This window comes from Sorex araneus, chromosome 5 (genome assembly GCF_027595985.1).
Source record: "Sorex araneus isolate mSorAra2 chromosome 5, mSorAra2.pri, whole genome shotgun sequence".
Lineage (NCBI taxonomy): Eukaryota > Metazoa > Chordata > Mammalia > Eulipotyphla > Soricidae > Sorex > Sorex araneus.
The window spans coordinates 103,295,394-103,367,482 of record NC_073306.1 but is presented as its reverse complement, the minus strand read 5'-3'; the positions used below and the strand labels follow the sequence as shown (position 1 = coordinate 103,367,482).

The 72,089-nt window shown below is 40.0% G+C and overlaps 1 protein-coding gene across 2 annotated transcripts; it reads right to left on the bottom strand.

Moving 5' to 3' along the window:
* Nucleotides 1-39,070: 39,070 nt before the first annotated feature.
* ZNF365 (zinc finger protein 365) lies at nucleotides 39,071-71,202 on the bottom strand. Of its 2 annotated transcripts, XM_004617083.2 has the most exons (6): nucleotides 70,854-71,201; nucleotides 68,284-69,039; nucleotides 52,686-52,866; nucleotides 43,121-43,158; nucleotides 41,900-42,165; nucleotides 39,071-41,144 (listed from the first exon to the last, which is right to left on the bottom strand). In XM_004617083.2, the coding sequence occupies exons 2-5, from the start codon at nucleotides 69,024-69,026 to the stop codon at nucleotides 41,904-41,906; spliced, it is 1,224 nt and encodes a 407-aa protein (XP_004617140.2). In that variant the 5' UTR covers nucleotides 69,027-69,039; nucleotides 70,854-71,201; the 3' UTR covers nucleotides 39,071-41,144; nucleotides 41,900-41,903. The 2 variants fall into 2 exon arrangements, with proteins under 2 accessions (XP_004617140.2, XP_054995735.1); XM_055139760.1 differs by lacking the exons at nucleotides 41,900-42,165; nucleotides 43,121-43,158 and having other exon boundaries at nucleotides 70,854-71,202.
* Nucleotides 71,203-72,089: the final 887 nt, after the last annotated feature.

Here is a 72,089-nt window from a genome sequence, read left to right as displayed (position 1 = left end):
GTTCAATCCTTGGCACCACATCTGATCCCTTCTGCACCACTTGGAGTGATCCCTGAGCAAAGAGCTAGGAGTAAGCCATGAGCACCCATAAGTGTGTCCCCAAGTAAAAAAAAAAAATACAAAACCAAATTGACAATCTAAGAAATGAATAGACCTTCTAGAATGCACAAAAATCATGAAGGTAAATTCTTAATCAATGTTTCCATATGAATTTCAGCAAGCTATATTGAATCAACTACTTAAATACATCCAAGCCATTTCTTACAAATTATTAGCTGCAAAACAGCCAGTTGCTTAACTGAATTCAACATTTCCCTGCCTCCACCCAATTCTTGCCCCCAAAACACCCACAGATACCTATATTTGTATCTATGGGTATAGATTTAGGAGTGATTTTAAAATAAATCATCCAAAACTATTTCTAATTTTGAAAGCATTTTGAGAGTTCAGAGCACATTTTCATACATATATTTAAATTTGATAATTAACTCTTTCTCTTAGCTAGAAAGAGACTAGTGAGTTTATAAGAAAAGTTATGGTGAGTTTTATCATCTGTTTAAGGGACTTAAAATACTTGAGGTGTGTACTCTGTGTGTGTATGTGTATGTGTCTACTAACATGTTAAGGTATATCAGCTGATTTGATATTTAACGCTTCAACATATGAAATAGACACTATCATTTTTACCATTTTACAGATTAGCCTGCTCACAAGTATAAAGTTCCTAGTATAAGATTATTACCATGACACTAGATCTTCCTGGGCTCCATTATTCTTCATCATGAACTTTTCTTATTAATTGGTACAACTCAAGAAACAGAAATTTAGAAAGTACAGTGATGTTAGTCATCAACATTGCAAAACACAATTCAAAAAACAAGATATTTACAGCCTATTAAAAACTGGTTGATGAAAGTTATTCTTAAAGAAAATTAAACCTGGGTTGGGGATGTTATTCAATGTAAACTCATTGCCTTGGCTCTGTGAGACCTCTGGGTCTGATCCCTGGCACTGCAAAAAGTAATACAAAAAAATTGAGCTTAATTTATATTTTTCTTACAGGGCGTCACAGTTATTCTTCTTAACACTACATTTTAAATATGCAATTATTGATATCCAGGATATGTTCTAGAATTTTCTTATTGGCTCAACATCAATTATTACTTATTTTGTTGCTGGTTGTTTTTCTCCCCCAAATATAAAGTATAGTGTTCTTTGGGTCTTTGTCTTACTGGAGGGAGATTGCTCTTCCAAGAAGTGTCCGAAGTGCCCTAAGGGGTTACTGCTGCCAATATTCAGCCAGGTCAACTTGGCTGGAAGTTTCAGTGTTTTGCCCCACGCTGCTCAGATACCACAGAACTGCACCTGCATTGCCAAGGGCAGTGTTGGTCATGCTGTGAGGAGACTGAAGTCAGGTTCCTGTGTATGCCAGGCAAACATCCCTGACACTAAGGTATCTCCCTAAGTCCCTGTCTTTTCAACCACACACACAAAATAATTTAATAAAGAAGTTTAGTTAATTTAGTAGTGACTGATTAACCAAAGTTTTATATTGTTATATTTTCATGGCCTTTAGAACTTTGCCATTTACCTGGAAGAAAATTCCCATGATCTCCCACTGACTGTTTGGGGGCTGGAACTGCCAATGACATGCAAATAGTGTCTTCCCTTATGCTCCAGATGGAAGTGGCTCATTTATATGTATATGTGACCCTTACAAAGATGTTCAGACTAGAGCATCAGTTAGGTTGGTAAAGAAAGTAAAAACTAAAGTCGAATGTAAATGCCCCCAATCAAAGGTAATAACTTCCATTAGCCTGAAAATAACTTCCATTAACTGAAAAATCATTTCTGGAACAACTAATTTTTCAGTAAATATTTCAGGAACAACATCATATTTTAGCATAGTATTCATCCTCTTAATTGCAGGAAACAGGACAAAGTAGACTGAGTCAACCCATTTTAAAAGAAATAGTTTCTTCCTTTTGCAGTGGAAAAATTCAAGGTTTACCTGGATTGGGGATGAAACCTAACTGTAAAATTCATGGTAAAAACATAACAAAACTTTCATGCTAGAGAATAGAAATAATGAGATAGGAAGCCCATTTCATTACTAATCTTCCTTAAATGAGTGCAAGTGATTTTTTTTCCCAGTAATTTTGAGGTGAGGGTAAACCTAAAGTACTTCACTACGTCCTAAGTCCTTAAATCTTTGAAAATGGTCTACTAGGGTCTAGCAATTTGGAGGAAGAGCCCTGCATTGTTGCTGATTTCTAAACAGAATACTTAAACCCAAGCAAGTGATGCTAATAAAGAGACTCACAGGGCACATCCAACGTATGTTAAGCAATAGTGAAAACTCTTCATTTGGGAGTGCTAATTAGAAGGTTACACCATATTAATTTTTAAAACGTACCTACAAATGTTATAGGGAGAGTTGCTAGATAAGCAAGTTAATTTAATTGGTCATTTTAAATCTCAATCTCCAGAATGGTATCCAGTTAAAATAGGTAATGAGATGGCGGAAGTGGGGAGATAAAAGGCAGCTTCAACAGGGCAACTCTCTCTTGATCTCTTCACCTAATCCCAGACAGACAACAGAACAGTAGATGGCCACAGGTACCTGTCCATGACCAAAAAGCAAGGAAAGCCAGGGCTATATGGAGTAGCCAGGGTGCAGCCCTAGAGATATTAAGCGACATATTTCTGAATAGCAAGACCTAGCAAGGGTCATAGGTTACAGGGTTCCAGCTGCAGGTTGCAAACAAGGAACATGTACAGTGGACAGAAAATGATGTAGCAGCAAGACCAAGCCATTGCACACAGGAGACAGGAAGACGGCACAGTGACAGCACCAGGATTTGTAATCAGGAGGAGCCTCTAGGACTGATATAAAAAGAGTGCCCTCAGCATTGGGAAGGAATTGGACACATTTGCTGAACCTGTACGAATTATTTTGGTTTTGTTCAAAAATTTTTAACTTCTTTTTAATTTTTTGCTTTTTTGGTTACACCCAGCGATGCTCACCATTATTCCTGGCTCTGCACTCAGGAATCACTCGGGGGACCATATAGGATGCTGGGAATCGAACCCGGGTTGGCTGCATACAAGGCAAAAGCCCTACCCACTGTGCTATCACTTCACCCCAATTTTTAACTTCTTAAGCATTTAAGCTTTATATGCAAATATTTGATGCACTACTCAAGAATCCACAAGCTCAGGTATAAATGTACTTATGTATTAGCATAACTACCAGGAAACCGGGATCTAGGCTCACCATTTCCTAGGAACATGTTTTGTCCTCTCTGACTTAGTCATCTCACACAACAGACACAAAGACACATAATTATCTGGCCTTGGGCTAAGTCATCTCTAAACAGCTCTTATAGATTGGGAGATAATTCCATATCTCTCCACTCAGACCCTTGTCTCCGCCCAAAATTCACACTTCTTAAATTTTATTATCTATGGTGTGAAGTCCCATGGAATCCAGGTAATGTGGAACTTTGTGACCTTGGACCCTAAGCTCAACGAACCTGGGAGCAGAGATACTCTGTCTGCTTCCCCCAGTCTCTGGAGACCCAGGGGTCACACCCATAAGCCACCTTCTACTGGCACCAGATAATCTCATTGGCCACCATCCAGAACTCATTTCTGCTTCTCCAGGAAGGGAGCATAAAGTAAGGCCCCCAGAACCATGCTACTGGACTCCACGCCAGTTTGTTTTCACTTGGGGCACCCCAGAGGGGGCGGATGAGAGCCCTCCCTGTCCCAAGGGACCCAGCCCCAGCAGCCGATCTCCACAACCCAACCGCTGCCACACTTCAGGCCGCTTCCCACAAGCTCTGGCCAAGCTTCACACAATCATAAGACACTCCCTACTCATTTTCCATACCTCTCGGAGAGCCTGGCAAGCTAACCGAGGATATCCCACTGGCATGGCAGAGCCTGACAAGCTACCCATGATATATTCGATATGCCATAAACAGTTACAATAACCTGCTATTCATGTTCCTGGAGTGAGCAGACGCCATTCGGCTACACTAGTACGTGACAGGGACAAATGGAAATGTTACTGGCACCCACTCCAGCAATCGATGAGCAACGGGATGACAGTGATACAGTGATTATCTATTGTGAGGTTTTTGTTTGGGGTGGGGGTGGTTTGGGGGAGTCACACTAGTGGTGCTCATACTCATTACTTGCTCTGTGCTCAGAGCTCACTCCTGTGAGTACTGAGAAACCCTATGGAGTCCCAGGGTTTGAGTCCCTCAGTTGCATGGGCAGCAAGTGCCTCAAACCCTGTATGATTCTTCTGGCCTCTCCACTGTATTTTTATCTTATCACTTAACCAATCTCTGAAATGCTCTTATTTATTTATCATCTATTTCCTCTTTGTGGGGAGAAGGGGGGAAAACTCTCTTTTAGCTCTTTTAGCATCAATGAATAGGATCTTGGAAATTAAACTAACCTCCTTCCCCCAAAAAAAAGATTAGTAGGAAAAGGTTTATTTCATATTGAAAGCCTCAGTTTCCTATTTGCCCATTACTGCTTACAACTTCATTTTAGTTCACTTAATCCTATATTTTAGACATTCCCGCAAATTTCTAGGCTCTTTCTGGGACTGGGGAGTTTATAGTTTCCCAAGGCTGTAAATTCTGCCTAGACCTTGGGCTCATAGGAGACTAAGAGATAACAGGGGCAAGACCTGGGAATATGGTGAAATAGATAGTCTAAAAGGTCTTAAATAAATAGTCCTCACCAGCCTAAGTAGGAATGAAAGATGTTAATCTTATATTGAGAAATGGAATAGACTCTAATTAACAAGACTGCTCTAGGACACAAATGGGAATCCTCTGATACATTGATAAGTATCACAAAGACCCAGTTCTCCTATCAAAAAAAACCCACAAACAGAGTCATACTTAACGTAGTCCTATACCAGATTCCTCCCATGCTGGGGAATTTCTTTTTCTTCTATTTTCCAATAAACTTTTCTATATTTATTGGGGGGTCACACCCGGCAATGCTCAGAGGTTACTCCTGGATCATGCACTCAGAATTATTCCTGGCAGTGCTCGGGGGGACCATATTGGATGCTGGGGATTGAACCAGGGTCTGCTGCTTGCAAGGCAAATGCCCTCCCCGCTGTACTTGCTCTAGCCCCTAAACTTTTCTATTTTCTAATCAGAAAATAACATATCATTTTAACCAAGAGCAACCAATACATTTGTAGAGCAACATTGAAATAAAAAAATGAAATAATTGAGGTAAAGTATGGAAAAAACTAATAGTAGATAGGATTATTTTGGTGAATTTGTTTCTGCTGTGTTAATCTTGACATCATCTTCATCTTTGGTGAAATTTGTTGCTCTTCTAGATAGAGTGACCAGAATACAAAGACTATCCACAGAATGGGAAAGGATATTTACACAATACTCATCAGATAAGGGGTTGATATCAATGGTATATAAAGCACTGGTTGAACTCTACAAGAAGAAAACATCCAACCCCATCAAAAAATGGGGCAAAGAAATGAACAGAAACTTTACCAAGGAAGAAATACGAATGGCCAAAAGGCACATGAAAAAGTGCTCTACATCACTAATCATCAGAGAGATGCAGATCAAAACAACCATGAGATACCACCTCACACCACAGAGACTAGCACACATCCAAAAGAACAAAAGCAACCGCTGTTGGAGAGGATGTGGGGAGAAAGGGACCCTTCTTCACTGCTGGTGGGAATGCCGACTGGTTCAGCCCTTCTGGAAAACAATTTGGACGACTCTCAAAAAATTAGATATTGAATTCCCATTTGACCCAGCAATACCACTGCTGGGAATATATCCCAGAGAGGCAAAAAAGTACAATCGAAACAACATCTGCACATGTATGTTCATCGCAGCACTGTTTACAATAGCCAGAATCTGGAAAAAACCCGAATGCCCCAGAACGGATGACTGGTTGAGGAAACTTTGGTACATCTATACAATGGAATACTATGCAGCTGTTAGAAAAAAGGAAGTCAAGAATTTTGTAGTTAAGTGGATGGGCATGAAAAGTTTCATGCTGAGTGAAATGAGTCAGAAAGAGAGAGACAGACATAGAAAGACTGCACTCATCTATGGTATATAGAATATCAGAGTGGGAGACTAATACCCAAGAACTGTAGAAATAAGTACCAGGAGGTTGACCCCATGGCTTCGAGGCTGGCCTCACGATCCAGGGAAAGGGCAACTCAGAGAAGCGATCACCAACTACATTGTAGTCGAAGGCCATGTGGGGGAAGGGAGTTGCGGGCTGAATGAGGGCTAGAGACTGAGCACAGCGGCCACTCAACACCTTTATTGCAAACCACAACAGCTAATTAGAGAGAGAGAACAGAAGGGAATGCCCTGCCACAGTGGCAGGGTGGGGTGGGGGGGAGATGGGATTGGGGAGGGTGGGAGGGACGCTGGGTTTACGGGTGGTGGAGAATGGGCACTGGTGAAGGGATGGGTTCCCGAACTTTGATTGAGGGAACTATAAGCACAAAAGTGTATAAATCTGTAACTGTACCCTCACGGTGATTCTCTAATTAAAAATAAATAAATTATAAAAAAAAATTTTAAAAAAAAAGAAATTTGTTGCTCTTCTCTTGTACAGGAACAATTGGAGAGGACCCCCTTACAAAAGGAAGCTTATATCCTGCCTGCAGCTGGGGAAGGATAGATGTTTACACTCATCTTGTGTTTCTTTATTCAATTCAAAATAATCTTTATGCCAAAGTGACAAATTTTGAAGCAGTATATTTTGATTCTCTTCACTTCTAGAATAATACTAGCTACATACATTTTAGGAAACTGTCTTGTTCTTAGTTGTATCCAAAGGACATACAACGACTATGACATGGGAAGATTTAATAAGTAATATTGGATAGAAAACACTTGAAAGGATGGATTTCCTATAAATCATGGTGACTATACAAAATGTATGAATTTTTAAAATTTATTTAACTGGAGCAATAGCATAACGGGTAGGACACTTGTATTGCATGCAGCCGACCCGGGTTCGATTCCTCCGCCCCTCTCGGAGAGCCCAGCAAGCTACCAAGAGTATCCTACCGGCACGGCAGAGCCTGGCAAGCTACCCGTGGCGTATTCGATATGCCAAAAACCAGTTAAACAAGTCTCACAATGGAGATGTTACTGGTGCCCGTTCGAGCAAATCAATGAGCAATGGAATGACAGTGACAGTGACAGCTTTTTGGGTCACACCCGGTGATGCACAGCGGTCACTCCTGGCTCATGCACTGAGGAATTACCCCTGGCGGTGCTCAGGGGACCATATGGGATGCTAGGATTTGAACCAGGGTTGGCCGAGTGCAAGGCAAACGCCCTACCCACTGTGCTATCACTCCAGCCCCACAAAATGTATAAATTTTTGTTCTTTTAGTTCAAGCTTGTTAGCAGATGGGCTTATGAGGAGGGAGTGAAACCATTTGTGGAAACTATAAAGGCCTGCTTTAGTGATTATGCCTACTTTGTTCTGTTATACTTCCTTTCCTTGACCTGATACAATCATTCTCCTCTCTCCATTGGGACTGGTTCAGTACTGCTTTCTGAATAAGTTAAAATATTTCTTGGTTTCATATTTGTCCTGCTTACAGACATTCTTGATGTCTTCACTCCATTGGCTTCAGATATTGTTAATATGCCAGAAAGAAAATGTACAAAAACTCTAGAGTAATTTTAACTCCAGGGTTATAAATTGATCAATATCTTTCTGAGACAATAAAGTAGGGACAATGTACAGTCCTTCAGTATATAGAACTGATTCTAATCAAGCAAATTTGTATATGTTATAATTTAGTTATAGAACAGTCCATCAGTACTTCTTAACTCAAACCTAACTATTTGTTTGCCACTTTTATTTTAACCTCCTCAATTTTAAGGAAAAAAAATGTTTTGAACAATCATTGAGTAATCTTAAAGTTGAAAGATATCTTACTAGTCATCTCATTCCTTATTTCCGAAACTTGTATAAACATAAGAATCACCCAAGGTGCTGGTTTGAAAATCAGTTCTCAAGCCTCACCCTATATACTCTAATTTAATATACAAGGGTGAGGCAAGAGATACCCACATTTTTACAAGTGCTCCAGGTAATATTCATGTCAAACTGAAATTGGAAAACAACCAAACACAACCCTTTCATTAGTCAACAATATAGAGAATGACACTTAGAGAGGTCTGTAGATTCATCTTGGTCACATGACTCAAAAATATTCTTGCTTCTTGACCTGGATTCTTTCTTATAAATCAATCTGCATTTACTAAATCTCCATCTCACTAAAAAAAATAAATCTACTGAACACACTATAACAGGGCCAGAGATAAGACTCAATAGGATAAGTACACACTTTGTATGCAGGAGACCCATGTTCAATTCCTGGCAGGGCATGATTTCACCCCCGAGTCCCCCCCCCCCCATCAACCACCACCACACATACACAAACACAACCCCAGCACCCAAGACTGATACCTGAGCAGAACCAGCAGTAGCCCCTGACCATCACCGGAAGTGACCCCAAAACAAAACAACAAATAAAAACCATCACTAAAGGAGAGCTGAGATCCAAAACTATTTCTTCAGTATTTCCAATGAAGATGTTAGGTGACTTCTTTCAATATTTTCCTAATATGAAATGGAAATTTAAAAAATACTTTTATCAAAAGCTTTCTATTGCGTGCGTGTGTGTGTGTGTGTGTGTGTGTGTGTGTGTGTGTTTTCTAGATAAGCATCCAGCCTTTAAAAACAAGTTCCACAAATAATATCTCAGAATGTTCTCTGACCGGTCTGGCCTTATGACTCTGTAGTCAGTCTCTTAATTCCTAATCTGGAACTTCATCAAGTATCACTTGGTTTATCTGATGATTAAAGAATTCAGTGAGGTGGGTGTTCAGAGCAGTTTTTTCATCATCAGGAACTAAAAACAAATACTAATCTGCTTTCACTAATGCAGCCCATCTGTGCATGAGCAATTTGTCTGGGTTTTTTTTCCTAAGAAGGACATTATATTCTTCATATATTTACGCGACTAATACTTATAATCAGAGAGACATAAATATCCAGTCAGTTCAAACTCTTATAAAAGAGCTAAAAGCAGGTGATTCAACTGCCTTTAGATGACTCAGTCTGCCAAGATGGCCATCTGTCTGTCTGAGGAAATTCATTTCAGAAACCTAAATTTCTGGGGCCTTCAAAGTGTTCATTAAACTCATTAGAAATTCATTAAGTTCTGTTTAAATTGTCCTAACCCTTTCCTTCAGCGGAAGTTTTCACTCTCTTCAGAGAAATCTAGGCTGAAATTACAAGGAACATCCCACACTATAGAGCAAACTTAAACTTCCTTTTGGTTTGATTTCCCTGGTAATCTGGGCTTTCAGGAGAAACCCAAAATGTGGTGCGATTCTACGGGGGAAAGATCCTTAGATCCTTGGACCTTGTATCAACCTCATGATATATTAAAATGTGAGCTGAAATAAATGCTGTTGGAGTTTAGCAGAATATAACTCAATGTAAATTTTAAAATTTATGAAAATATTCTCGGTACTATAAAAATATTCTAGTACTAAACTTCATTAATGCTGAGATTTTAAAGCTAGGTTTTTTTTTTTTTTTTTTTTTGCTTTTTGGGTCACACCCAGCGATGCTCAGGGGTTACTCCTGGCTCTGCACTCAGGAATTACTCCTGGAGGTGCTTGGGGGACCATATGGGATGCCGGGGATCGAACCCGGATCGGCCGCGTGCAAGGCAAACGCCCTACCCTGTGCTATCGCTGCGGCCCCTTGTTTGTTTTTTTAATTCTAGAATCTCTTCAACTTTATTTATGTATTTGCAGTATTTGTTTTTTAGAGGCTTCTAGCCCTATTTTAATTGGTTATAGAAAAATTGCTCATTTTCTGTCATTTTAGTAGTAGCAGTAATCATGCTAATGTTTACTGAACATTTTCTTTTTAGCCAGCATAGTGATAAATTGGCAATACAGAAGTACTATTTAAATTAGTGTTTGATGGAATTCTAATGTATCGATTTTATGTTTAAATTAGGTATTTTAAGAGAACTCAGAAAATATCTTTGTAGTGTTTGTTAGATTTGCAGTGACCAGAATGTCTATTCTAGTGCAATACATTCTGAAAATCCATCTTAGAAAAAAAAAAATGATGTTTAGCCATAGGAACAACAGTGAAATTCTATCATTACCAAGATTGCTCTTTACTATTGAATATTCTGATGGTAGGGTCAAGTAGGGAATTGGCTCAAATTCCTTCTTAGGCTGGTGAATACATGTCTGGGTGGGGTCAAAGGACAAAGACAATTAAAAAATATTCACCTGGGGTTAGAGCGATAGTACAGCAGGTTCAATACCCAGCATCCCATATGGTCTCCTAAGTACTGCCAAGAATGCAAAGCCAGGAGTTAGCCCTGAGAATTGCTGGGTCTGACAAAAAAAAATTTTTTTTTTAAAAGCTCTTCTAAAAATGTAATTAATTTCCCACTGACAACACAGCCGTGCTAAGTTGGGCAGGGGCCATGCTAGACGGCAGAGCCTATGTTCTGAGGCTCCTGGAGTCCCAATTTGGCCAGCATCTGCTAATGTTCATCACTGGAAGCCCTGAGTACCAGATAGATCAGAAAAGCTCTTCTGGTGCCTTCTTTTTGTAGATGGGAAAACTGAAATCCCAAGAGCTGATTTGCTCAAGAATGTAACATATTTGTGACCAGCCTTAAGGTGATCCCATTTTCCCAGTCTTTTCTCTTTACCAAACCTTTTTCAGTGTCATTTTTAGATCTGACTGTCATTATTGAAGTCTTTTTTTTCTCACTGGTTACTTGAAATGAAAGGTAAACCAACAACAAACAAATGCTACTTAAGCCTCTGTGGTTAAAGTTGAAGGTAAAAAAATTATTAGTCATCTTTCCATTTTAATTGCAGTTGAAGGAACATGGTTAATATTTGCAGTTGTGTGCACAAAGTAACTGCACCTTTCCCACTACAAAAGTATCAAAAAACCCTCATTCACTGCTCCATTGTCACATCTTCCTTATATCCCCTCCCCACACTGCTTGGTGGCCAAAATTCTTTAATCAAAATTCCAGAGTTTATTACTCAAAACTGCGTATTCCCTTTTGTGCCTTTATGTACCACATATGAGTGAGATTATCCAGAAATTGTTCTTCTCCATCTGACTTAATTTGCATAGCATAACACCTCTATGCCCATTCATAATGTTCCTTTTAAATAAAATCATTACTAAAATATTAACCATCTTTACCTCATTCTAATATCCAGAAGGTCAGTTCTGATCATAAAATATATCTTGCATATGCCCTTTAACTTGGGCGTAGAAAAGTACTTTCAAAAGTGTACGTGGGTTGGGGCTGGAGTGATAACACAGCAGGTAGGGTGTTTGTCTTGCACGCAGCCGACCGACCTGGGTTTGATTCCCAGCATCCCATATGGTCCCCTGAGCACCACCAGGGGTAATTTCTGAGTGCAGAGCCAGGAAGAACCCCTGTGCATCACCAGGTGTGACCCCCCCAAAAAATATATATATATATACATATATATATGGGTGGCAGAACAATAGCACAGCAATTAGGGTGTTTGCCTTACATACAGCCAATCAGGGTTTGAGCCCTAGCACCCCATATGGTCCCTCAAGCAGTCAGGAGTAATTCTTGAGTGCAGAGTCAGTTGAATGCAGAGCCAGGAGTAACCCCGGAATATTACTGGATGTCACCAAAAAAACTAATTAAAAAAGTATGGGAAGGCCCTTCTACATTTGTTCAAGTAATTAAAATTATCAAGGACAGGATAGTTACTGGTTACAAATAAATAACTAATTAAAAGAGACATAGTGTTCTGTGAAAATATTTCTGTTTATTAATATATAATCATGATAGATAATATGTTGTGAAGTGAAAAAAAGTTATGATTATACATCGAAAAACTTCCTATGGATTTGTTTTTTAAGTGTTCATATTCGTACATACATCTTTGAGTTTGCACAGGAAATTATGAAAACATTCCTAAGAGAAGTTATGATTTAATCATTGTCATTATTATTTGAAAATTATTTCATGAGGAATAACAAAGAACAGGTTGGAAGAAGGCCAAAGTGATTTCTAATTTGTATCTTGTGGCCAAAATCCATAGATTTGACCTGTTTATAAAAAAGAAGTTATTCCTATTAGGCAGGGCTGCTGGAAATAGAGACAGATGGTGGAGCACTTAGCTTTTACCAACTGCTTTAATTTACCCCCCTTGGCCACATGCACTAAAAGCCATTTATAAGGGGAAAACTGTAATTATACCCCACATGATAAAAACAGCAGCAAAATGTAGGATTAGACTCCTCTTGATCCTTATTACCACCTCTTTAAAAGACAAGAGTAACAACGACTCTTTCAGGAATACACCTGAGGCCACACCCTATTTATCATATTATATCTTGTTTGTCAGATACCTCCTACTTGGCGTTACAGCTGAAAGAAAAATAACCAAAGAAGTTCCACCCAACTAGCTACCCAGGTTAGTTGAGCGTTTGCACAGGCCCTAAAACACTCCTTATGTCTTCTTCCTATTTGTCAGTTTGCACTTAAGTGATGAATGATGAATGGCTGTTATAAACTGTCACAAAACCAATATTTCTACTTCTCCTGAAGTTTTAACTTTACGGTTAAAAAAAATGAGTGAAAACCCCTTGGGAATCTATTTCACTCTGTTTATTGTATGTTGTTAATCTTTAAATAAGGAACACTTCAACCCTTTGAGTGAAGGAGAATCTCAGGGAAATAAAGTATTTTCAAATGTTCTTCAGGTCTATAAAACAAAAATCCTTTAAAATGTATATTTTTAACTAAAAATTCCATGCTAGCCAACTTATTGAAGGGAGAGATAAGATTTGAGAGCATGAATTTTCTTCAGATTATCATTATCCTAGTTTAGTCATAATTAGTTGAATAATAAAGTTTAATGGGCCTCTCTAATGCTGGGCTAGAAAAGCAAGAGCAGGAGTTTCAAGATGTCTACATCCAAGGAGTTTTAAAAGTGTAATAGTTCTGGGCCGGGAAGATAGTACAGTCAGCAAGGCATTTGCAAGGGGCATAACTGGGTTTGATTCCATAGTGGTTCCCCAAGCCCACCAGGAGTGATCCCTGAACACAGAGCCAGGAGTAAGCCCTGAGCACTGCTGGGTGTGGACCAAAACAAAACAAAACAAAAAATGTAATATTTCTAACCTCACAATAGTGGTACCAGATTATCAGAAAGACAAGCAGTCACATGTGACTTATCAATTACACTTTCTGGGAAAATGATTCCTTAGCAAGTTTCATCATCGTGTGAAGTCACAGAGTTTATCATACAAACGAAAACAGTACTTGCTATCCACCGAGGCTTAATGCTATAGCCTATTGGAACTACCATCTACTGTTCAGTGAAACATCCAAAAATGACACATATTTAAACTGTTCCTGAGGAACTATGGGAGCAGATCTCACCTAAGAGAATTATAATATTCAGGCCTGGAATACTTCGTGCTAGCTCCCTTCACTAGGAAGACTAAACAAAGAATTCCTCACAGAGGATTAATTCTCAGTGTAAACACAGTGAGAGATAGGATATTTTAAAAAGTTCTCTGACTTAACCTGTGATCCAACTAATAGAGTTCTTGTTCCACTTTCACTTTTATCTTCATTCTGACCTCTTTGATACTCAAATAAAGTGAACACAGAACACAGAACATCATGGTCAAGTCTTCTATAGCTAATTTGCAATAAACAGTCAGCTCTGACCCATAACTCTGGTCCATGTTATAACCACTGAAGCAGAATAGATCCCCAGCAAAAGAACTGCCTTCTAGCATCTAAATAAGCGTAAAGGCAGGGACATGCAGAAACCATTTCTCTCCTCCTTTCCTAGCTGGGATGTTAGCAAATGTAGGGTGATGAGTAGTAGTTCTCTTTCCTCGAGGGTAACAGTGTGAAGTGAAGTGATGCAAAATTACCACAGTAGGATGTAAAAGGAAAGTTAAAAAGAGTTATAGAAGCACACAGGGAAATAGGATTTCTTGTTTGAAAAAAAATCAGAAAAGTTCTCTGGTGGGTACTGAGCATTGAACTGGAATTTAAGGACTAAGTAGGGTTTCAATAATCATTCTGAAGCAAGTGTTTGGCAAAAGTACGCCAGATCATGTAAACCTGCTATATTGCTTATATGACTTCTTTTCTTTTTTCTTTTTGTTTAGTTTTTGCTTGCTTGTTTATTTTGGTTTGGGGGTCAGTGGTGCTCAGGGCTTATTCCTGACTCTGCTCAGGGATCACTGTTAGCAAAACTGGGGTGCCCATGTATGCTGCCTAGGACAGAACCCAGGTCAGCCATGTGAAGGCAAGTGCTTGACTAGCTTGTACTATTGTTCCTGGCCGTATATGGCTTGTTTCTGAATATTATAATGTTTTGCAATTTAGGAAACTTTCTGCGTTAGGAGAGACCCACTCTCCATCTTAGGACTAACCAAGTCTTAGAGAGGAAAAAACAAGGGCTTAGCTAGCAGTGCAGCTTTGACATGGAAACTAACTAACCTAGAATCCTACCAATTCTCTCTGATATCTGCACTGTAGGAGGCAACAGTCCTCTATCTTTCATTCTGGGGAGACCAGGCAACCACTTAAAGTGAGGTAAATAACTACTTCAAGTGAGGTAAAAAAATCTCACTTTAGGGCTGAAGCGATAGCACAGCGGGTAGGGCGTTTGCTTTGCATGCAGCCAACCCAGGTTCGATTCCCAGCATCCCATATGGTCCCCTGAGCACTGCCAGGGGTAATTCCTGAGTGAAGAGCCAGGAGTAACCCCTGTGCATCGCCAGGTGTGACCCAAAAACAAAAAAAAAAATCTCACTTTAAGTAAGATAGTTAAACTCCCAAACTATTCAAATTTACCAATCACAAACTTACCTGCTCTGTCTTGTTTTTCCCATGGAAGTTCCATTCTGAGTTGTTTATTTGTTTTGTTTTGTGTGTTTGCTTAGTTGTTTTATTTTGAGGTCACACTCAGCGGTGCTCAAGGATTACTCCTGGCTGTGCACTCAGGAATGACTCCTGGAGGGCTCAGGGACCATATGGGATGCTGAGGATAGAACCCAGGTCTGCTGAGTTCAAGGAAAACACCCTACCCAATGTAGTACCACTCCTGCCCTCATTCATTCAGGCTCCTCAATTTCTGCTTCTCCCTGACTTCTGGATTCTGCCACTTGAGCCAAACCTGGTGTTCCTCACAAGACAATGCTTGGTATGTTGTGAGTCTCTCTTTAGAACCTGATTAGAATAAACTTTCCCCCCTTAACTGCATCCCATTGTCCATAAGACCAGTCATCTGAACAGGAATTATATAAAGAGAACAAAGAAAGAGAGTTCTGGGTATATTCAGGAGGAAAGAACTTGGGTTGTACTTATTTAGAAAGTGTGAGGGTTGGTTGATCTATTCTTGGAGGACCTGGACTACCATAATGAGGAATAGGTCACAGAGGCTTCTGAATAAGTGCAGCTTTGTGTTTTGGGTATAAGTTTTGGGACATAACCAAAGAAGTTGGTAGAGTCTTAAAGATTGGAGATGGCATCAAGACACCGACAGGGAAAAGGTACAGTGAAGGACTAGAAGACTGGGACATTCATAATCAAGTGACGCATAAATCAAATCTGGAGAGAAATATAATGAGTTTAATCTGGAATTATACCAATAAAACCTCTACTGAAATCTTTAACACAAAGAAAGTGATTCATAGTTCTTAGGCTGATTGTTGGTAAGCTATGATTAAAGAGTTAAAATGAAAGCCATTTGTAACATGGCTATCTAATTTTTATTGTTTTGATATATTTTAATATCTTTTAAAACTTTCAATCATTTTTAGAAAATATTTTATAAATTCCTATTATGTTTCAGGTACTAGTCTTAAGTGTGAGAACAACAGTAACCATAAAAGATTAAAAATGTCTTGTAAGGGGCAGAAATCAACACTAAACAAATCACGAATCATGAATCACAAAATCCCATTGATCTTCAAGTGGCTCGAGTGGTCTCAGTAACCTCTACATTTGTCCTATTCCTGAGATTTTAGAAGTCTCTATCCTCTTGGCCTTCCCAATGATGCCGCATTGGAGGCTCTTTCAGGGTCAGGGGAATGAGATTCAGCTGGTTACTGGCTTTGGCATACAGATACACCATGGGAAGCTTGCAAGGCTGTCCCATGTGGGCAGGAAACTCTCAGTAGCTTGTGAGTTTCTCCCAGAGGGAAAAGTAGGTTGTAAGATATTGCTTCTGGGAGCTTGCTTTTAAGTCTCTGGATGTTGGCTGTTGATGGGATTACACACACCTGGGTTCTTCTGCTGGTACCTTCATGTGTGAGGCCTGTCCAAACGTGTGGAGGGGCCTTGAGCATGGCTGTGGCTAGGTTCCGGTGGTCTTCAGCCTCCAGGAACTCTGCTAGGGGCAGGGAGGGAAGCTGGAGCCCATCCCCTCTGAGAGGCCCCAGGGAAGACAGCCAGGCGTGTGAACAAGAGACTCTCTAAACAAATAAAATACGAAAATATATATGGATGGTGATAAGTACTATGAGGAAAATGTAAGGCAAAAGGAGTAGGTACAGAAGGTAATTTGGGGTTCAATTTTCATGAAAAAATTCATAATAAAGTAATATTTGAACAAAAGCTTACAGATGAGGAATGTGCCAAAAAAATTTCTAGGGAAAGGAAAGGTTAGGCAGAGTGAACCGTAAGCATGCAGGTCTTTAGTAAGATCATATATGGTTTTCATTTTTTAAAATATTTATTAAGAACTTGTAGTTTCTGTTCTGTGAACTGCCTGCTCACAAGTATGTTTTCTCTCAATATGTCTTTCTTTAATTGAATTAAAAGACTTATTTCTTAAGGAAATTAACTCACGCCTCATAGATACAATATATATATATTTCATTCATATTGTGAGCATATTATATATGTACATATATATGTACTATATTTTCTCTCTAGCCCCCAAAAGTTAAATTTTTGTACTAACTAGAAAGTAAGACGAGTTCAGTTTGGTCGTTCTGAATTATAAAGTTCTTAGTTCAGGACTGGAATGATAGTATAGTGGATAGAGAGTTTGCCTTGCTGAAAGTCGATCCAAGTTTCATCCCCAGCACCACATACAATTTCCTGAGCAAATCAGGCGTGATCTCTGAGTGCAGAGCCAGGAGGAAGCCCTGAGCAATGCCAGCTGTGGCCCCCAAACAAAACAAATTTACACTTTCCTTGCCAAAACTAGTATCCTAAGTCATTGAAAACCATACTTCCCAAAATGAATTATAAAAGGCTCTATTTCTGTGAAATGTTTGTAAAGGACGAGACCACATACATGTGAAATGTGTGTAGAAAAGAATTATTGAAATTCACAATCACACTATGGCACTGTAGCACTGTCGTCCCATTGCTCATCTATTTGCTCAAGTGGACACCAAGTAATGTCTCAATTGTGAGACTTGTTGTTACTGTTTTTGGCATATCAAATACATTACGGGTAGTTCACCAGGCTCTGCTGTGTGAAATTCAAGATACATCTTATTATTGTATCATCTGGTGCTGGCAGGAGGAGGCTAAAGTGGGCCACGCAACACATCATAAGACACTCCTTACCCATTTTCCATAAAATTATAGGGGGAAATATATATGTATACATATATATGTATATATATACATACATATATACCTCTTGGAAAGCCCAGCAAGCTACCGAGAGTATTCTGCCTTCACAGCAGAGCCTGTCAAGCTCCCCGTGGTGTATTTGATATGCCCAAAACAGTAACAATAACAGGTCTCATCCCCCTGATCCTGAAAGAGCCTCCAATCATTGGGAAAGATGAGTAAAAAGAGGCTGCTAAAATCTCAGGACTGGTTTGAAAGAAGACGTTCCTGGCACCCACTTGAGTAAATTGATGAACAACGGAATGACAGTGATACAGTGATGCAGTGATTGTATCATACCCAATAGCAAGATTTTTAATTAAAAATGTTTTGGAATTTTTCCTGCAGGATTTGTTATTTTAAATATTTCAAACTTATTCAGCCAGAAACTCCCTTTAGTGTAGCTTGTGTAGTGACATCTGAAACAACACAATTTGGAAAACCCTGAGCTAGAATAACATTGCTTAAACATCAATTATATAGATCAGCTTCCATAATAAATTCATTTATTGTTAAAGTAAAACCCCTCCTAGCTGTTACCAACAGGTTGTGTGAAGTCATTCATGAAACGACTCCAGATACTTCCTTCTTCAGACAGTCATACGAAACTTCTTAAGAAACCTCCAGTCCCCGTTGAGAGAGACCGCACAGGAGGGACTGGTATCCACTGGAGTCTGAGTCAGTGGCTCACTCAGTTTAGTTCCTGAGACCTGCTGGACTTGAATCTTACAGACAGTCCTCTATCTTCTAGAGATTGTGAAGAGCATTTTAAACACCAATTGTATGGTTGGTGGATGAGATAAGACTTCACTCGTGAAGATAAGATGTCATCTTCGGTCCAACCAACTTTCATCCCAAACACCGCATGGTCAATCCAGCACTGCAGGGTGCAATCACTCAGAACAAACACAGGAGTAGTTCTTGGGCATTGCTGGGTGTGGGCCCTCTTCCTCAGTCCCCCATAAAAAATGCTTCACTCAAGATGGACTATTTAGATTGCATGGTCACATGGTAACCTATTTCACTGTCACTGTATTACTGTCATCCCGTTGCTCACCGATTTGCTCGAGCGGGCGCTAGTAACGTCTCCAGTGTGAGACTTGTTGTTATTATTTTTGACATATCGAATATGTCATGGGTAGCTTGCCAGGCTCTGCTGTGCAGGCGAGATACTCTCGGTAGCTTATTTAACCATTCAATTATATGAGGACACAGTAGAACACTAAGAATTATTTTAGAAGTATGGAATAATTATTCTCAGCAATGAGCATCGTTTTGTTCCAAAGTTCTAGATATCTGCGCTTTGGTTCTTCTATTGGGATTGCTTAATGCTCTGTATAGATTTTCTAGCTGCCAGATGTACTGAATTATAAGGCTTAAGTAGCAGAGAAATTTGAATAGCAGTTTGGGCCACACAGAGCTTCTTTTATTCTAAGTCGCTTCAAAACTGGCAAACTTAAAGATCATGACCTAGTAAATGACTCATAGAAGCAGACTTAAATATGGTGTAGATTGCCTTTAAAATGCAAAGAAATCCACCAAATGACCTTTCTTGTTGATATGGATGTAAAGTATAGCATGTGTCTTCCTTCCTTTTTTTAAAATCTGCTATCATATTACCTAGGATAAGGATACTTAAACTGTAATCCTATCTAGGGGTCACAACTGCATGAGGGAGCCACAAAAAAAATGGCAATAGTAAACAGTGTTTGAATGCACAATAAGAAAAAATTAATTCAAAATCAAACATATAATGAATCTGAGATTTTTCTGGCATGGTCACCCATGTTGTATCATGTGACTTTACTGCAGCCTTGGTTCTGAATATACAACATGCATACTTTTTGTGTGCTTGCCTTTATACTACACAACGCCAGCTGGAGCCATCTCAGATTTGAGACATTTGTATAACATGAATTTCAGTGTGGTTATTGCATACGCAAAGTGTTCTGCTCCTCTAAACACATAATAGAAGATACAGAAAATAGTCTTAATATTTTTCTAGATTCATTCTTCAGAATATAAGTCATTGTCATTGTCATCCCATTGCTCATCGATTTGCTCAAGTGGGCACCAGTAACGTCTCCATACTGAGACTTCTTGTTACTGTTTTTGGCATATCGAATATGTCACAGGTAGCTTGTCAGGCTTTACCATGCAAGTAGATACTCTCCGAGAGGGGTGGAGGAATCGAACCCAGGTCGGATGTGTGCACGGCAAATGCCCTACCAGCTGTATTATTGCTCCAAATTAATATAATTTTAGATTGAAATATGTTAACATTTGATTTTTTTATTATTTTTATTGTTTTTTCTTTCTTGTGTAAAAACAAGTGTTTAATGGCAGCAAGTAAAGATAAAAGCCCTTTAGTATTTCTTGACCATGTCACCAAATGTGTATTGCAAGTTTATGCATCAATTTTTTTTAAATAATTTATTTATTTTTAATTAGAGAATCACCGTGAGGGTACAGTTACAGATTTATACACTTTTGTGCTTATACTTCCCTCATACAAAGTTCGGAAACCCATTCCTTCACCAGTGCCCATTCTCCACCACCCGTAAACCCAGTGTCCCTCCCACCCTCCCCAATCCCATCTCCCCCCCAACCCACCCTGCCACTGTGGCAGGGCATTCCCTTCTGTTCTCTCTCTCTAATTATATGCATCAATTTTTTAATTAAGCACGTAACAATGTAATTTCACAAACAAAGCTAATATTTGAAGAATTGTTAGAAATATTCATTTGTTTTAGGAAAAGTGGGCTGAAGCGACAGCACAGTGGTAGGGCATTTGCCTTTCACGAGGTTGATTCGTGTTTGATTCCTCTGTCCCTCTCAAAGAGCCCGGAAAGCTACCGAGAGTATTGCACCTGCACGGTAGAGCCTGGCAAGCTACCCTTGGTGTATTGGATATGCCAAAAAAAGTAACAATAAGTCTCACAATGAGAGATGTTACTGGTGCCCACTCTATCAAATCGATGAGCAACGGGATGACAGTGACAGTGACAGTGACAGGAAAAGTATTTCTCAGTTCTACAAAGTGAGTAAATTTAAACAAAATGGTCTTTGCTACCAAGTTGTAGGGCACTGAAAGTTAAAAGAGAAAGAAAATACGTAAAATAATTTCTGCAGTATGAGTTTACTTCTTATCATGATGATGTGCAAAAACCTATTAGCTTTGGGGCTGGAGCGATAGCACAGCGGGTAGGGCGTTTGCCTTGCACACGGCCGACCCGGGTTCGATTCCCAGCATCCCATATGGTCCCCTGAGCACCACCAGGGATAATTCCTGAGTGCAGAGCCAGGAGTAACCCCTGTGCAGAGCCAGGTGTGACCCAAAAAAAAAAAAAAACCTATTAGCTTCATTTGTGATGAAGTTTTGGCTGTAGAGAGCATGACCAGTCAAACTAAAATAACATGCTTTAGTACCAAGCATGCAGCAAATGGAAAGAAACCAAATAAAAATTGAACTTTAAAATAAATTCTAACAATCTTTGAGACATTTGTACTGTCACCAGAAAGTATTTGCTTGCATATTTTATTGCAAAAGCTAAACATTCATACTTAAGACAAGATTTTAAGACAAGATTTTGTATTAGCTGCTGCTATAAAAATATCAGAAATAACTCAGGAAAAAAGTATGGACCAAACAAATTCATAAAATTCCTTTATTGATGATGCTGCTTCCAAAAGAAATTTTGAAATTAGTAATGAACAGTTTCAGTACAGCTTGTTGCCAGATGTAAGGGCAGCCAAAAGTTGCAATTCAATTAGAAATAAGCAAAACAACTGGGGTTTCTGACAAGTCACTATTGTTACTTTGTGTAAGGTACATTCCTGAAGGAAACATACAAAAGTGCATGCCTCCCTGTATGAGGCCCTAGGATTGATCTCTAGCACCCTACCCACCTTCTCCTCAGGAAACAAACAAAATTATTTTTTAATTATTTTTAATTTTTGGTCTTTTAGGGTCACACGCATAGATGCTCAGGGGTTACTTCTGCCTCTGCACTCAGGAAGTACTCCTGGCAGTGCTCAGGGGACCATATGGGATGCCAGGAATCGAACCCAGGCAAAACACACTACCAGCTCTTTTATTGCTGACTCAGAAACAAACAAATTTAAAGTTTTATGCCTGCCCTCTCCCCAGAAAACAAACAAACAAGCAAACAAGCAATTTACTGAATTTTGAGGATACCAATATGGAGATGTTCACTGAACTAGCCAATCTATTGGAGTCAACCGTGTTGAGATTAACACAGAGATTTAAAGACCTTAGTAAATATGAATTTAGGTTAAAATTCCATTTTGCCCCTAACTTTTCCAAAACCCTACTAGATGTATCTCAGAGGCATTTTTGGTCCTTGTGGGGAAATTGTGGAAAAGTGAAAATGTAACTTCTGAAAAATTGGGTCATTTTATGTTACCCATTATATAGTCACCCCTATAAATGACCACAAGATCCTTTTGTCAAAGGCTAAGAAAAAAATTTACAGATAAAATTGTGCCAGTGTTATAGTATTACTCACTGAATTGACCAGACTTCCTCCATTCACAAAACCCGTCAACTGGTTCTGGTTGAAAATTGAGTAGAAAAACATGACTGCTGATAACTTAATTTCTGTAATCAAATGAAATGGCTATCTGTTCATCTCCAAGTGACACCATAACCAATTAGGGGCTGCATAAGAAGTCCGTAAGTAAAATTGTTTTGCTTATTGCCCTGATTCTACCATCTATTAGGTAATCTGTGAAAGTTAAAGGTTGCTGCCATTTAATTATGAACATTTAGGGTCCCATGCTCCTTACTGCAGTTGAAGAGACATTTTCAGTGAATTTCAGAGGACAACTAATGAAGAGCTTCCCAAGAATACTTATCCTTTCTTTCATTATTACCTTGGTTATGGGTCAATGATTCTTCTTCGATAATGCAGTAAAGAATGGGGAGCAATATACACATGCTATGCCTACTTCCTTTTTTCTCTATGTTTTATCAAATGTGTTCTGTCAATTCAATATAAATAACTATTGATTCCAATTTCAGTTGACTAAACTGCAAAGCACTCCCATTTGCTTGATTTAGCACAATGAATATATAATTTTGATAAAGTTCCTTTTGAAAAAACATCAATTTATCTATTTATTAGTGGTATGATATACTTGCAATACACTCCTGAACATATTATTATTTAATTTTCTGGCAAAGTAAGTCAACTATACCATGTATTTCTATTATGTTTAAACTATTCCCTATGAACCCTTTGTGATTGTTCCCTTGTAGCTGGTTGGAGATCTATGCTTGGTTACAGATTTGACGGATCTGGGGCTGGAGCAATAGCACAGCGGGTAGGGTGTTTGCCTTGTATGCAGCTGACCCGGGTTCTATTCTCAGCATACCATATGGTCCCCTGAGCACTGCCAGGAGTGATTCCTGAGTGCAGAGCCAGGAGTAACCCCTGTGCATCATCAGGTGTGACCCCCCCCCCAAAAAAAGAAAGAAATTAAGTGTCTTCTTTCAAATGTGTTGCTTAAAATCATAATAGAATTTTCAAGCACAGGGAAATCACCATTTTCAAGCAGGAAAGAAGGAAAAACCTGAAGTATTCAGTTACCTTAATTTTCCTATCCAGTTCTCGTGGTCTCTATCAATGCTCTATCTTACCACAAAAGATACCTATACTTACCTTACCTGCTGTACTTTCTTTCCAGCCCAGCAATCAATTTTTTAAATCAGATAGTTTCTTAAAGAGTTCCTCTCAATAAAAATTTTATTTAAATAAAAAATGATTTAAAATTTTTTATTTAAAAATAAGTAAACATATATTTTGCCACTTTATGTAATTAACTTATTACATATGTGTAGCGATAAGTAATTAATACCTTTCCTACTAAGCAGTTCAAATTTCCATTTTTGAGAATTTGTTTCCTGGGATTGCTTCTGGTACACAATGCATTATCAGTCAGAGCTAAGTACAAAAACAAAAAACAGCCAGAAACCACCCTAGAAGGAATTAGGTGCTAAAAGAAACCAGTTAAGAAATTGGATACTTATATGTACCACCAGAATGGCTAAAAGGAAGCATGGGAATCTCAGACTCTTTTTTTTAGAACTTTATTGTCAACTGATAGATCACACCATTATTTGTTACCCATAACAGAAACTTTTAAAAAAAGTTCCAGAGATCAATAAAAACTTGCTAAGTATTTTATTTGCTTTCCTTTATTTTACAACTTTTTACAGTTATGTGGGACTATTGAAATGGAGAAGTCATTTGGATTATTATTGGGTTAAGAAAGAGAATATTTTATATGCAATCTTTTGGTTTATTTCTGCTTTTTGGTTTTCTGGAAGGATATGTTTCAATTTGTGCAACTACAAAGAGGATGGAAGTTCCCTAAATAGCTATGCAGAGCAGGGTATTCTATAAACATTTAGTGGGCATCAAGAAGCCAGAAGAAGAGAAACAAATGTATTCAGTTACTTAGACATCAGGGTTAATCTGTTTCTGAAGAAAAAATAGCAAAATAGCAAAAAATAGCAAACCTAGGTATGCTAACCAACAAAGATGTTAGTTGTCTCTGCTGCCACAGCCCTAAAGTAACAGACTGAAGGGAATATGGAGGTTAACTGAAATATTCTGGTCTGCCAAAACCAATGCATCTGCCTGTTGTTACAAAAGAGTAACAATCTGCTTTCCCCTGCTTTCCAAATCGTATATAAACGCCTCTCATTGACAGGTCTAAATTAGCTTCTATTGGTCAAGGCATTCTAAGAAACAAAATTTCATAGTTTCTAGTTCCTGATCTCTAGGGAAACATGCTGAGGAAGTTGTTGCTTACAATTAGAGAAAATCTGAAAGAATACTAAACAAACACTGTAGCACTGCACTGTTGTCCCATAGTTCATCAATTTGCTCTAGGTCTCCATTGTGAGAATTCTTGTTTCTGATTTTGGAGGAAGGAAGGAAGGAAGGAAGGAAGGAAGGAAGGAAGGAAGGAAGGAAGGAAGGAAGGAAGGAAGGAAGGAAGGAAGGAAGGAAGGAAGGAAGGAAGGAAGGAAGGAAGGAAGGAAGGAAGGAAGGAAGGAAGGAAGGAAGGAAAAATGTGAATGTGGGGAAATTTTCAAAGCTAATAATTAAATATAAATCTTATAGATCACATAGCATATTAGATACAGTTAAATAAATTTTCATTGAATAGGAAGATAGTACTAAAGATGTAAAAAGTGCAATTCAGAGAGACAAAGAGATTGACTGTATGGAAGATTAGTTAAGAATAGAATGAGAATTTGTTTACTTAAGTTCCAAGAAATAGATAATTCATGTAAGAAATAAAGTGCACCCTAAAAATAACGCTGGTTATTGTTCCCAGAATTGTTGAAAAAACTTCATGTCAAATTTAAAAAGTGGTAACAAATTATCAAAGATGTAGGATATCATTGGTTTGTCCTTTCTCCCTTGCCACAGAGTTTGGGCTAATCTGGTAATAATCTCTAAACAATTCTAGACTACATTGGTATGTCCTGCTCCCCTTGCCACTAGGAGCCTAGGTATATCAGTCACACCCATCAAAGTGCTCCCGAGTCACTTTCATTCCTTTGTTTATCTGTAACCACTTCTACTAGTTAATCAGCTCTTCCCCTAATCAGACTGTTAATTTGTAAGGTCAGACCTTGCTAGAACAGTGAACTTGTATTGTAAGTTAATATTGCCTTTCTCCTCTCCTTATGTCTTTTGAAAAGTTTACTTTAAAACAATGTCCTTTTTGTATGGACAAAGAAAGACAGTTGTTAATATGCTTTGGTAACATGGGATTTAATTGGCTTCAAATATTATTCACTCCCGAGCATCTGCTTTCTCGACTTAAGCCTCAGCTGCCCTTACTTCCTAGCGCCCCCAAAAGCAGGGTTCTGATGAGGGACGGGACGGACCCAGGGCAAGTGGTGAGTTATGTGCTACCCTGGCATCGAGATGGGCCTGGCCAAAGTGCCTAATGCTTAACTATAAGTTAAGAGCTTGGTCATGGACATGTCATGAGCCCTGCTAGGGATAGGAAAGACTAACCTGGTCTGAGCACTGTAGTCTGAGATCAAGGTGACCCCAGGAAAGCAATTCTATAACCTTAATGCATCTTTTGCTATGTCCATACAAAATGATTAATATTATGAATGCTTATATGTTAGTTGGACAAGGAGAGGAGAAACACACCCATGGGATTCAGTTCTTGGGCGGGTGTCCTGCTGAAAGAGAATCTGTCCTAGAAGAAGCATCCCTTGAGGGAAAGAACTTTACCCCTATCGATTGTGACCACACCTATGTGTAAGCCCCAACCCCTCATTCTTGGGGATTTAACTAGGCTGAAAGAGTAGGCTGGGAGCCTGTCCCAGGGTCAGTCCCAGTGCCAGATCTAGAGAAGCTAGATTGAGATCCAGATCCAGAGGAGAAGAAGAATGAAGTAGGATGGGGGAGGAAGAAGCAGGAGGAGAATCAGAGGAGAATGGAGATGGGAATGGAATAAACTGCAACTGAGACCAACCAGCCTGGCCCTCGTTCCTTCCTTCCCCTGCCTCATCATTGCCATCAACCTCCCCAGGATGGGGGAAGCGGCTGGAGAGACTACCGAACGCGGACGGCGGGAGAGACAGCGCCACTGCCCTGTGCCCTATGCCTGCTGCTCGTGTTCCCTTTCTTTCTTTTTTGTGTTTTTACGCAAAACCTATAAAGAAATCTATAACGAATCCTTGGGGGTGAAATTTCTGAACAACTGACTAAGTCCCTGGAAAGTGTGTGTGTGTGTATGTGTGTGTGTGTGCGCGCGTGTCTGTGTCTGTGTCTGTGTGTGTGTGTGTCTGTGTCTGTATAGGAAGTTCTTCCAGTTTCTGCTTGAGAATCCAGGTCCCACTCCTGACTATACTTTGCCAACCAGGCCAGATGACCAGTACTGGAACCCAGCAATGAGGTGTTATTCAGGTCTAACAGTGCTGGAGAACAGGAGGGACACCCTGACAGTTTGGTGGCCAGCAGGACTACACCCTGTGTTGCTCAAGAAGGTCCAGCAATGCCAGGGATTGACTCAAGACCTTGTGCATGTGGCATAAGCCCCCAATCCTGGAGCTATTTCCTCAGCATCTAGTTATAGTTCTTAAAAGTAGAGAGAAAAAGACTGAATTCTCTATAGCCGCAATGTAAAACAAAAGCAGAATCTGATCGTTAACATGCAGAGAGAAAATAAATGTAAAGTTAGTGTTTCTATGCAATGGAACCATCTTTCGGAAATAATAAAGGTAGCCTTAAAGAAATCAAAAGTGATATTACTACAGAAAAGAAAGAGAAATGTATATTAAACAAATAATCATATAAAAACAGAAAGAAAACCAATTCAAGTAGAAGACAAAAAGGACAAAGTTTTATTTTATTTAATTTTTTTACCCCACGTTTATTTACTTATTTGAATTATTTTTGGCACATTCAGTAATGCTCAGGCTGTACTCCTGGCTCTGCATTCAGGAATTACTCCTGGTGGTACTTGGGGGACCATATGGCATGCCAGAACTCGAACCCAGCTCAGCTGACTGCAAGGCAAATGCCTACCTGCTGTATTATCTCTCTAACCCTAACGCCAAATTTTTTAAGAAATATAAATAAAATGTTTGTAAGATGCTAATACTAAACCTAAATTTACAAATCATTACATTTATTTTAGTAGTTATTAAACAAAAACTATTCAGTTATAAAATATCTGCAAGTATATATTCAAAACCAAGAAAAAGGGAGAGTTATAGGACAAGTACAAATCAACCAAAAGAAATTGCAGCAGCTCTAAAGTCATGAAAGAAAGCTGACTTTAAGAGGCCAGAGCGACAGCAGAGCGCATGAAGTGCTAGCCTTGCACATGACGAGCCACGTTTTATTGCCAGCATCGTATATTGTCCTCTGAGCCTTCCTTCAGTGAGCATAGAGCCAGGAGTATGCCCTGAACACTGTTAGTCATGGCCCCCCCGCCCCCCAAAAGATCAATTTTGTTTTATTCTGATTTACTCTTTTGGGGGAAAGCGGGATCTCCTTTAACAACTATCTTTTGGGGGAGGGGCAGGGACTTGGGTCAGAGGATGTCACACCCTGCTCAGAGCTTACTCCTGAATTTGCATTCACAAGTTACTTGCACAGCTGGGGGGACCTTAGAGAATGTGACTCAGGTGGGCCACATGCAAGGCAAGCTCTCTATCCAATATGCTATCTCTCCAGTCCCTTCCCTCCTTTTACAACTGTAAGTTTCTTATTCTTTCCTTCACTTTTTCATAGAAAAGGTAGCATACAATTAATTTTATTCTGATTTGCATATTTTTCAAATATTCCATTGAGAAAATTGCATTGCATGAGAAAATTGTTTCCAAAAACAAAGCAAATTTACTGTGTGTTCTCAAAGAGCTTAAGATATTAAAGCTATTGTTCTTTTTCTTCTCTTCTCTAGATGACACCTGGGATGTCAAACTATCAATACATACCTGTTATCCAATGAAGGTATTGAAGAATAAAGATATCTAAATATCTGTCTATCTCCGGGGCAAAAGTGCTGCAGTAGATTATAAGTTGTCAGTGTGGAAGCAAATCTAGCTCGAGTTAAATACATCTGTGGAATATTAATAATGTTCTAAGGTCTTATTAAGATGAACTGATTTTCACATTCCATGCCAACCTTGTTGAGGTAAAGACTGCCGGAAAAAACTTCAGTTGAACCAAACATGACATCAGCAAAGAAATAAGAACAAACAGTTTGTTCATGCTTAGAGTAATGTTCTTTTTTTTCAAAAGACTCATATTTTATCTATGGAGCTCATTATTGCTATTTTTTTAAATGACTGTCATGGAACAAAATACTAAAATAATCTATTCCAAGCACTTCAAACAGGATACACAGTAATAATCAGCATTATGCTGATGCATGAATAAACATTTCAATGTCTTAAACTAAGGAGAAAGAATAGATATTTAGCTTAAGTAGATTCAAGGAGTTGATGAGCAATGTTGAAATTTTTAGAAACAACATAAGTGATTATTTGGTAAATAATGCTTATTGAGGTTGAGTCTCTTGAGTATAAATATATATTTTAATGTTTTTTTCCCCAATAGCTCTTACGCTAACAAAGTAAGGCCTATTAGATCTCAAATAATCTGAACTTTTCTGGGTTTCCATGCTACAGAGAAATTTTGCCTTCAAGTGTTCCTGCCTGAGAAAGCATTTCAAATTATAGTAATAGCCTTGTGTCTGCTGAACTTCCCTTCTCTTTTCTCTTTTTATCATAAGATTTCAATGTGGTTTATTTTGAGCAGCAAATTGCTATTCAATATTTTAGGATCTTAAAATCCTTAATTCATTGTTGTTTTTTTTTTCTATTTTCTGTCCTCAAGAACTTGGAAGAAATGAAATAGGGAAGACAGTACGGAAAACTGCTATAGCACACACAAAAAACTGTATTGCAAGGCTGAAGACAGAAAGACTTTAAGATAGTGATCTAGACAGGCTCTGAATAATAAATAATAGAGACCTTTACTATTATTATTATTGTTATTGTTATTATTATTATTATTTGCTTTTTGGGTTACACCCATGAGGCACAGGGGTTACTCCTGACTCGGAACTCAGAAATTACCCCTCGCAGTGCTCAGGGGATCATATGGGATGCTGGGAATCAAACCCGGGTTGGCCGCATGCAAGGCAAACGCCCTACCTGCTGTGCTATCACTCCAGCCCCCAAGGCCTTTGGAAAACCAGTTTCATCTAGTTACTGGAGCAACTCACACTACATAAGCCTGACCCTATTTTTTTTTTAATTTTTTAAATTTTATTGAATCACCGTGAGATAGTTACAAGCTTTCATGTTTGGATTACAATCTCACAATGATCAAACACCCATCCCTCCACCAGTGCACATTCCCCACCACCAATATCCCGGGTATACCTCCCTTTTCCCACCTTTTCCCTACCTCCATGGCAGACACTATTCCCCATACTCTCTCTACTTTTGGGCATTATGGCTTGCAATACAGACACTGAGAGGTCATCATGTTTGGTCCATTATCTACTTTTGGCATGCATCTCCCATCCCAACTGGTTCCTCCAGCCATCATTTTCTTAGTGATCCCTTCTCTGTTCCATCTGCCTTCTCCCCTCCGCTCATGAAACAGTCTTCCAGCTATGGAACAATCCCCCTGGCCCTTGTATCTACTGTCCTTGGGTGTCAGCCTCATGTGATGCTACCCTACACTCCACAAATGAGTGCAGTCCCTCTATGTCTGTCCCTCTGCTTCTGACTCATTTCACTTAGCATGATACTCTCCATGTTTATCCATTTATAAGCAAATTTCATGACTTCATCTCTCCTAACAGCTGCATAGTATTCCATTGTGTAGATGTACCAAAGTTTCTTTAACCAGTCATCTGTTTTAGGGCACTCGGGTTGTTTCCATATTTTGGCTATTGTCAACAGTGCTGCAATGAATATATAGGAACAGATGTAATTTCTACTGTGCTCTTTTGCATCCTTGGGATATATTACCAGAAGTTGTATTGCGGGGTCATATGGAAGCTCAATTTCTAGTTTTTGAAGGACTGTCCATACTGTTTTCCAGAAAGGCTGGACCAAGGCCTGACCCTATTATATTAATTTTTTGTGGGGACTTTCTCCAAAGCAGTACTCAGGGGTCTAGGGACATTTTCCAATAATTATCAGTCAATCAGACAGAAAATTCAGGTGAGGGCTCGAGCATGCTGTACTACTCTGGTCCTGAGGTACCAGAGGTTACACAGACCAACTCCAGCAGTGATCAGGGTCCTCCATTAGATGATGCTCCAGGATCAAACTAGGGGGTGGTCACTTGCACCATCACCCATGTACAATTCTGTGATCTGTTTTCACATTAAGCCAAAAATATTAATTCACAGACCACTAGCTGCATAATGAAATGTTAATAATATAAACATTTTTGGTTGTCCTTATACAACCACAAAACTTTAGCACCATGTATATTATGTCACTAAATATCTAGCCTCTTGTGCATATTTCTCAGAATTAGTAGCTTGCTCCTGCGGAAACTTTGCCCCCAAACTTGGTGGAAAACTCCTTTGAGAGAGCCTGCACCCAAGTCTCATATGTGCACTGTCCTGCTAATTAACCTTTCTGCTTTGGGCTATACTCTTGATTCTCAGATTCATTCTTGTGACAGATAAGAAACTGACACTTAGATGGTGACCATTCATCTCAATTTGAACCTGAAGATCTAAAATTAAAGTTCATCCCAGCCTTGGTTCCTTGGGTTCCTTGAGACTCAGGGTTGCAGGGGTTCACTCTACAGCTAAAAATAATCAAGGGGATGTGAGTCTGGCCTGACACCCACTTTATGGGAAAATTCCCACACCAGAAAAGAAATTTGTGCTGGCTCTTCTTTATTTCTGTGGTCTTCTCATTCTAATATCCTGCCGCAATACATGATTATTTATTCATTACTTTGTGAACCATGGCCTACAACACTGTAAATGGTACGTTTCATACTTACAATGTTCCAACACCACATCTTTTTTTTTAATGTATACTTAATTAGTGAATCACCGTGAGGGTACAGTTACAGATTTACACAGTTTTGTGCTTGTGTTTCCCTATACAATGTTCGAGGACCCATGCCTCCACCAGTGCCCATTCTCCACCACCAATGAACCCAGTATCCCTCCCACTCCCCCATCCCCCCCCCACCCAACCCTGCTTCTGTGGCAGGGCATTCCCTTTTGTTCCCAACACAAAATCTTTTACCAGTCTTTGCTTCCCTCTTCCATTGGTCTCAGTGTAGCTCCCCCAAACCACAAATTCTCCTTCTCCAACCTTGGTAAGCTCAATTCTGTAGACAAGTTCTCAGGTTATGTTGCCTTTGGCTACTTGATGCCTTAACAATGATAGACTTTTACACCACGATAACAAATGTGTGTATTTTTTAAAATCAGTAGTGGGAAATTAAGGGTTATTTAAAATGAAAAGGATTCTTTAGACCCTAGTTATTGAAACTGTGGGTAGCAACCCCATTTAGAGTCATGTAAATGGAAATGAGGGTTATTTTAAAATAAATTACTTTATGATTTATTTCAGTAGACATTTTATTTGTATACCTATTTCATATACATTTTCATATGTGTCACTTAAATTTTCTTGGGTAAGAGCCAGATTTCATATTTGTCACTTAAATTTTCTTGGGTAAGGCCAGATTAAATTTTCTTGGATAAGAGTTATGGCCCAGTGGATAGAGTTTTTGCCTTACACACTGCTGACCTAGGTTCAATTCCCAGCATCCCATATGGTCTTTCAAGCCTCACCAGGGGTAGTCACTGAGTACAGAGCCAGGAATAAATCTTGAGCAATGCCTGGTATTGCCCCCAAGCCCCCAAATATAATTTTATCGAGTAAAAGTGGATCACAAGTGAAATAATTTAAGAAACCTTGCTTTAGCGAATGAATACCTAGAGAAAGCATCCTTCCTTTGTTAAAAAAAACATTAAGTTAACATTACTTACATATAATCATTTTTCCACCAAACGTCTTTTTCTTCATTTGGGCCTCTCTGTATTTAGAGTTTATGCAGTTTTAATTTTATAGCAGGTTTTATTTTTCTCGTAATTTCCATCTGATCATGGAAGTCTAAGAGACTTGACATGTGTGAAGACTATGTTGAGGGCGGAATTTGCCAGCTCAGAGCAGAGGGTGATTAAAAAAGCAGAATTTAGATTTGTTGAGTTAAAGTGAAGAACTGAAGATATTTTATGATCATAATATCAATAGGAAAGCCAAGATAAAAATGTTCAGTTTAAGAGCTGGTGAGACAGTAGTACAGTGAGTGAGTAGAGTAGGGTATTTGTCTTGCACTCACCTGACCTGAGTTCCGTCCTCAGTAGCCCACGTGTCCATATGGTCCCCTGAGCCTGCCAGGACTGCTTCCTGAGTGCAGAGACAGAAGTAAGCCCTGAGCACAGTGTGTGTGGCCCAAAGTAGAAACAAAAATCCAGATATATGTAGAGCATTTTGAAGCTGACCAGTGTTACGATTACAAACATTGGACAAAGTAAGGCTCACCTCTCTCTTGAAGACACCAGACTTAATTTCTGACTTAATGGTATAGTGATGTAGTTCACTGAATTTGATCCTTAGAAAGAGAACTATGGATAGGTTTTTGTAAAGAATTTGAGAATTGTGGCAAACAGGCAAAATTTTTCCTCTTGTAGCCTTGTAGCTAATTTCTTAGAATCTTGGAGATGCTAAGAGATTAGCATTCTGACAGTTTCCTAGGCTGCTCTGAAAAAGAAAAGTGCTGAGTTATTTTAATGGATTTATATATTTATAGTTTATCAATGTAATTAAGGACTTTTAGGCACCTCATATATATATACATATATTCTCAAGATAATGGCCAATTTCTGGTATTGTCAGGGCAGGTGATCGAATAACTGAGCAGAAAACCTTTCATATACAAACAAGCATTTGTGTAGACTTGTAATACAGGAGAAACTAATAATGGACTTCAGACGTAAGCCAAAGCATCCTGAAAATCAGAAAACAGTTCTGTGCTATTTTGTTGTTGTTGTTGTTTTGCTTTTTGGGTCACTCCCAGCAATGAACAGGGGTTACTCCTGGCTCATGCACTCAGGAACTACTCCCAGTGGTGCTTAGGGGACCATATAAGATGCTGGGAATTGAACCTGGGTCCACCACGTGCAAGGCAAACGCCCTACCCACCCTAACCCCTGTGCTATCTCTCCAGCCCCAGTTCTGTGCTGTTTTATAATGATGGAGAGACAAATATTAGATCCTGCAGGAGGAGAAAACCTAATTAACACCTACACATTTAATTAAAAATCCTAAAACACCTTAGTAACATAATGAAATTAGGAATAAACTGAACCTGATCCAAAGCAAATGTCAGCCTTAGCTCAGTTCTGATTAGGTTTTGATGATCAGTCTCAATGTTATCTGGCAAGCAAAAGATAAATCTCTCATGAAGGAAGAAAAACTTATTTGGAGACAATATAATTTTTATATACAATAATCCAGATTCAAAAATAAAAAAAATTCTGGACCTGCTAGGAAGAAGACCTTATCACTAAAAACTCTAAGGAAAAGAATTCAATAGAAATGGAATTGTGGGTGCGTTGGATCTTGGAGTCAGAAAATAAGGACTTCAATATAATTATGAAGTCAATTACTTTAATATAATTATAACCTTATATCGAAAACAATACAGAAATCTATTTTAAAACTTATTTTTTTATAGGGTTCTCCCAAGGAGTGTTTGAGCCTGATGATTCATTGCTCAGGCCGATATCAATATAGTGCTGTTCAGGGGCTCACCGAATAGTGCTCACATGGTAATGCAGTGCAAAAGACTGAACTCAGAGCCTCACACATGTAACACCTCTTTGAAATAGCCCCCTGACCCCAAAGAGATCAGTTTTAAACAGGCAATATCTTAAAGGTTTATCAAATGGAAATTTTAGAAATAAAATATTATATTTTATGAGCTTAATAGAGGCTTGACATAGAAGCTAGGATTACTCCCATTTGATGCTGGATACTGCTGGCCTATAGACTATATTTTAATTGTCTTTAAATATGAAGTCTTAAGCTTTTGTAAGAAGAGTGAGGAGGGGGGCTGGAGTGATAGCACAGCGGGTAGGGCGTTTGCCTTGCACTTGGCCGACCCAGGTTCGAATCCCAGCATCCCATATGGTCTCCTGAGCATCGCCAGGAGTAATTCCTGAGTGCAGAGCCAGGAGTAACCCCTGTGCATCGCTGGGTGTGACCCAAAAAGCAAAAAAAAAAAAAAAAAAAAGAGTGAGGAGGGCCCAAGGATAGCGGTGGAGCAGGTGTGAGGCATCATTTTTTTTATTATTATTATTGAAATACTGTGAGATACATTTACAAGGCTTTCATATTTGAATTTCAGTCATACAATGATAGGACACCCAGTCCTCCACCAGTGTACATTTTCCAGCACCAATGTCCCCAGTATCCTCCCCCTCTCCCTCGCCGCCACCCATTCCACTTCTCCCCCTGCCTCTGTGGCAGACAATTTCCCCCATACTCTCTCTCTACTTATGGCCATTATGGTTTGCAATACAGATACTGAGAGGCCACATATTTGGTCCTTTTTCTACTTTCAGCGCACATCTCCCATCCCGAGCGATCCCTCCCACCATCATTGACTTAGTGATCCCTTCTCTATCCAAGCTGCCTTCTTCCCCAGCTCATGAGGCAGGCTTCCAACCGTGGAGCAATCTTCCTGGCCCTTGTCTCTAGAGGCTATGATATTGATTCCTGGAGCAGCCCTACATACTGACCGAAAGCCCTCATTCTGTTATTTTGATTGCTAGTACACATCTGCAATCCCAGCACCCCTGCCTCCAAGTACCTGCCTGCCTCACAACCCACAACAACAACAATGATAAAAGGTGGGGGTTTGGGCCTCCCAGTGATTGCACTTTTGACATTTTTACCAAAACTTATTCTGAAACAGTAACTACTGTGGTTGCAAAAAATAAAGTTACTGTGTATTCCCTCAAAGAAAAGTTACTTGATCAAATAAGCATTTATACTTTTCCCTCCTCTGGGAAATCTACAATGCACATTATCATTAGAATGATTCTGAGTCTCTGCAGAAAAGAAACCTCTTTCATCTGGTAATTCATTCCTCCAGCTCTTAACAGTTCAATAAATAAGGTCATTTCAGATACTAATCAATGTCATGCAGAAAATATTGTCATAAAACAGAATGACTGAGTCGGGGTTCCTCTTAAGAGACTGTGGTTCTGGGGCTGTAGCGATAGCACAGTGGGTAGAGCGTTTGCCTTGGATGACCCGGGTTCAATTCCCAGCATTCCATATGGTTCCCCAAGCAGCTCCAGGATTAATCCCTGAGTGCATGAGCCAGGAGTGACCCCTGAGCATCGCTGGGTGTGACCCAAAAAGAAAAAAAAAAAAAGACTGTGGTTCTGGAAAACTGCAAAGCCTTAGGCAATCACAATAATGTCAACAGCATTCCAGACAGGCTAACAGTAATGGATACTTGCCTTCCTGATTCAGAAAACTTCACCAGTTACCCTAAAAGTATCTGGTCATTAAGCATCCTATACTCCTTGTACTGACTTCAGTTACTGGCTCATACAGCTTTCCAATGAATATGCACCAGTGGATAATGGATGTGCTATGCATGTATGTATGTAATATGGATGGAAAAATGAATGATTCATTAGATATAATGACTAATTCTAGGTTTTTTGAGACCTCCTGATGATATCTTAAATATTATCTAATCAAACTGGGCATTCACTTTGGTAAATTTCCCTTAAACAATAAGGTAAATGGTAAGATATAACATTTAAAAATAGCAAGTGGAAATTTTAGAAACAAAGTATTATATCTTATGAGCTTAATAGAGGCTGAAACTGAAAAAGGAAACGGGCTAAGTATAACACAAAGAATGAGTAGTCATATTAGTGTACACATAAGAGTACATAAACCTCCTTTGTGCTGCAATGTAAATAGACACTTTATGACAGCCTAGCTGGAATCCACTCTAACCTATTTACAATGAAGTAGTTCCTCACCTCTCATGCTACTTAAAACATGTGAACTATTGCCATCAGGGTTCTTAGTGGCACGAAAAAGAAACTGAGTTTACCTGATTCATCAAAAAGGCGTTTATAAAATTGTATTTTTGGCTCCCATTATCTTTGATACGAATAGAGTAGCAAGGGAGGAGGTCTCCTTAGCCGGGACCAATGCTGAGGCTATAGCACTAATCTAGGCCATTGAAAACACTAGTGTCAATACCAGTGAACACAAACATCAGAGCTTATCACTACCAAACTAAATGTTCTCTTGCGTGTGAAAACTTTCATTGCTTAAAATTCGAAGAACTAGATAAAGCTCTGAATTCCAATATTCCATCACGAGATGGAATTTTGTACTATTCTTTCATCTAGTTCTCGCTGACAAAAAGATTGGTGGTGTCTAAATAACAGGGGTTCGAAAGCAGGGCAGAGAGACTGTACCGTGACATTTTCTGATTTGTCAGTAGAGGTTCTAGGTAGACTTGTTGTGAGTTCTTTGCCACCAGCATCTTCTACTAAACAGTTGACTGGAAGGCAATTTTCCATAAAAAAGAAAATAACTGGTTGCTAGTTCCATTTGATTGTTTTGTTTTGGCATATTATTTCCAACTTCAAGTTATAGACATCTTAATGTTAACAATAGTCTGTACAGTGATGAGTAGACATGGTGCATTTAAGATAGTGCATGATAACAACTATATATCTTGATTTGAAAATAGGTGTAAAACTTATTGGAAGTATAAAATAAGACCTAAACCTAGATTGCATTCTATTATAGAAGTGTCAACATATCAGTTTGTGAATCTTCAGTAAGAACAGTTAACCTTTTATATTATCAAAAAAAGTCCACAAAGTTATGGAAAATATAGAGGAAAGTTATGGAAAATAAGAAACAGATGAGGAATATTGCACAAAGGCAGAGTATATGAGAATTCCTTAGTTTGATTCCTACCACCACAATGCAACACACACACACACACAAACACACAAAATGGAAAGTAAAATAAACAAAAATAGGGCCATAACAATAGTACAGCAGGTAGGGCACGGGCCTTGCATGCAGCTGACCTGGGTTTGAGTCCCTGGTGCCTGAATTATTTTCCAACTGTGTTTCTACACATGCTAAGAAAAGATATCTCCTCATCGCTATCTGCCTCAAAAGTATTCCAGTAGGATACATCTTATAAACAAATTTACAAAGTCCAAGTTAGTGAAATAAAATTTCCAAAATAAATCCCTCAGGTCAACACTTCTACGTGATCAACATTTACAGTAAGTTCATATTGGTACATATAATAGAATTTTAGGGTTTCAGGTACTCAAAAGTGCCATTTCCTTACCAGTGGAGAATTCTGCCTCCCACAAAGGGAGGAGCAGTGAAGAGTTTCAATTACAAATGTGTGCAGGTGCTCATGTAATAACAAGGTGAGCTATACTGTATTGCACTTGGACATTTTTTGCTCAATAACTTGGTATCTACATCTTGTTAATAATGGCAGTCATACAAAATAAATATTCTTGTATGGGACAACACCAGATATTTGAAGACAGCAATCATATCTCTTATCACAGGACATGTGTATGAGTCCTCATGCACCATCTCAGCATCTGCCTCCACAGAGATAGCATTTACCAGTGTCTCAATTAGTGTTGGCAGGAGAGTTGTGTCTTCTCTGCATGAGGTTTTTCTAATGGAAAAAAACTCATTTCTGTTCTGTAATAATGGCTGTAAATGCAGAGTAAACACAATATAGGACTGCAAGTTAATGATCCTTTTCTTAAATGAAAATTTCAGATGCATAAATGTTATTGATAAAGGACAAGAACCAAAAGAAAAAAGAGGAAAAATATGTCACCATGTGAACACCTCATAAAATAATTTGATCTAAAATTGCCTCATCAGTTAAATACTTGAAATAATTTGGGATCCTGCACATATGACATCTATGGCATTCTTATATCTCAAGGATTCAGAATGAACAGAATTGAGGTACTAAGGCTTATTTATGTTTTCTGAATTCCCTGAGATAATGATAATGTTAGTTATTTCTCAAGAACAGTGGGACCTGGCAAACCCATTAGCTTTAACATGTGTAAGCACAAGAACAGATTGAGGTCAATCTCTTTCTAAAAGCTCTAATAAATCCTGAGCAAATAATGTTTTCTAAAGTTTCCTACTTCCATGGTTCTTTAGAGTAATGACTAAGCAGTTCTACCCATAATACAAGTCTCTAATATGTTCAATATAAGTCTGTAATATATTCAGTACCTGTTATCTGTCCTGATCAACCTCTGGGTCTTGCATATGTAGACGGGATTATATATACAGTTTGAAATTTGTTTATGGATTTAGCTCAGAGTCAACAAACTTAAAAATACAATGTAGGAAAATTACTCATAGTTGTGGAGGAAGATAGGGGATAAGTGCCAAATGGGCTTTTAATGAAGATGTTTCAGTGCGAAAATATATAAAAAGAACTTTCAGATACAGGCATTATGAAAAACAAAAGCAAAGTTTTCAAGAAAGCTTACAAGTATGAGATCATAGTGATTATATGTACAATTAATAGTTATTCCTGGAGGGCTGTTTGATTAGCTATTAATGGACCAACATACTTGCTCCCAATAACATTTAAATGAGACAAACATACCAACACATTAGTCAGAAATATAGTTTTATTGTTATAATATTTTATAATCTAAAAACCTTTTAAAATTCTGGGAACAATATTCCAACTTCTATACATTAACTGACCCTGCATAATACTGGAAGCCAGTGTCTAAACAATCTGAACTTCACAGTTAAGAATCTGTAACCTATTTGGAGGAAAAGAGAAAGAACAGTTCAAATAAAGATCTCTTCCTTACAAAACAAAAAGATAAAATTAGATCCGTTCTTCAGTTTAACCCTGAACATGTTTTCTGAGAAACGTTAGTGATTTATTGAAAAAAAAAAAAAAACTAAAACTTTTAAGGTTGACTGTCCACAGGGACAAAGGAAATATTTAAAAATAAGACCCAAGGGGCTGGAGCTTAGTATGGTGGGTAGGACACTTGCCTTGCACATGGCCTACCCGGGTTTGATCCCCAGCATCCCATATGGTCCCCCGAGCCTGCCAGGAGTGATCCCTGAGTGCAGAGCCAGGAATAAGCCCTAAGCGCTGCTGGGCATGACCCCCCCAAAACAAAACAAAGCAAAAAACCCGTGGAACATGGCACACAGCTTAGGCCACGGCAAGTAAATGGAGTATTCCATGGAGTGAGCCAGCCCCCATGTTTCAACAGCAGACCTCTATCTCTAAGGAAGTACAACATACAAAATATACTTCCTTGTGTGAAGGTATGAATTTAGTCGAAACTTAAAGCATTGTTTTTAGTACAATAAATCTTAAAGATAACTTGTCTTGTGTAATGTAGATAAGAGTGATGACTTTATGCCGCTTTCTGAAGGTTACTGGGTACCACTGTCAGTGAGAGGAAGTAAGCTCTCTAGGCATATTAGATAAAAATTGAAAGTGTAGGTTACATTAAATAAAATGAAAATAAACCCTGGCTATACCAGTTTTCAAATCAAGTTTTCATCTTTGCACACACACATTACAAGACAAAAGCATGCAATACAGTCAATTTTTTAGTATTTAAAAAGCTAAAGTGCAATCATGTTTTAAATATCAATAATAAATAACTTTGGAGGAGGTTAATTCCACAAATAATAATTATTACAATTTTACAACGTTAGCCTAAACAGTGATATTCACAGCAACGTTTTTCCATTTGATAGTTACCTAAACACCACCATGTATGACCTACCCATGAGCCAAAAGTCAAGAGTGAAGTTTCAAAAATCAACATGGCCACTGTAATAGGTTCAAATGTTTGTATAACAATAAGTGAACTTTTAAGTTTACTGGCATTTTAAGTAATTGCTTTACTGCCTATTTTTAATTAACTACTAAGCTGATGCTTATTGCAGTAACAATTATAATTCTATTAATTTTAATTAGGTTGCAGTTTTAATTTTTAAAACAGGAGATTTCAATTTACATGAACTAACACATAGCATTTAAAACCCACCCACCACAAACATACACATTTTGGAGTATTTAAAAATAAATTATTAATATACTTGACATATATTTTATATGTTATATATGTATATATGTATATATTTGTGGACTTCATTGTTCTTGTTTCCAGAAGGGTGTCAGCACTTGAAAACTACAAATCTGCCAAAATTGCCAAATTTAAAAAACAACAGCAACAAAGAGTAGCACAGAAATTCATTCATGAAGAAAACCATAAAGCAGAAGATTCTTCACATATGGTTTTTGTGGAAACAAAGGTCATTTTAGGGAGGGAAGCAAAGGACAGGCTCGGATTCTGGATCCCACATGTGCGTGTATTTCAGAAGCTACTTTAGAAAGCAGTGGGCAGTGAACTCCACAGCAGCTTGGTTGAAAGGTAAGAATGCATACTGTACTCGTGACAGAGCCACAGAAAGGGCAGTGAGTGGAACAGCTGGGTCAGTAGGGAGAAAGTCATGCTGCACGGAACAGAGAGGCTGCTGACAACACCACCAGGGAAGCAGTCTTGGGAGAGAACCGAGGTTCAAACATTTCCACGTCCTCAAGATGGTTCACAATGTGCACTCCACTGGCCTTCAGCTGTGTGCCCCTGAACGAACAGCGGTGCTGATGGTGAGTTAGCTTCTCGTCCACAGCAATAGAAAGAGCTGTGAAAATAGAGCACAGTCTTACAATGCAGGTGATTCATCCAAAGAAGAGAGCGGAGGAGTACGCAAATCAGAAAAAACAGGCATCCGGGAAAACAAAATACTGGAACCACGCAAACTGGAAAAGAGTCCACTGAAATGAGAACTGGAGTCTGACTGGATGAGTCCCTGACATACTCTGCAGACACTGCAATCTTGGTTAACCAGAACACCTGACACAAAAGGAATTCTTATTTGTGGGCATTTGAAGTAATTGAGGGGGATGCTAAAGCAAACAAAACGATCTTTATTTTGCTGCTAGATATAGGATTTTACATTCTCAATTCAGGCAGCAGTGGGCACAGATAAATTTCTTTCTCCAACCTAAAATCTTGGTTGGCCTTTGGTCTGAGGTTTAAGGACCACAGTATAGAATCCCTTATGTGGAAATTATGGGATACAGGGCTATTTCCGGAGCAGGAGCTTCATTTTATTAAAAATTGAACATAAGACTGCTTTCAATTCCTCCCACCACCACCCCCCCCACACACACACACTTTATTCTTTGCTTCTTGGTTGAAAAGTAGGCCTGTAATAAATGTCTGGTTCATACCCATTGACATCTTTTAAATTCTGGTTAATCGAGGTGCTTGTGTGAATGCAAAATAAATATGCAATGCCCTTTGCTTTCTTACAATGATATGTCCAAAAGGACATTACTCTCAGACTCTAAAACATTTCCCAAAGCTCAGTGACAGTGGTCCAGACCCACCCACCCTATCAAATGATGTGCACAATTGCAGCTGGCTTTTTCTTGGCCATTTTGGGTCTGATATTGCCTTTCCGGCTGAACCCCAGAGGCTCCCCTTTCTTTGGTGGTCTACAGAGTTCTCTTGGGGACTCTGGCTGCTCGTGAATGGACTTAGCAGGCTGCATGCTGGCTCTGTCATCCTTGGCTTTTTTCAGGTAGCTCCTTCCTTTTGGATGAAAATGGGTCTTGAGATCCAGGTGATTACATCCAGAATGTGGATGTCCTCGGTTTCTACAGAGGGTCAAATGGAAGGAGGGAGATGAGCAAGAAAACAATATTTCTTTCAAAAACCTAAAAAGATCAAAAACTATCCCTGGTATAATCACCTCTGAGAGAGTATTGAGAATGTTACACATAAAACAAATCACATATGTATAGATATTTTTCTTCCTAAATTTATTTTGGCCTTTGTGAAATGATCTCATGGTATTAAATTTGCCAGGAAATATTTTTAATCCCAGTGATAAAATTGAAGTGTAGAAAACTGAAGTGGAGGGGCTAGAGCAATAGCATAGCGGGTAGGGCGCTTGCCTTGCACGCGGCCGACCCAGGCTGACCCAGGTTCGAATCCCAGCATCCCATATGGTCCCCTGAGCACCGCCAGGGGTAATTCCTGAGTGTAGAACCAGGAGTAACCCCTGTGCATTGCTGGGTGTGACCCAAAAAGCAAAAAAAAAAAAAAAAAAAATTCCTGAGTGTAGAAAACTGAAGTGGATACTCATGATAATACAAACAGTTGGTCTACAGAGAAGATGGGATCATAGCTCATTTCTCTGATTCTTTAAGACTACTCTGTACTCAGACAAGTTCATACTAAGCTATTATGAAATTTAAGATGACTAGTATACATTAATAGTATGCATGACAGAATACAAATATATGGATATATTAATTATATTACACAATTACATTTATATAGTATTGTGTATGGCAATGCTATGCCTGAATGATAGAAAGTTATTTAGTACTATAAAAATATTCCTATAATACTATCATTAGGCTATATACTAATAGGCTATTGGTATAATTGAAAGTTACACACAAACACATTTTATAAAGTAACGTAAACAATCAGATAAATTTTCATTGGAGACACTGAAAGCTATTGATACTATGGATTTTATATAAACTGCAACAGGGAAACATGCAAATCAAAAATGGTGCAATGGTAAAGAGAAATACATACAAGCATTTGGGTTTCCTATTTGAAGAGATATCTGTAAGCTGAAGGAAAATAAATAAAAAGAATTACATCACTTAAATTTGAATTTGATTTGAAATATCTTTCTTACTTCTATTTTTTAAGAAACAGCATTCACACTAAGGTATCAGTGACTCATACAGTACTGCCATGGACAGCAGTGAGCAAGAACTTCTCAGGCTCAAGCTTAGCTTATTGGGAAAATGTCTGTGTTTCCTTGTGCTGTAATTTACAATATACCAAAAATATCTCAAAAATTAAAAAAAAATTTCAAGCAACCCCCCCCAAAAAAGGTACCCGTTGGAAGAAACATGCCTTTAAATGCCAAAAAGTGATGTACTATTAATCCTTGACTGATTCCATCTGCATTACAACTAACTCGTGAAAGTGCTGACTGGTCTCAACTAATAGAAAAATTGTCATAAATATTTATTTCCTAAAAAACGTAACTTTTAAAATGAGAGCATATGAAGACCAAATCTATTACTATCCTTAGGACTTTCTGTCATTGACATTGTCTACCACTCTCGATAAAACAGATGCATGCACATTTGTGACTCAGAATTTCATTTGCAGAATGTATTCAGCATGATCTTTTTTGTGATCCTGAGGTCACCATCTCTTTTATGGGAAAATCAGTGTATTCTCCACCTTCAGGAGCTCTCTTCTCTCATGTGGCATTCATTCAAAGACGTGATGTCACATCAGTAAACAGACTGACTGAAGCAAGCAATGACAAATAAAATATAGAGTGAGGCCCATCTTGGCATTGGAGCTAAAACACATGTCCTGGTCAGTAGTCCAAAAAGACAAATTCAGCAAGACACACTCAAGTTCCTGATTCTTTTGTCTGTGGTTGGTTTACCCAGAAGCAAACAGAAAAAACTTTAACAGACTGTTCTGGATCACATCTGTCAAGAAGGGAAGATGAAACAGCATTGAAGTGGCTACAAATGCCAGAGTCTGCCTACAGAACTGAGTTTGTCAAGGGAGTGGGATAGCAGTGGGAGTGGGCCTTGAGGCATTGGTGGAGGGACAGACATTCCCGTAGTAGGTCTGGTGGTGGCACACTGGATGCCTAAATTTTATCATTAACAATATTGCAAACCATGGTGCCTGAGGGGAGAACAAACATTTAAAGAAGGACTGGAGCGATAGTGATGCAGGTAGGGTGTTTGCTTTGCATGGGCTGACCCGGGTTCGATTCCTCCGTCCCTCTCTGTAGGATGACATTACTTTGTCCTCTCCCCCCTTGCCACAAGTAGCTTGTCCCGGTTTTCGCCGGAGTTTAGGCTTACCCCAGTCTCACCCATCAAGGTGTTCCAGAATCTCTCCCATCCCTTTGTTTAGCTATAATAACTTATCCATGCTGTCTTCCCCAAAAGAGTTAATCCGAGGCTTTCCCTTAATCTGACTGCAAATTTGTAAGGTCAGACCTTCCTAGGATACTGAATTTATATTATATAAGTTAATATTGCCTTTCTCCTCTTCTTGTGCCTTTTGAATAATTTACTTTAAAGCAATGTTCTTTTTGTATGGACACGAGAAGACAATATTATGCTTTTGTAACTTGGGATTTAATTGACCTCGAATATTATTCCCTCCCGGGCATCTGCTTTCTCCACTTAAGCCTCAGTTGCCCTCAGTTCCTAGCACCTCAAAAGCAGGGTCCCGACGAGGGACGGGACAGATCCAGGGCAAGCAGTGAGTTATGTGCTACCCTGGCATCAAGATGGGCCTGGCCAAAGTGCCTAATTCTTAACTATAAGTTAAGAGCTTGATCATAGACAAATACTGTCATGATCCAAAAGTAATGATGAGACTAGGACCCTGCTAGGGATAGGAAAGACTGATCTGGCCTGAGCACTGTAGTCTGAGATTGAGATGGCCCCAGGAGAGCAATTCTATAAGCTTTAATGCATCTCTTATTGTGTCCATACAAAATGATTAATATTATGAATTCTTATATGTTTGCTGGCTGAGGAGAAGAGAAACACACTCATGGGACTCCGCCCTTGGGAGTAAAGTTATGGTACTCCTTTACTCCTGCTGAAAGAATTAAGTCCTAGGAAAAGCATCCCCTAAGGGAAAGGAACCTCAGCCCTATTGATGGTGACCACACCTATGTGTACGCCCCAACCCCCTCGTGCTGGGGAGATTTAACTAGGCTGTAAGAGTGGGTTGGGGGCCCAGATCCAGAGATCTAGTGAGAGATCTAGAGCCAGGAGAGAAGCAGGGAGAGAAGCAGGGAGAGAGAGAATAAAATAAACTGATCAAGCAACCAGTTTGGCCTTCTTCCTTCCGTCGCTTGCCCTTGACGGTGAGACAGAGCCACCCAGAGAGCCCGCGAGTGCGTGCGCCCCTTGGAGAGCTTTAGTTTTTTACACCTCTCGGAGACATATTCAATATGCCAAAAACAGTAACAGCAAGTCTCACAATGGAGAAGTTACTGATGCCTGCTCAAGCAAATTTATGAGCAACAGGACGACAATGCTACAGTGCTAAGATGAAATACTCACCTTCTACTTTTCATCACTATCAAAAGGTCATGGATCACCCTGTTTATACTGGCTAGGTTTGGCATAATATCAGTAAACTTGAGCAAAAACAGGCACTTTCCTTGCTTGAGCACTGGGGACTGTGCAATACAGAGAGTAGATGGGACTGAATGCTCAAGCAAACCCACACCAGCAGCTACTGGGAACCTTGAATCATCAGCAATGCCACCCTCTTGCCTCTGCCTTGCCGCTACCAATAAGGGTTTCTCAGCTGGGTTTCTTGAACGGCCTTCAGTGTAGAAGGTAACTGTGGAAAATGTACAGGAATTTTTTTTCCTGTTTTAATTTTTTAACTTTACCATATATATGTATATAAGCATGAAGTTATATAATCTGATCATTAGCTGCTTAAGTGTATATGTAATACCCTTTAGAATTTTATGGGATTAAGTATGAAGACATAGATATATGCGTGCATTTACATACATTATGTACATGTGTGTTTATGCGTATGTATATATATATATATGCAATATAGATTAATTATATTTTTAAGCTGGGGAAAAGGCCAACCATGTTTGCCAATATTCAGAGAGGTCACAAACTCCCCAGATATGTTAAGGAATACAATATCAGTGGCCAGAGAAAGCGTGGAGAGGCGCACAGTACAAGCTTTAAGTGAGACCGTGAATTCAGCCACTGGCACTACATGCCCCTGTTCCCTACCAGCAGCGCCAGGTATGGCTTTGGTTGCCCCGAGCACTGCTGGGCTTGAACAGCACCAAATGGCTGAGGCCTGGCATTGAACCATGAGGCCTACATAACTGGGATCTCCATACAACCAACGCTGCTAAGGAAGTTCTTAAAAAAAAAATAATGCTATTTCAGCACCTGAAAATATCACTGGTGAATGGATCCTTCTGGGGCCTAGGAAATACTAAGTTAGCAAGTCCTACAGAAAGGGAAATGCATGAAGGTAGGTTAAGATGCACTGAACATTTCACACATAGGCCTTCCTATAGATAGAACCAACTGTGCATATCTCTATGTAACCCACTAGATAAAATACCCGCACAACCACCTCAACTAACTCTCAAAACAGTCACGTGAGGAGAGTTTTACAATTCTTTTTTTCACAGATATGAAAACTTCAGTGGCTGGTTCAAGCCTCAGTGATTTACAAGTGTTAGACTGGATTCCAAACACAAATTAGCATGCTATAATCCAGAGAAAGTCTTTGCACTGCCTCCCTATCAAAAATATGGTTCGATTGTTTAGTTTGGGCTATTCCTAGAGTACCTGGGGGATTATATATGTGGTGACAGAAATCGAATCTAGGCCTTTCACAGCTAAGCAAGCACTCTAGCTTTTTGAGCCATGTACCCAGACCTGGAAAAGTATATATTATATATCATGCCGTTGCTCATAAATTTGTTCGAGCAGGCACCAGTAACATGTCTCATTGAGAGACTTATTGTTACTGTTTTGGGCATATCCAATACGCACGGGTAGCTTGCCAGGCTCTGCTGTGTGGGCTCCATACTCTTAGTAGCTTGCCGGGCTCTCCGAGAGGGGCAGAGGAATCGAACACGAGTTGGCCGAGTGAAAGGCGAAAGCCCAACCGCTGTGCTATCGTTCCAGCCCATATATTATATATATGTATCAGATTATATATAATATATAACATATAACATATATTATAATATATTACATTATATATAGTATATACTTTTCCAGGTCTGAGTACATTGACTCAAAATATATATGATATTATATATTATATTATTGTATAATATATTATATATAATATTATACTATAGTATATTTTATATACAATATATTTATATGAGATTTTCTGTAATAATAAATAAAAGTAGAAATTTTAGATGAAAAGTGAAGTAGAATACATGGCTGGGTTAGGATTTCTCCAGTGATTTCACCCAAGTTGAAGGTTAGGGAGAGAGGTTAGCAGTCCCCTTGAACGCTCATGTGCCCTTCTCCCTGTGAACACTAGAGGTCACTGTTCCTTCTGGCCCCTATATTCTTAGATGAAAATACTATTTACTCATAATACTATTTACTCATCTATCTATCTGCTTTCTCCTAGTAGAATTACTTTATTTTGTTTCTATTTACAAAGAGGTGACTATGAATATGGGGCTTACTTGAGCCCTCAATGAAAGGTTCAGCTGGAAAATAGAAATAACTTTGTACTGAGAGTCTATCTAACACAGTATGTCGGGCTGCTGCAGGCTAGTTGGGTAAACTGGATACCCAGTCCTCTTCCATTGCCTCTTCTATGTTAACAGAAGCACCATATTGTCAAATTATCACACTCAAGACTTATATTTATTCTTTTTTTTTTCCTTTTTGGGCTACACCTAGCAATGCTCAGAGGTTCCTCCTGGCTCTGCACTCAGGAATTACTTCTGGTGGTGCTCGGGGGACCATATGGATGCCAAGGATAGAACCCTAGTCGGCTGCGTGCAAGGCAGATGCCCTACCCACTGTACTATGGTCCCAGCCTCCTTGATTCTTTTCTCTCTTACTTGCTAATTCTTCATTAAGGACAGCTAGGCTTGTCAATTCTTTTTTCTCCCCTTTATTTTTTTCATTTTAGTTTAATTTTTTTTCAGTTCTTCCAGTTCTATTCCTAGACTATATCCTCCATCCATCAGTCTTCCTATCCATGCTGCCACCCCCACTCCTTCTAACTGCCACACTACAACTGGATTTTAGCCCAAAAAATTTTCAGAGATGCCTGTTATATTACTCAGGTCAAAATTTTTTTTGGGCTAAAATCTAGTTTTGCTAAAACACAGATGAGTTCTTGCTCACTGCCCTTCCAGTAGCTTCCTGTGTGCGCTGGACAGTACAAACGCCTTAGGTCGTTGAGAAGGTACAGAGCATCTTGACCCTCCCCCTTTCATCTGACTTAATTTCCCTTCAACCATGAGCTGTGTGAAATGTGTTTCCTTAAGGCACTTTGGATTTCCCTCTTTTTTTTCTAGAACATTCCTTTTATGAATTTTCAGAGATGCCTGTTATATTACTCAGGTCAAAATACTGAGGTTGCCTCTTCAGGAAGACATTTTCGTGGCTAACAGATATTTGACAACAGTGCTCAAGATTTACTCCTGGTTTTGTGCTCCGGGAAATAAACATTTACCAACTCTTAGGGGGGTCTGGGAGTCATATGTGGTGCTAGGGATTGGACCGGGTCAGTTGTATGCAAGGCAAGCACACTACCACTGCTATCTCTTTAGCCCCTATAACATAAATATTTGAAATATATCCTCTTTTTCTTTCCAGTAATTATTGCTATATGAAACTACCTTTGTTATTTATCATGCTCACCCACTTCACTGAGAGCCAGGACCTTGTCTATCTAAATCATGGCAGTGTCCTTAGCACCCAGTAGGTGCTGTGGCCTCCAACAAAGATATGTTAAATGAATTACTTCTAATCTTAATTGAGCAACCTGCAGGAAATAATAAATGTGATTCTTAAAATAATATTACCCAAGCTGTTTCATGGCTTTCCATTTAAGCAGTTCTGTGAGTGATTTTGGCAGATGGGATATTAGGTCACTTGGTATCTAATTCAACAGAATTTTTCAGAGCATGAAAACAAAATATCTGAGTAAGCACATTACATTTTTAGAGATAAACCAGGTGGGGAGGGAAAAAAAATGCATGCACAAGGGGATTAAGCAAAAGACACAGATGTTGAAACCTTATTTCAGAAAAGGTACTAATTGAGAAGATTTTTTTTCTAGAGCTTAAAAATAATCTCAAGCTAGAAAGCACCTTAAAAATTAGTAATTTACACATCAATCCAGAAAATTCCACTGGTATCTGGAGGTAGTAATAAGGAAACAAGCAAAAAACAAGGAGGGAAGCAGGGACAGGTGAGAGAAAGGGGATGAAAAGGACGGTTTTGTAGTGGAAATGGTGCAAGTCCAGATGAGTGGTGGCATTGCAGACTCTTCTGGAGGAGGAAGGTAAGGGCTGGGTAGAGGAGAATGTTTGGGTCCAACCATGGAGAAGGACGCGTGCTGAGGATACAGACACCTGGGCTGCCTCGGTGTTGTATGCTCACTCAGCTGGGCCAGTTGGTTTGTAAAAATGAGTCAATGTCTTTCCTCCCCAAAACATCCACATTTTCCTGTGTCTTCAGAGCCAGCACAGACCGTGGGGTGATCAGGCAGAGAATTTTCATTACATCATCAAAATGGATCCTGGTTTCTTAAGTAAATCTCTCTCTCTCTCTCTCTCTCTCTCTCTCTCTCTCTATATATATATATATATATATATATATATATATATATGACTGTGTACATGCTGCTTACAAACATAAAAATAAATATATGCATACATATACTTTTGTACATGAACACCTGATTAGAGAGTCAAGATGCCGTCCAACTTTAACCCTATGGTACAGCAATATGAGAAATATGACTGGCTAAAACCAGGGAAACAAACTTAACAGAGAAAAGAGGCATCAAAATATCAATTCCAAGAAGCTAATTTGGCAATCTTCTACAGCTCTTTCCTCTCTTTAAAAAGTCCCTGGGATTAGGAGAAAATTTTAGGCATTTCCTAGTTCTGGATTACAAGTCAGTCTAGACACTTTATTACATGGATGCTACATTTTAGCTTCAACCACCACAGTTAGGAGTCAGAGGCTGACCATTTTAATTTTAAGGAAGAATTAGAAACTCATTAAAGCAATTGTTATTGCCCAGTCAGAAGTTACAGGGGGAAACAGTCTGAAAGTCAGGCATTTAAACCTCACATCTGAGCTTTGTGACCTGGTGCCACAGTCTCCCCTAAAAGAGGGGAAGGTATAAGAGGTCAAAAAGGGCTCAAGGCCTTTCTCCACGCATGGCTAGGTTTGACTTGACTTTCTCCATCCCAATGAAGAGAGAGAATGCAGAAGAGGAATAAAAGTCCACTCTCAAAAGGTACTGGTGGAAGATCACAGACACTAAGAAAATAAAAAAAAATATGTCAAGTAGTTTTGATTGCAGTGGCAGCTTGAAACTGTTTTGATTACAGTCACCAAAATCTCACAGATGCAGCAAATTTGCTTTTTTCCCAGTCTTCTTTTGTTCTTGATCAGAAAGTTCTCTCATTTGCATTATTGCAGTTCTCTAAGGCTGGGCACTTACTGTGAGAATGACAGAGAATTTCTTCATTTCACTCCTCCTGACTCTTTCCTCCAATGCTCCCATCTTTCTTCCTCTCTCTCCAATCTGCTTTTCATTTATTCCCTTTTTTCATTTAATATTCAGATTAAATCTCGAGCTTAATCCTTGCTTCCAGAAAACTTGGAACTAAAACTCATTTAAGTCAGTCAACAGCAACCCTACTGATCTTTTTGATAACACGTTTCCTATTTTTCTCTTCCATAGGTATATTCCATATAGAAGGAAGAGAGAGTCTAAGAATCATTTTCATCTTTTGAGATAGAAACAAGTATAAAGTTCAATGAATAATGAAAATATTATAATAAGCCTTTGTGGGTTTCAAAAAATCCTTTCTCTCTATTCCACCAAGGAAATGATATAGAGGGAAAATATTTCACCATTTCCCTTCCAAACACACTGGAGAATCTTGATTAAGCCACATTTGTGAGCCTGGACCTACATCCATATCTAGAGTTCTGATATGAACTGTGAAGGATTCTTAAGTCTCTGAAACTCTGTGCAAAATTGTATGCAAAAATATACTCTAAACCAGAAATACCACTCTTGTCACTGTCACTGTCACCCCGTTGCTCATCGATTTGCTTGAGCAGGCACCAGTAATGTCTCCAATGTGAGACTCGTCATTACTGTTTTTGGCATATCGAATATGCCACGGGTAACTTTTCCAGGCTCTGCCGTGCGGTCGGGATACTCTCGGTAGCTTGCCAGGCTCTCCGAGAGGGGCGGAAGAATTGAACCCAGGTCAGTTGCATGCAAGGCAAATGCCTGCTGTGCTATTACTCCAGCCCACATACCACTCTTGAAGTTTTCTAATTATTTTTTCAATGTCAGGGATCGAATCCCAGGGCTTCAGACATTCCAGGCAGGTGATCTATCACTAAGAAATATTCCTGGCCCTTTTTCTAAATTTTGTTGAAAATCTATTCAAAGAATGATTAATCTATAGTGTCTCTCATACAGTATCTTCCTATTAAGCAGTGAAAGTAAATGGTTAAATCTGGAGGTATTGAGAACAGTCAGCATTTCAGATTTTCTTCAGAAGCTCTAAAACAAGACAGTTTAGCTTTCTTTGGTGGGGGGTGGAGGCCGGGGGATCTGGGCCATACATACCCAGCAGCAGGCAGAGGTTACTGTGGTTCTATGTTCAGGAAAGACCCCTGGCAGTGCTTGTGACCATACATAGTGCTGGGTTTCAAATAAGAGAGATACGGTATAAGGCAATTGCCTTAACCTTTTTACTATCTCCCCAGCTCTCAATACACCTTCTCTTCTTCCTGAGACCAAGACTAGGACAGATGAATTACTTGGTGAATTCAGATCCTGTTATTTTTCAGAATATAAAACTATTTCAACTATGAATTTCAGACTGGAGCAATAGCACAGTGGGTAGGGCGCTTGCCTTGCATGCGGTTGATGGGGGTTCGATTCTTCTGTCCCTCTTGGGTAGCCTGGCAAGCTACCGAGAATATCCCACCCGCACAGCAGAGCCTAGCAAGCTACCCATGGCGTATTTGATATGCCAAAAACACTAACAACAAGTCTCACAATGGAGATGTTACTGGTGCCCACTTGAGCAAATTGATGAACAATGGGAAGAAAGTGCTACAGTGCTATGAATTTGGCTTGGGTGAAAAGCAGGGAGAGGAAGAAGTAGAGATGGTGCGGGCAGGAATTTGCTTACTCCATACATCCCTTCCATAAGCAGGCCAGGGTCTGGGCAGTGATTTCAAATGATATCTGCAGAGTCCCTGAGAATCCCTCCCCACTTCCTTTTTCTCTGACCTAGATCCAAGATGCTCCGGGACCTCACATATATCAGGAGATCTGCAAGACTCACCACATGCTCACTGATGTCACGGCATAGGCCCGAGGCTTGCTGGCTCTGGTAGAACTCTAACTGCTTTTCTGCCAACTCCACCCGCTGCAACAGATTCTCAATGAAATCCTGCAGACGAGCTTTCCCTTGAACTTCCTTCTCAGCAGCTGCTTCCAGGAAATGGTTGAAACTCACAACTTCTCTGCAAGGCAAAAGTGTCACAGGTAGAGAAAAGGAGACAGACGTTCATTCGTGAAACGCATTTATTGGCGCTTAGTGTGTTTGGGTTTTGCCCTAGACAGTCTGGTCATAGCAAAGTGCAGAGAGAAAAGTACATTGTAGTGATGACATTGAGACTGGATTTTAGCGGAAGGAGACAACTGCTGCAAAATACACAAATAAATGTATAGTGTGATGAGTACTAAGAAGAAAACAAACTGAGTGCAAGGAGATGAGAGAAAGAGGGAGAAAGACGAGAGAAAATGCGATTTCAGAAAGCAAAGTCATCTACGACTTTCTAGATGGAGTTGCATTTGAACATACCCCTGACGGGAGACAAGTCTTGTGGAGAGCTGGCAAGAGCAAGCAAGGGCCTTGGCGGAGTGAAGCGAATGTAGCAATGGGTTTGAAGGATCACTATGGGGTCTGTGTGGCTAAGGGGAAGACAAGAGTGGAGAAGTACATAGAGCTTCACAGGTCAAAGCCCACAGAGTCAATGTCAGATTTTATTACAAATGGGATGGGAGAAAATCATACATTTTCCGAATAAGTTCTGTATTCATTTTATAAGTCTGGCTATTATGGGGGGGGGGGGGAAGGCTCCTGGTAAGAAAGCAAGAGGCCATAAGAAAACCTTAGTTAATATAATGTGTTACCCTCTCCTACACACACACACACACACACACACACACACACACACACACACACACACTTCACACACACATTGTTTGGAGGCCATTACCCAGTAATGCTCAAGAGCTACTATTGGTTCTGTGCTTAGGGGTCGTTCCTGTTGTTGTTTGGGGGTCACACCCCACTTGGGATCAAACCCGGGCCTCTGACATACCAAGCAGGTATGGAGTTCATTAAGTTGCAACTTTCTAACCCCCAACAGTATATTTTTCAACTAAAACTGGAGCATCCTTTGAAATGCCCCTTGAGTATAGCCAAGATCCTCTAGGCAAACTATTTCAGCCAACATCGAAGCACTGTATAGTCTAAAGACGGAAACAAAAATGTCAAAAATTCTCGTTTCATTGTGATTCACAAATCTCAAAACTGTAATTTTGCATCTTCTTTATTTTATTTCTAATATATAACTTTCCTAAGTTGTAAGGTCTTTATAAAAATATTCAAATATGTTATAAACTAATAGAAAATATGACATGATACTCTATTAAAATTTTGGTAGCCATCCTTATAAGCACCTCTACACACACACACACACACACACACACACACAAACACATACATACAGTACTTAACCTATTCCCAGGCCAAGTACCAGGTAATTAATACCACCAATACTGAATACTAACACAATTTTCTTCATTCAATTTGTCTCACTTTAAAATTCATGAACAACCTTTCAGCCATCTGCTTGTATGTTCACCTATCTGCAGTGTGGCCAATGAATTCCTAATTTTATTACCTGCTAGATGCAGTAGGGTTATTTTTTGCCTGTCTTCGAAACATCTTTCAAGTATCAAAGAGCATCCATTCATTTTTCCATACATACTAAACATAGGAAGACTGAAAACTATGAAAACTATGATTATATTCACCCTTTATCATAAACTGCTTTTAAAATTAATTGTATATATTTTTTTATAGGTTCCACAACTGGCAATGCTGGGTGAAGGGGGCATTCAGGGCTGGAAATTAAATCAGAGCCCTGCACATTCCAGGTACATGCTCGACCAGTCGAACAATCTCTTTGGCACTTCCTGCTTCATTTCAGTTGTAGAGGGGGGATGACTCCCTAGTGATGTTCTAGAGTAAAGGGTCATAATACAGAAAATAGGCCTGTTGGTATAAGCTTGATGGTTCAATACTAGGGTTCCACAATGTGGTATTGTTCATACCCAGTGGGGTTTTCAACAACTAGGGCCACAAACATCAATTGGGGGTGCGTGAGTGTCGGGGGTTCTGCATGACCAGAACCTAAACTCAGGGATTCACATGCAAGACATGTACCCATGTGCCCCTTTGCGTATCTATACCGCTGACTCCCTTTCTCACTTTAGAATAATGAATGGACCCAATTTTTAAAAGTCTAATCTCAGTTTTTCTAGATCGTTATTTAAAACCACTCCTGTCCTGCATCTTCCCAACCTCCACCTGATCTTTGTTTTCCCGTAAGCCTCCTGCTTTCTTGAGCATAGACTTTAAGGGAAACATGGCCGAGAGCATTGCAGGTTCTTCTATCTGTATGACTAGTCATTGAGAATGCTTTATAATCAGTTGGGTTTTTTTCCCTAGAAATATGTCATATGATACTTGGCCACGCTGAAACTTTTCTGATGCTTTGTACTGAGTTAAATGTCTCTACAAAACCTAAGGAAAGACATATTTATAAGAAGAGAGAAAAGTATTAGTCACAATAATGAGTCACTTAAATAATTTCTCATTATAGCAGGACCCCCAACTATTTTTGCTAGTTTCTCATCTAAGATAAACATAAACCCCAAGCTCATAATAATTCCATTAACTCTTAGTAGCTAAGAAGTATTCACATAAGAGAAAAAAGTTCCCTGGGAAAGAGTTCTCTCTTATCCTCCAGTTTCAAGTTTATTTCCAGATGTTTCCGCCTGTGCCCTGAATAGAAGATGTACACTGTTCAAGCTGTTCAGGTTATGGACACAAGCCAGTTTTCAAGTTCCACCATCATTTACATGCTAGGTATCACCAAACTTAACTAGCAGCAAGATAACGGCAAGTTCAGTTCATATCCCACTGCTAGATCCTAGTTCTGGCTAGGATTCTTTGGATGGAATATCTTCACACTCAAATACAGCACTGAAAACAAGATGCAGAGAAATGGGTATACCTTCCTCTTTCCAACATTATTGCTTCAATTCATTTGGAGGCAAGCCTATTTTAGATATTTCCTAGGTGATATTTAACTGACCATAACTGAATCATGCAACAGCCTCCAAACTATACTTAGATGGAAAACAACCGAGACACCATAACTTCTTCACAAAAACAAAAGCAGAGAAGAGTTTTCTGGGTTCTTTTTCCCCTTCTTCCCAATTTGTTTTGGTTTATACTCTTTACTATGTTTTTCTCATTAAACATATTTCTCATTTATTATGGGAAATGTGAAAACCAAATCTAACTAGGTATGGGCTGACTCAGCTTTCAGTTGTCTTCCCTGAACCCATCATTGAATGCAATCAAAATACAGTATTTGTAGTAACTAATATTTTAAGGGGACAGAGAAGAGACTGGGAAGATAACTCTAATAGAGCACATGACTACACATGTTCAAGGCCCTGAGTTCAATCCCGCCCCCCCCACACACACACACACTACAGGCAGGGGCTCCTCAGACCCTCCATCCCAGCAATGCCAGAGGTGGCCCTGGTGGTCCCCAAGCACCAATTAAACTGCACTAACCACTAGGGCCAAGCTTGGCTGAGAATGATCCTTTGCCTACAAACAGTGCTGAGTGTGGCCCTTATAATAAAAAGTTTAAAGGACACGGAAGAAACAAAAAATGATCTATAATCCCACCTCCCAGAGATTATATTGTCAACATACTATTATATTTTTTTCAGCCTCCCTTCTCTATGCATATTTACTATTCTTAGGCTCTCAGGGTGCATGCTTTTAGAATACAAAACAACAGTATTTGACAGCTTAATCTCATAGAATTAACATTACAAAAGCAGGAAAACATCTGAACTCAACAATTTATGACTGTGGCTGTATTTTTAAATCATGTCATGCCTTGCGACTGGTTCTAGATAAAACTTTTTTAAATTAATGGGAATGTTCCTAGCTGGTCTTAGTGTTTTGTCATGTGATAGAAGAGAAGCATCTTTTTCTATACTCTCTTTATCCAATTATTTGGTGTCCGAAGCTGAGAAGTTAATGCCCTTTGTGTTTCTAACCAACCTGGCAATAACGCTAACCTAATTTCAGTTTATGGATGTTTCATATCAACCTTTTTTTTATAGCCAGTTAAAATAAACTTGATGATTTAATTTTAAGAGATAAATTATGTAAGACACAGAGTAGGAAAAATTAATTGTACTGAGACTGTGTTTCTGTACTAGATAAAAAATAAATAAAAATTCCTAGTAACAAACTTGGACTAGCATAGGTGTACAAGTTCTGCTCCTCCTTCACCTCCTGTTCAGTCAGAAGTAAAAATATTTATTTATTTATTTATTTATTTATTTATTTATTTATTCTTGGGTCACACCCAGCGATGCTCAGGGGTTACTCCTGGCTTTGCACTCAGGAATTACTCCTGGCGGTGCTTGGGGGACCATATGGGATGCCGGGGATCGAACCCGGGTCGGCCCCATGCAAGGCAAACGCCCTACCCGCTGTGCTATCGCTCTGGCCCCCAGAAGCAACAATATTCAGAAACACTTATTTTCCCAAAAAATATTGCTGAATCATTGAATGGGAAAGACACTTAACTATTTTGGAACTGTAACCTCTTTCAAATTATATTCCAATCAGTAAGATATCCAATCAAAGTGTAAAACAGACCAGTGATTCCAGTGTAAGGGAGAAGGAAATATGCACTGATGCGGTTCCACATTCAAATTGTAATTAAACTTTAAGAAACACAACTGTCCAGTCTCGGCATAATATCGAAGTAGAATATTCATTAGTCTCTGAAAAGACTATAAAATCCTCCTGTTTCCCTACATGTGTCTTTGTGAAAATGGATTTCCTTCATGCTGCTTCAACTGAAACAATAAATTTGCAGCAGATTTAAGGCAGGAGAAATAACAAGTTTCAGCTGCCTTCAATTAAATTTAAGATTAAAATTGTCAAGCTCATATAACAAATAATACAAGCTTTTACTATATTCCTTTTGGGAAAATGGTTCTTTTTCACAGAAATATTTCACATTAAGAAGCAGTGGATTGAGGGGCTGGAGAGATAGCACATCCGGTAGGGCATCTGCCTTGCACTCGGCCAACCCGGGTTCGATTCACAGCATCCCATATGGTCCCCTGAGCACCACCTGGGTAATTCCCGAGTGCTGAGCCAGGAGTGACCCCTGTGCATCGCCAGGTGTGATGCAAAAAAAAAAAAAAGCAGTGGATTGATATACCAAGAGTAGCATACCCCATTTGATGGGTGTAAGGTAGAAGACAATCAATCTTGATTAAAAAATACTAATACATATATATTCTAACAACATGTTAATAATCTGTAATACAGGGGCTTAATGGCTCCAAAATGAGATACAATTTTTACACACTTTCCTCTAAGTAAAACTTTTTGTATCATTTTTAGTCAATTATTCATAACAAGCAATACAAAATGAATTATTTAGCATCTGCCTTTGGTGCAGGCTTGGGTGGTGGTGGGAAAATTTGAAATAATGTTGGTAGGAAGATGTATTGGTGGTAGAATTCATATTGAAATATTGAGTGTAACAATTACTGTGAACAACTCTTTGAAAACAAAATTTTTAAAAAGAAGCAGTGTATTATCTAATATTTGTGTTTACCTAATATAATCACTGTATCACTGTCATTCCATTGCTCATCAATTTGCTCAAGCAGGCACCAGTAACATCTCCATTGTGAGACTTGTTACTGTTTTTGGCATATCCAATACGCCACAGGTAGCTTGCCAGGCTCTACTGTGCGGACGGGATACTCTCTGTAGCTTTCTGGGCTCTCCGAGAGGGACAAAAGAATCGAACCCAGATCGGCTGCATGCAAGGCAAAAGCCCTACCTGCCGTGCTATCACTCCAGCCCACCTAATATCATAACTATCAATAAATAAGACACACCCAACAAACCTTTTGGGGGTCCTCAGATTTCTTTACGTGAAGTAAAAAGATGGAGAAATAGAATTAAAGGGAAGAAATGGCAGGGTGGGTATCACACCTGTGGCTTGTTCAGACTTCACTTCCACTGAGCAGATGGAAGTAGCATCTAGTACTGGGGACTGAATCCAGGCCTCCCACATGCAAAGCAAGAGCTCCAGCCCATTGAGCAGGCTCCCAACCCAGACCAGTACATTGGAGAACTGCTGTCATGCTGTGTTCAGAGATAACCAGAGACCTTAGAACTCCCAAGGATGGGGGCCAGATAGAGGGTGTTTGCATTGCATGCAGCTGACCTGGATTTGATCCCCAGCATCCCATATGGTCCCCCAAGCATCTTCAGGAGTGACTCCTGAGCACAGAGCCAGGACTGACCCCTGAGCATTGCTGGGTGAGGCCCAAAAACAAAGAAAAGAAAAGAAAAGAAAAGAAAAGAAAAGAAAAGAAAAGAAAAGAAAAGAAAAGAAAGAACAGAAAAGAAAAGAAAAGAAAAGAAAAGAAAAGAAAAGAAAAGAAAAGAAAAAATGAAAGGGAAGGGAAGGGAAGGGAGAAAAAGAAAGGAAAGGGAAGAAAAGAAAAGAAAAGAAAAGAAAAGAAAAGAAAAAAGAAAAGGGAAGGGAAGGGAAGGGAAGGGAGAAAAAGAAATGAAAGGGAAGAAAAGAAAAGAAAAGAAAAGAAAGGAAAAGAACTCCCGAGGGTGGACAGTGTACACTGGACACAGATAAGATATAGCCAAATCTATATATTTATTTGTTCCATTCTTTAGTAACTCCAAAAACATTTGTTGAATGATGTAGTGATCCCTTACGTGGCAGGAGAAGTTGATGATAAAAGCAACAAAAACTTAAATATGTAATTACGAAGCTGGGGTGACTATGACTAAGAAAAAAATAATATGATGCTATCAGAGAAAAGGGTATATGCCTTGTGTGGTTTTATTTTAGGTTCTCAACCCTGTGACTCAGAATATAATGTGAAAGATGGAGAGGCAGATGAGAAGATAAGGATGAATAAGAGGGAAATACAATCTGGATGTGGAGACATACCAGCTCTGGGCAAGTGAGCTGATCTAAGCTAATTCCAGACCACCTTTGACTCTGAATTCAAGTTTTGCGTTAGAGTATAAAAAGTGTTCATTTAAAAACGCTATTTGTTGTTAAAGGAAAAAAATTACAGTCTAAGGCACTAACTAATGTTCATTATAGTTTCAGATAATAATTTGCAGCCCTAAATACCTACCAGTCTCCTGAAATACAGAAAGTCTACCACATATTACCTTACCACTATACCATCATACCATTATGTCACTATACCATAATACCACTATTCCACCATTCCATCATACTACCAAACCCGTCACTTTGATCTTGTCTGGAAGAAAGAGGCACTAGGTAAAAAGCACTTTAATTTTTTAATTATTATTTTTATAACATGTTACACATAACTTTATTTTAGGCACCATGGCTTTCAATGCTGTTAATGATAGTTTCATGCATAAAACATAGCACCATAGCCTTTACTAGTGTTCATTTCCCTCTTCCATTGTCCCACTGTCAACACTCCCATCCTATCCCCACCCCCACACCACCACTTAAAAAAGTGGGGTTATCTGCTTCTGTTGCCTCCAGGCATTTTTAATTTTCTTGTAAAAAGCACTTCTAATGTCGAGGCTGGAGCAGTAGCACAGCGGGTAGGGCATTTGCCTTGCACGAGGCCGACCTGGATTCAATTCCAAGCATCCCATGTAGTCCCCTGAGCACCTCCAGGGGTAATTCCTGAGTGCAGAGCCAGGAGTAACCCCTGTGCATCGCCGCGTGTGATCCAGAAAGCAGAAAAAAAAAAGCACTTCTAATGTCTCAGGGGACCATATGTGATGCCAGGGATAAACCCAGCTTGACCTCATGCAAGGCAAGTGCCCTATTCACTGTACTATGGCTCCAGGCCTGTTTTTATCTGCTGGTGCTCTTTAGCCTTAAAAAAAAAATTCATTGTTGGGGTGGGGTGAGGGGGAGGATGGGGCCACACCCAGCAAAGTTAGGAGTAAGCCCTGCATGTGCTTGGGTGTCTACATGTGGTGCCAAGGATAGAACCAGAGCCAGCAACATGCAAGGAAATTTCCTTAACCCCTAAGCTATCACTCCAGCCCATGTCCGGTAGTCTCACTCTCACACTGGTATTCATTAATGCACATCCCGCCCTTTCTGCTCCTGCATCAGTGCTCTCCCTCTATTCAGCCAGACTCTTAGTTTAGCACACACTGATTTACCAGGCCCTGGTCCTCCCTCCCCTCCCCTTCTCAAGTCTGCACTCTCATTTTAAATTAAATTATTATTTTTTCTTTGTTTCTGAGGGTCATATCCAGCAGTTCTCAGAGGTCTGTTTCCTGCTGAGTGTCTGGTTCGGGTGTGTGTGTGTGTGTGTGTGTGTGTGTGTGTGTGTGTGTGTGTGTGTGTGTGTGTGTGTGTGTGTGTGTGTGTGTGTGTGTGTGTGTGTGGTGTGTGGGGTGGAGTTGTCATCCTTGTGGTACCTCAAGGACCATGTGGTGCTGGGGATCAAACCAGGGCCTCCTGCCATCCTGCATACACCCCTGCCCAGGCATGCACTTTCAATGATTCCTGCAACCTTAGGGCTTTCCTGCTAGGAAGTTTTTTGCTTCACAATTCCCCAACCACTCGCCCCCCCCCCCCAACACACACCCTTTAGGGTGGAGAGAAGGGGATCTTCTGTACTTTCCTGCAGAACTGTGAACCCTGTGACAGAGGTGATGTTAGAATACCAGAAGAACCCTGATCCTTCACAAGACACTCTTAGTATCTAGCAGAAGCCCAGCACAAAATAGGGCTTAATTTTGGCCACGTGTGTGAAATGTGCGCCTACATCTCTAGTTGAAAATCTTTTTTTTTTTTTTTCTTTTCGGGTCACACCTGGTGATGCACAGGGGCTACTCCTGGCTCATGCACTCAGGTATCAATCACTCCTGGTGGTGCTCAGAGGACCATATAGGATGCTGGGAATCGAACCCAGGTTGGCCGCGTGCAAGGCAAACACCCTACCCGCTGTGCTATCGCTCGCCTCCCTACTTGAAAATCCTGAGTTGAAAAAAATTGGTTTTTAGGTTTCTTTTCATCCTTCTGCAAATACTGCAGCATAAAACCAGTTCAGTAACCTACAGAAAAGAGGGCAGGTACCTCCAACAGGAGTGGGGGTAAGCATTAAATTGATGCTTCTCCTCTATTCTTACAGAACACTTTAACCTCGGATTTTCCTCCCAAAGGCAAAGCTCTACCAAGTAATTTAAATTTCATTTTACATTACTGATTTATGAAACCCTTCAAAGGTGTGTGAAATGGTAAAAATAACTCTGGTTAAAAATACTCTAGCTATTGATCACAGAACACCTCAAGACAGCCACTAGGCAAATAATGAAGCTGGAGTCCACTTGCTCCAGGCACCCCAGCCCTGCGTGTGTACGGGAGGGGGAGGCAGAGAATGGGGACTTTTCATTGCAAACTCTGAGCCCTGTTCAACTCCTATGTAGCACACCAGCTTCCACAGGATAGAATCTTGCCTTATACTTGGAGCTACATTATACCTCTGCTCTCATTAGCCCTGTGCCTTATTGGACGTTTGAGGGGAGTTCTCTGGATAAACTAAAATGGCTATCATTTTTTTTTTTTTTTGCTTTTTGGGTCACACCCGGCGATGCTCAGGGGTTACTCCTGGCTTTGCACTCAGGAATCACTCCTGGTGGTGCTCAGGGGACCATGTGGGATGCTGAGAATTGAACCCTGGTCGGCCACATGCAAGGCAAATGCCCTGCCCACTGTGCTATTACTCCAGCCTCAAGGGTATCATTCTTACTGTAGCACTGTCATCCCATTGTTCATCGATTTGCTTGAGTGGGCACCAGTAACATCTCCATTGTGAGACTTGTTACTGTCTTTGGCATTATCAAATACACCACGGGTAGCCTGCCAGGCTCTGCCATGCAGGAGGGATACTCTCCGTAGCATGCTAGGCTCTCTGAGAGAGACGGAGGAATCAAACCTGGGTTGGCCGCGTGCAAGGCAAACGCCCCACCCATTGTGCTATCGCTCGAGTCCATCATTCTTACTGTATCACTGTATCACTGTCATCCTGTTGCTCGTCGATTTGATGGAGCGGGCACCAGTAACGTCTCCATTGTGAGACTTGTTACTGTTTTTGGCATTCTTACTAAGAACTATAAAAAAAAACATACTGTTCCTGGGGAGGCCAAATCATTCCTAACTGTTCTAAGTATACCTGACCACAATTATAAACTAAGTCCTTCAGCTCAGAGTGACAGAAAGAGGTAAAAGGCAGAAGTTACTGACAAAAGAGCCAGGAGACAAGACATGCTCTAAATATTCCAAAATGTTTCTGGGTCTCCACATTTAACCAGTGTCATCTCTAAGAGGGCTTGTTTAAAATCCAGTATTTTGTAATTTAGGTTGTAAAGCTGCAAGAAACACAGCCCAGAAAGATAATACCCTACTTACATAAATATATTAAAATGCATGGAGCACAGGAAAGAGAATATCCTATTTATATAAACATATTAAAGTGCAGAACAGATACCCCCACCCTGTCCCACTGAATTCTACATATAACTTTTTTTTTCTTGATCTTCTTGCTAGCTATGGATCTAGTTTGGAAACCAAGTTGTCTTTAGAGTTTTAGTAACTCAACCAGGGAAAGAGGTAATGAAGCAGCAAAAGGATTTAGCCATGCAAAGCATGTTATCAGGTAAAACTTGACTTTCAAAGACCAGATGGCGACAACTAGAAGCCCACATGGACATTACCTGCTCTGGCGACAACCTTACATGTCTTTTGTATGCACCTTGTGATCTGCTTGATATATATTTTACCTTCTGATCTATTCTTGTCATGAAAGCAAGAACTGGGTTCATGAGGTTATCTACCCGAACCTAGATTTGTCTTCTGGATGACTCTGGATTACATGCAGTGTAACTGATGAGGAAAGAAGGGAAAGATTTTATCTACCCTAGCTAGCAAAGGAGTAGGATGAAAATTATAGGTGGAATTGTAAAGAGGCCCTCACCACAGTCAGAGCTGGCAGCCTCACATGCTCCACCCTGATCAGAGAGTAAACTTAAAAGTCTTTCTGGGGAGTTAAAAGCTCCAGGCTGGTGTTCCGGAAGCTGAAGATCACAGCCACACTTATGACACCTCCATATCCCCATCTCCCAGCACCTTTGATGTCAGCTGACATTTTCTTTAATCTCATCCAAAATAAAAATGATGTCACCACAGCAGCCCTCTCAAAATAGCAAAGCAGCAAGCCCATTACAAAACGGGCCAGATTCCGTGTTACATAAGTCTTGGTGCTTTAGGCAAATATCACATTTTTAAAAGTCTGGCAAAGGCATAATAAAGTAATGGGAAACGGACTCGGCAGAAAACACAGGGAAATTGGGTTCCAGTCTTAGTACTGTCAATAAATGTTATCCTTGGGCAAGTCATCCCACTGTTTTGTGCCTTAAATTTTTCAGACTTATAAAACAATGGTACTTTCCTATTGTGTGTGTGTGGGAGGGGGGTGAGCACTAGTTTGTTTTCGGTGTGTTTTCTTTTGAGATTTTTGGGTTATACCCAGTGGTGCCAGAGATTGAACCCAAACTTTCTGCAGGCAAAACATGCACTTACTCTGTTGAGCAATCTTTCCAGTCCAAGATGAGATAGTTATACTAAAGGAGAGGTTACTTTCTCTAAAGGTTTAGAGGTTACAAGCTCTAAAATTACAAAGTCCCCTTAGGGGTCATCTTTCACAGTCTTTTCCCTGCTGCCCCTTAAGATTTCCCCATCGTACAAGCAACATAATATGCAGTCAAATGTGGGATTACTGTTATTTGTACGGTTTTCTTCAAAGTCTAGGTGGCAAATTCAGCCAAGTTTCAGCTACCATTACCACTACATTCAGCATTCCTTGTTACCTTACCCCAAGGTTGGTAGGATTGATTTACATGATTACGGGCAGTGCTACCCTACAGCTCTAAGTACTCTTGAATAAGTAAATACCTATTTCAATAGGACTTTCAAAGTTGCACAGACTTTAGGCAGACAATGAATAACTTCTTTTTTGGCTTTTCATGCCAGAAATATATGAATTTCTCACTATAGAGGTACAATGAGACTGCCAATTTAAACTATTTATTCTGTAATACAGTTTAAATATGACTTCTACAATTCAAGCTAGTTCCATGAATAGATGGCCTCAGGGCAGAATTGGCTCTAGAATCTTTTATTTCCATTTGAAAGAAAGAATTTTTAAACTTGAGGAGGGAAAATCCATAAGCAAGAGAGCCTTGTTTGAATGTTAAATACCAACTGTTTCATTTTTTAAAAATCAATTCTACCATCTGTATCCCCAGAGCTTAAGTCAATCTGAAATGGAATTGTAACAACCTACTTCTTTCACAAATAGGCCTTGAGAGCTCATCTGGAAGGATCTAGCCATTTCTGGTGAATTCCTTAGCCACATAGGGTCTTCCCTCAAGACACAACCAAAAGGCTGCCCCTTGTTTTGATGGTGCATCTCTGTGGAAGTGTGGTAGGAGGAGAGGGCTTGGCCCTGGCAGTGATATTTAGGCCAGTCAATCAGATATCAGTAGTTTGAAAGATGGGCAGCCTGCCCATGGAGGAGGGAAGGTGGCAAGACAACAGTATAGGAACTGAGGACTCTAAACACAACTGCTCTCTCAGACCAAGAACTCTAGTGTTTTTGCTGTAAATAAGACTCTTTCAGTCCTATTTTATATACAGAAAGAGGGATTATTTGATGCTTGAATAGAAAAGCTGATGGAATGGGCCAAAAAGAAAGCCAAGTGATGACAGAAAAATAAAGACTTTGTGTTTTTTTTTAATATTAGAAAGTTTAAGACCATGCCATAGTACTGTCATTTTAATTGGTGTCATTTTTTAAAAGCCATTTATCTGTTTTTCTACTACCAGAAAATGTCATACTGAAGACCGTCTCAAAATTGATGTTCAGACATTCTTAGAAAAATAATATGAACGAAACCATTTAAGGACACTAACTGAGGCACTATTACTAACACTGAACACACTAGAAACATTAAACAAAGCTAAATAAATATAAATAAATAAAAAACAAAGATAAATATATCTATTTATTTATTTATAAATAGGTATATTTATAACTAAACTGATTAAAACCAGTCATGACACATCATGGACTACCATGCAATGGCCAAAAGAAGTGACACAATTTTATGCTATAACAAACTGAAGAAGCCCTCAAGACAGTATATGAAAACAAAAGCAAATTCCACACACAAATGGCACAAGATTATGTCATGGCTTCATTTGGGAAAACAGAATATAAACACAAAATACATATGTTGAATGCATACCATAAAAAGGTCAAGAAGAACATTCACTAAGCTAAGTAAATAGTGGCTATCTCCGGAGGTTAGTGTGGCATGGGGTGGGGTGGGGCGGGATGCGGACTGTGTGGGTGGGAGGGTGGGTGGTAAGTGAGTGTGTGGTGTTGGGGATCAAACCCAGGGTCTCATAGGTGGAAAATATGTGCTTTGCCACTGAGTCACATCCCCAATAGGGAACTTCTACCCTGTTAAATGTCTCTGTTGCTCATTCATAGATACATTTGTTTTTCAAATGTCCTTAGATAATAACACCAGACTAATTATAACACATTGCCATTTTGATCAATATATTGCCCACTTTTTCATAAGCCAGAGCGATAGCACAGTGGTTGGCCGTTCGCCTCTCACGAGGCCTACCCGAGTTTGATTCCTCCGCCCCTCTCGGAGAGCCCGGCAAGCCACCAAGAGTATCGAGGCCGCTTGGCAGAGCCTGGCAAGCTACTTGTGTGTATTGGATATGCCAAAACAGTAACAATAAGTCTCTCAATGAGAGACATTACTGGTGCCCGCTCGAAAAATCGATGAGCAAAGGGATGACAGTGACAGTGACAGATAGAAATCTTGAGCTTAGCACTACAAACAAGTTAGATATTTGACAATGACTTAGATTTATTTGTATCACTAGACCTAACTATATTAAGATAGACCTAAAACCTAGACTACATGTAACTATTTAATCCTCGACCTATTTTGTCATCTTCATTCTTCCCATTCTCTAGGTCTAGGCAACCCTTACCTCAAATCCCACTTTAATGATTACTTATAGAAATACAAAATTACAAACAGAGAAATTTTGGTTACCTTTTAAATTTACTGGTTTTGCATCACATGTGAAATATCCCATATCTAATTCTACTCCTTTCTCTGCTGACAGGGCAACCTGCCCCATCAACCATGGTTTCAATGCTGTGGTGTTAATCACCTAGGTGGCAAAGTGGTCCAGGTACTAACTTCCCAACTGGAAATGCCAAAATCCAGAAGAAATTAATATCTATACTAAGCAAATAAATCAGTGGCACATTCATACCTGTTCTCACTACCTAATTTAACAGTATATCTAGCTGAGTTGAATAGGCTTTCCCTTGAGATAGAATATCAACAGTTAGTAAGATAGCCAGCGATGATCGCTCTAATATATCAGGTTTCTCGGTCATTTATGAAATAGGGGAAGTTTTAATTACTCTACGTTCAACGCAGGTAGAAAAATACCAGAGGGCAAAGGAAGTATTAAATTAACTCAATCTCAATAATCAAACTCAAATTATTTAGAAACTTTCCTTCTGGGATGTGTTAGTATATCAATTTTTGAAGTCCGTTGAGTCTATGAGTTCTAATCCCCATTTAAAATCAAATTAAACCCAACATTCTGTATTTGGAATATACCCTATACACATACATTTCTAGTTTGTGCTGAATCCATGCGTATTGATAGGGACATGCTTTTCCAAATAGGATCATTTTTAAAGTGATGGCTTCTATGATCATCTCAAACTTGCGAAGGCCAGTATCTACATTTTGCGAGCAGGAAAGATTTACTCTAGTACCACATGGCATTTGACAAAAAGAAACTTCCCCAACTTAAATTATGGGAGTATGGCAATATCAGAAAGCTCCCTTTGGGATTCCTCAGTCTGCTTCTTTCAAATCATAATAGAATGAACTCTCAGTTATTGACATTTAATTAACATGAGCATATGAAACGAAATGGAAAAGAAGCTAAAATAATTGCACAGACCCTAATTTGTATTTGAACATAAGAATCATGTGTTCTTGTCCTTGTCCTCATGCTGGTGCCTCACCCAACAGGCACTTTCTGCATTGCCTTACCAGTCAACTCAACCTTGCTTGGCATGGGGAATGGAGCCCTCACAGAGAGTGCCACTCCTGTCTCCCAAAGTAGTATTTGTAGCTCCCAAGATGATACGAATCAGCTATTTTGACTTCCAGGTTGATGGGTTGCAGACCACACAGAGAATACGTTAAAAAAAAAGTGCCTCCTGGGTTCAATTGTACCGATCAGAAATACAGCCAAGGCACCTACAAGTAATGACAACCAAACCTTGCTTAACATTTGCCTGCAACTTGGGAGCAGGGACTGCCTAAGAGCATGGGGTTAGCATCCTGTTTCAGCACCACTTACTCTTCTTTCCTGAGAAGCTCCTCCTCGGATTCCGTCAGGCGTTGCCTGAGCACAGCAATCATTTCCACAGCTACGTCCACCTGTCTGTTCAGGGCTCTCTCCCTTCTTTGAACTTCCTGCTTTTTCTGAGTCAGCTGTACAAAAGCGGCCCTGACTTCCAACAGTTCAGCAGTTTTCTGGGCTAACTCTTTGGTGAGCTTATCGATTCTCTTCTCAATGGTCCGGTCTACAGCTTCCACCATCCGATTAAATTTTTCTCTGATGTGGGCCTCGAAAGAAGCTTTGGTGTCTGAGGTGGGAAGTCCAGGACTTGACTGCAGTCCATCCAGCGAGTCTGCACGCAGGTCCACTGCAGTATAGGTCTGCACATAGGACACAGGTCTCTCTGCCACCACCTCGAAAGGCTTCCTGTCCTGGGACTGCTCGTGTGCAAAACTATACAAGTTAACATAGCTGGGTTTCTGCTTCACCACATTGCCACTGCATTGTAATTTTCCTTGTTTCAGGGGTTCTGAACAAGTGACGAGGTCTGTGTCTTTGAGGGATGGAAAGAGGCTGCATTTTGTCAAGAGTGTTCTTTCCTGGTAGCTGTGACTGAATTCTAGGTGGGCCCTCAACGATGACAGGCTTCGAAATCTGGTATGGTCTCCACACCTTGGGCAGCGGAATGGTAGGCACACAGCAACATTCTCCAAGGATTCCTGCCAGGGATATCTGCTTTCCTCAAAAGCCTTCTGTTGCATTACTCTGAGAGTCCTGTGCAGCGGAAATAAAACAGGTGATTTACATGTCTGCTTAAACAGTGCTCCTGAAATGGCTCTGGCTGCTCATCTCCATGAATGCAAAGGCTTTTGTGCCATTTCAAATGACTTTTGCATATTACATAAAAATTAATTACCTGTAACTCCTGGGTAAAATCCAGGCACACCTACTCATTTCTGTATTGCCTACTGTTGCTTGTGCATCAAAGCGAAGTTAAGAAGTGAAGAGAGAGACTTTAATACCCGCACAACTTACCCTTCGGCCTTTGTATAAAAGTCTGCCAATACCTGTCTGGATTTAAAAAACTGTGAGGGAGGGAATTAACACAATCTATTTTCACAGATGAGAAAATTGGAGCAAAAAGGTAAAGTAATTAATCTAAGGCCAGATGGAAGGAGACAAATTCAAAAGTGCAGTTCAAGTTTCCTGCTGTCCTGAATTTTGTACACTAACTACACACAATTCCCTCTGTCACTGATACAATCTTGATAAGCATGAATTCATAAAATAAAGGAGACTCACATGAACTGTCAAATTAGGCCCTCAAAGAACAGGTTCAGACATTGCGTCCCACATACACATAGACAGATATGCATATATGTATATTTATCTACATATAATATATAAGTTATGATCCGACTTGAGTTATAATTCATATGTATATGATATATACATATATACAGATTTAATATTTACTTAAACATTACAACTCAAGTTGGGCACAGTTGGCACTAAGCACACGATGCCAACTAGAAATTTTTCAACCTGAGATTTTGCCTTCAATTTTGTAAACTACTGCTGCGATCGCAAAAATTAAAGTGTGATCATAACAATTATATCTCTCACCATCCCCCCCTTACTCCATATTTACTAAAATTTGGGAACCTGTATATCATTTGATAGTGGGGCCTTAGTCATGGCCAAGAGTATTCCATGTGCGAGTATATTTTCTCTGACCCTACTTTAATAAGATAACCTTTAGAGATGGACAACATTTGAACCAGGTAGGTATCAGCATAACTCTTCATACCAGGAACTTCTTGTTTCCTTATACGAATTTATTATCTTAGTCCTAGCAACAGATGACTGCTAGCAACTCAATTCTGCAAGCAGTACATATCTAGTCCCTCCAGAAATGGTTTCCTCTTAAATGCAACAAGCACTGGGCCCCCCAAAGAGGGAGCTCAGTTAAGCTTATAGACCGGGGGGGTGGGGGGGGGCGGGGAATCGTTGAGTGTACAAACTCTTCAAATAGCAGAGAGGCAAATTGCCTCCAGACAACCAGGGAAAGCTTCCAGGTTAATCAGCCTCTGGCCCTTATAACCAGGAACCTCTTCCTGTGCTACACGGACCATTTCGCCACCGTTTTCTGGGAACTGGATGCAAACCCTCCTGCACTAGCAGGTGAGCCGGGAAGGAAGGTGAAGTCCTGGGGCAATGGGAAAGCACTAGCATGTCTGGTTGTAGAACTAGGTGTCACGCACTCCCGGAGCAGGCAAGCTCTCCAGGGCCCAGTGGAAACCCCAGTCTTTGGGTTCACGAAAAAGCCCCAGCGCAGGGCTGGACATCCAGAACCATGCCTGGGGGTGTGGGAGGTCCTGGCTCTTCCCCGCCCCCACTTCGCTGCGTGCTAGCACTGGGCGGCCAGAGTGGGAACGTGAGTTCCTGCAGGTGGGGGCCGAGAAGCCCAAACCTCGCCGTGCTGCAGGACAGGACCCAACGCCCGGCCCCAGTCCCCACTGCCAGTCGCCTCCACCGCGCCCCCGGAGCCGGGCCGCAGACACCAAAGCTCAGGGGCAGCCACTTACCCGACTTGTTGCTGCAGCCACTGCTGCTGCCGCTGCTGCTGCTGCTGCGGCTAATGCTGCTGCTGCTGCGGCGGCGGCCGGTGCTGCTGCTGCGGGAGCGAAGCGGTTTTCAGCAGAGCCGTAAATCAGGCTGAACCGGGCCCCCTCCCGCCTCCCCGCACCCCCGCGCCCGGACGAGCGGCGGCCAGGGCGGAGCGTGGCGCGGGCCAGCGGGGGCGGTGCTGCCAGCTGCTGGGGATTCGCGCCCTCCCAGAGCGAACGCCCGCTGGGGTCCTGGAGGGACACCTTGGCCCTGCCCAGCTGCCCGGTGCACCTCTCCCAGCAGGGGAGCGGGCACGGGCTCAGGATTCCACTGACATCACAGGGAGGCATGCGGGGATGGCTCCGCAGGGAGGAAAGGAGGGATGCGTGCCAGCCTCCATCCACATCGCTTTCTGCAGGCCCTGGCAAGCAAGCCACCCACCCCTCCCCTCAAGGCTACACACACACACACACACACACACACACACACACCCCTCTTTCTTTACCACTTTATGTTTATTGGGGGGTGGGAGAGTTTGGATGAGAGGATGAAGCATCATGACTGGGCATCTTTGAAAATCTTTCCATAGGAGCTTCAGATATTTCCTTTAAGAGATCTTCATCCTAAACATGCTTCCCACCCACCCCAGGTAGCCAGGGTCGGGTCATAGCTTCTAGCTTTTCTGTCCTGGAGCTAGTATGACTACATCTATTCTGCGAATAATTAAGGAAGCAAACTTTGGCCTTCCCCAGCCTTACTCCGGTGTCTGGTGGGCACACCCCTTTCTCATTCCATCCTTGCACCCCTTCAGCCAGAAACCAAGGTTTATGACCCCCAAGAGATGTTCGTTTCCTCTGAAGGACCTTGATGACTCAGCTGCTTTTTATTTTTGGAAAACCTGCTTTGGCATATTCCTCATCTAACTTGAAATATCAACTCTGGATAAAAGTTACTGTTGGGTGTTCTTGTCAAAGGAGGGTTCGTTCATTTGCAGCGAGTTAGTAAGTGCATTGGGTAGTTTCCTCGGGGCATCTCTGTTCTCAGAGTTTGCAATTACTCATTTCAATAATGTCTTTGTTTTTGTTGTAAATATCTTAACAGTTAACCTCAGATTTAGTTTGGAAGTGATTGAATTATTCATTGTTAATGTCATTGGGAGCCCAAGCTCCTGGAGTCATATTTGATTCAAATCCTTCTTCTAGGGTTCAAATCCT

What these genes read in the sequence shown, in the direction of transcription:
- ZNF365 (XM_004617083.2), bottom strand. Translation starts at nt 69,026, where the DNA reads ATGCAACAGAAGGCTTTTGAGGAAAGCAGATATCCCTGGCAGGAATCC. An exon ending in GTGACATCAGTGAGCATGTG is followed by an intron (nt 43,159 to 52,685) that starts GTGAGTCTTGCA and finishes ATTTTCCTTCAG; the next exon opens with CTTACAGATATCTCTTCAAA. An exon ending in AATAGGAAACCCAAATGCTT is followed by an intron (nt 42,166 to 43,120) that starts GTATGTATTTCT and finishes GACCCTCTGTAG; the next exon opens with AAACCGAGGACATCCACATT.